Source organism: Lithobates pipiens, unplaced genomic scaffold (assembly GCF_037356315.1).
Source record: "Lithobates pipiens isolate NorthernLeopardFrog02 unplaced genomic scaffold, aLitPip1_a1.2 Scaffold_28, whole genome shotgun sequence".
Taxonomy (NCBI): Eukaryota; Metazoa; Chordata; class Amphibia; order Anura; family Ranidae; genus Lithobates; species Lithobates pipiens.
Window position 1 is genome coordinate 180,179,690 of NW_027507789.1, and position 72,089 is coordinate 180,251,778.

General features: G+C 45.1%; 1 protein-coding gene across 2 annotated transcripts; it reads left to right on the forward strand.

Moving 5' to 3' along the window:
- The first annotated feature begins 33,350 nt into the window (after positions 1–33,350).
- On the forward strand, positions 33,351–59,078 carry GRN (granulin precursor). Of its 2 annotated transcripts, XM_077460017.1 has the most exons (14): positions 33,351–33,482; positions 46,037–46,124; positions 46,223–46,345; positions 48,682–48,760; positions 48,841–48,950; positions 49,626–49,764; positions 52,284–52,387; positions 52,471–52,600; positions 53,270–53,364; positions 53,452–53,575; positions 53,996–54,093; positions 54,182–54,394; positions 56,549–56,776; positions 58,829–59,078. In XM_077460017.1, the coding sequence occupies exons 2-14, from the start codon at positions 46,038–46,040 to the stop codon at positions 58,961–58,963; spliced, it is 1,665 nt and encodes a 554-aa protein (XP_077316143.1). In that variant the 5' UTR covers positions 33,351–33,482; position 46,037; the 3' UTR covers positions 58,964–59,078. The 2 variants fall into 2 exon arrangements, with proteins under 2 accessions (XP_077316143.1, XP_077316145.1); XM_077460019.1 differs by lacking the exon at positions 54,182–54,394 and having other exon boundaries at positions 33,357–33,482.
- Positions 59,079–72,089: the final 13,011 nt, after the last annotated feature.

Here is a 72,089-nt window from a genome sequence, read left to right on the forward strand (position 1 = left end):
TATAACAATGCGATGTCTATATATGTATTGGTGTGTTTTTTCTTGCAAAATAAAAGAGAGAATAATAAAAAAGAATGGCACGGCTGGGTGAAACAACGTTACCTTATGACACTTCACCTTTGGGCCACTAGGGGTGTGCACGCCGCCAGAGGCATGTGCACAGACCCACATCGTGCAGGTGCGATGACCGCCAGGCACCTGCAATCTCTCTCTTCCCCTAGTCAATCTCATCCCCCCTACAGTTAGAACACACCCAGGGAACGCAGTTAAGCCCTTGATCACCCCATAGAGTGCATTTTATAGCACTGATTGCTGTATAATTGTCAATGATGCCAAAAATGTGTCAAAAGTGTCCAATTTGTCCACCGCATCTCAGTCCCTATATAAATTGCAGATCGGCATCATTACTAGTAAAAAAAAAAATAATAATAAAAATGCCATGAATCTATCCCCTTTTTTGTGGACGCTTTAACTTTTGTACAAACCAATCAATATACGGTTAGTGCGATTTTTTTTTTACCAAAAATATGTAGAAGAATACATATCTGCCTAAACAGAGGAAAACGTTTTTTTTTTTTTTTTTTTTTATTGGGATATTTATTTTAGCAAAAAGTAAAAGATATTGTGTTTTTTTCAAAATTGTCGCTCTTCTTTTTTTTATAGCGCAAAAAATAAAAACCGCAGAGGCGATCAAATGCAGCCAAAATAAAGCTCTATTTGTGGGGAAAAGAGGACATCAATTTTGTTTGGGTACAACGTCACAGGACCGCGCAATTGTCAGTTAAATCGACGCAGTGCCGTATCGGAAAAAATGGCCTGGTCATTGAGAAGTGGTTAAGGTCATCCTTATCAGGTGTACCCACTTTGAAGTAATGTCTCAACACTGGGTGAAGTGTGTGTATGTACATTTGAGTGTCCTTATAGGGTTTGTAACACATGTATTTTCTGTTTGGATTTTGTTTGTTATGTCTTTTTTTACTTTTTTTATTTTTCACAGAAATATTTTTGATGTTGTCAATCTGTGTCGTTTGTAGGTTGTTAGTTTCACTTTGATTTAATTATCTGTGCTGCATTATTTTGCAAAATCTTCCTCAAGATGTTGTGACTAGTATGTGTTTAAATCCTTAATAGACTGTCCGTTTGTGGTCATAGTCCTTTTAACTCGTGTTCATTTCCTCTGCAAAATGGTCAGACCTCAAAACCATATTCTGTTAGTGTCTCAAATTAACATGCATGTGTTTTTTGCTTTCCATGCTCTTTTTCACATCCTGTTTTGTTGACCAATAACATTTGTAGCAAATTTTTGTGTGTTTTGTTAATTGTTTGTTTTACAGATGCATGCTCAATCCAACAAGTAATGCATTTTACACCCCACCCAAACAATTTTCATGGAACAGATTTCTGAGCTGCAGCTTAACTAAGCTGATTGACATGGCAAAAAAAAGGTGTGATTTGTCTAAAAGCTACTTTCCTGGTGCCTTTATGGTAGCCTATGCATGGATTGTGTGTATGCTGCCATGGATAGGCACCAGGAAAGAAAAATTACAGAGAGGTAAGTAATCAATTTTCCATTTTAGAACCTCAGTCATCAAGTACCCCCAATAGCCCATGTTTTGGGAAATGTTTTTATCTTAGCTAAAATAGCTGTCCAAAATACCAAGCCTTTGACTCTGAATTAAAGCACCTGTGCAAAATGAAGGAAAACCTGCAAACATGGCCTGTTGGCGGTACTTGAGGACAGGGTTAAAAAGCACTAATTTAGAGCACTGAGCTAAAATCCAGCTCAAGACAATCCTATTCTAATTGTGGACATTTGAGGGAAACCAAGTGAGTGTTAGAACTTCTGCTTGTCTTTTTAGGTTGGGATTTGTGTCCCTTTTCTGAAAATTGGCTTCACTTCCTGTCACATAGCCAAACAGGAAGTGAGGATAAAACCCTACCAATTTCTTTCCTTGGGAACACACAGGTCAATCTAACTAGTGTCCCCATTAGGCAAATTGCACTCTAGCACTTTTCTGTGTACATCCCAAATTATTAGGTATTTTTGGGTTTATTAAAGGCAAATTCACTCTGCACTACAAGTGTACTCGCTTTAAATCTGAGGGGAAGCACTGCTGATTTTAACATCCAACCATGTAGAAGCAAAAATGCAGTTTTTTCATTTACCTTGCATGTCCCCCTTGGATCTCCAGCAACTGCACTTCCAAGTGCACCTGTAGTGCAAAGTGGATTTGCCTTTAGTATATAAACCCCAAAGTCCCAGATACCTAATAATTTGGGGTGTACACAGCAAAGTGCTAGAGTGCAATTTACCTAATGGGGACACTATTTAGATTGACCTGTGTGTCCCCAAGGAAAGACATTTGCAGGGTTTTACCACCTGTTTGGCTATGGGGCCAAAGAGAATCCTAGCCGGACACAAAAGCCCAGCACACCCAACCCAAATCCCATTCCATTGGGCATGCAAGGAATGGGGGGGGGGGGGCGAGTCTGTGGTAGGGATCCGAAACAAATGGAATTAAAGTTACCTTGTTTCACTGTATTATGTTGTATTTATTTTGATACTATGCATTATAAATGGTTACAATTATGGTTTATCCACCACACATCATTGTGTTACCTCCCGGGCTGCATGTTTCATATAAAGTCCCAAACCTTGCTCTCATTCACTACCTCACAAGTGTGGTGCGATCACTGTTTACATATGGATGAGCAGAGGGAGAATTGGATTTTTTTTTTTTTATCTAAAACTTTTTTTTTTTACATTGTGTCTTGATTTTTTTTTTTTTTGGGCATTTTGGTAACTTTATTGCTATCACAAGGGATGAACAACATCCCTTCTGACAGTATGAGCCATGACAGGTCCTCCTTATGGAGAGATCTGGTATCAATTAGACCTCAGATCTGCCCTCTGAGCTCCAATGCAGCCAATCAGACATAGATCAGTTTGATCGGCTAGTTTCCTGGCCACTTTCCCGGGGTCACAGAGAGGGAGGAACAATGTTAGTTCCTCTCACTTTGTGTAGTGCAGCCGTTGCCACCGGTGGCACCGCTCCTAGGCTTTGGGATCAGACAGTAGAGCCAGAGAAAGGTGACAGGAAGAGAGGGGACCCTTTGGTCGCCCGCAGAAGGGATAGAGTGGCTATTCAGCCAGTCTAATCATTTCCTCTTTACAGGGAATCCCAGCTGCAAATTTTGATGCCGAGATGATGCCTTTTGCTATTGGACCCTTTTTAAAATTGTATTGCACTTATATTAATATGCACATTTTAGGCCTTAAGACTACTTAAACCCCCCAAATTAAGTTTAATAAATGAAATAAAATAAACACCCATAAGGTGCACACTCGAAAACTGTTTCACACATATTAACGCCATGCTCTCTGGAGTGAGTACAATAATTCTGGGGTCACCATTCACTGTTCTGAGGCTTGGCATATTTGATATCTAATTACTCGATGCAACCCCATCTTTTATATTAGACCCAAAAATTGCTTATTTTATTGTGTTTGCGTGCACTAAAATTAATGAGTGTATTTTTTTTTACTGAAAAGCTAGATTTGATAAACAGTAGTACAGTCGTCATGTTGAAATCACCACCATTTTATCCTCCAGAGTGTCTGCTTTCAGAAAATATTTATTTTTCTGGTTCAATTTTTATTTTATTTAAAGTTTACATAACAGAAGTATGGTAAGAAATAATACATCAATAATACAAAAATTCAACTTAAACCTTTAATTTTTTTTTTTTTTTTTTTAATTGACTTCATTGTTATCAATGGTGCCGATAAGCCTCTGTGATAGTATATTGTGGGTGACAGGTCCTCTTTTATGGGCACCTGCTGCAGTTTGTAAAATCACTTCTACAAACTAGCTAGCTGGTAGAAAATTATGTAAACAAACTTCTGGCTGCTATAGCGGCCAGGAATCTGTTTGCACACCCCCAAAATGATAATGCTTAAAACCCAATTAAACTTTCAGCCTCAATCAGCTAAACATGTGCCATTTACATAAAAACAAGTGTGAAAAATGTACAGTTTTTTTAAGAAAGCAGCCACAGCCTGAGTACAAAAGCCTGTCCCCTGGTCGTAGCGAAGGACCTTTTGCTCCTTGTGGGGAATCAGTGGTCTCACTGCAAAGGTGTGACACACTACCTGCTGCGTCACACCTATAGCTCTGCAATCAGCAAAGCACAGGCACCCTGCTGCTTGCACCATTATTGATCTGACTCACTGGGGGCAGGTCAGAGCTCTGCAAAGGGACCACTGCTTCCACATAGAGAGCAAAGGTTCTTTCTCTGCAGTATGCTGGCCGGTAACAGGCATTTCTGCTCATGCTGTGGCTGCTTTCAAATGAAGACAAACTGTAAGACTGTAACTTTTTTAATCTTTTCTTTAGTCGCCCTGGAATGTATTTAGTTGATTCTTGTACTTCTTTTGGTCGGTCTTGTAAACTTACATTCATAATGGAGAATTAACATTCGTGACGTGGCAAATTATGAAATCCCAAAATGTAGCGCATAATTCTCTTCTTCTTTAATGGGATAATAATGAAGCTGCTTTGCTGGTGATACTGATAGACTTATTTCAAATACATTTTCAAAGGCTTTTTTTCTAGTGATATCAAGAATAATATATATATATATATTTTTTTTTTGGGCAAGTTACCACAACACCATTATCTTGTAGTTTTTAAGATCAAAGCTACAACTATGTTGGTGTCCCTTGTCAATTTTACATTGTATTTTTTTTAAATGTAACTGCCTACTCCCAAACTGTCATTTGAAGTAAAACACATAGGCCAAGTATTATTCTCTACATTTTTTTTATTGTGCATTAAAAAAAAAAAAAAAAAAAAAATTAGACATGCTATCTGCCAATAGAACTTAACCAAAAAGTGCATTCTATGCATCCAAAAATATAGAAATTTTACCAAATCAAATCATAATAATAATATCATAACCAATAATAAATAACACATTATCTCCTGTGATTCCGCAACATGGCTGGTTGACAAACGGCTGTTCAGAAACTAACTGAAAAGTGTGAAATGAAAAGTGCAAATCAACACTCACCAAACTTCTACTAACACATAATTAGCAGAAGGAGCCCAAAGGGTGGTGCTAAAGAGCTGAAAGAGAACATAGTACGTCACTATGTTCATATTTGTTGGCTGACAATTCCTTGCCATTTGAATGCAAGACAAGTTTGGGCCAATGCCCTTCAGACAAACATTCACAGTTTTGTTGGCCAACAGTCTGATCGTGTGTACGAGGCTTTAGAGCCTGCAAAAGACTTGAGACTGGGGTGGAGGTTCACCTTCCAGTAGGACAACGACCCTAAACATACAGCCAGAGCTACAATGGAATGGTTTAGATAAAAGCAGATTCATGTTTTTGAATGGCTCAAAGTCCAGACCTAAATCCAATTGAGAATCTGTGGCAAGACTTGACAATTGCTGTTCACAGACGCTCTCCATCCAATCTGACAGAGTTTGAGCTATTTTGCAAAGAAGAATGGGCAAAAATGTCACTCTCTAGATGTGAAAGCTGGTAGAGACATCCCCAAAAAGACTTGCAGCTGTAATTGCTGTGAAAGGTGGTTCTACAAATGTACCCCACACTTTTCACATATTTATTTTAAATGTTGAAAACCATTTATCATTTTCCTTACACTTTACAATTATGTGCCACTTTGTGTTGGTCGATTACTCAAAATCCTAATAAAACACATTTACATTTTTGGTTGTAACATGACAAAATGTGGAAAATTTCAAGGGGTATGAATACTTTTTCAAGGCACTGTATTCTTTGCACACTTCAGTGCTGGGCTAAATGAACCCACATGTGCATGTGTGGAGGTTACATCATTCCAGCCCAGCAAATTAACACCCTGGGGGTTATTTACGAAAGGCAAATCCACTTTGCACTGCAAGTGCACTTGGAAGTGCAGTCGTTCTAAATCTAAGGGGTAGATCTGAAATGAGTGGAAGCTCTGCTGATTTTATCATCCAATCATGTGCAAGCTAAAATGCTGTTGTTTATTTTCCTTGCATGCCCCCCTCAGATCTACATCGACTTTACGTCCAAGTGCACTTGCAGTACAAAATGGATTTTCCTTTAGTAAATAACCCCCCTGTATCAGAAAGGCCTAGGACCAAGAACTTGGAAGAAGACAGGGAAGGGAGCTCACGGATGTCTAATTGCTGGAGGGCAGGTAAGTATGATAGGTTTAGTTCTGCTTTAAACTGGAAGTTCAGTTGGGCTTCAGTATAGTTTTTATGTAGAGTTACGCTTTAAACTGAAAGTTCAGTTGGGCTTCAATATAGTTTTTATGTATCTATTATACTTCCTCTTCCTTTTTTGCTTGTTCTCTTATCTAAATGTTAATCGTTTTATTATATAAAAAGGGTATGGTAACAGTTCTCTTTGTGATGGACTTTGGTAATAAAAAAATAAAAATAAATTATATACACTGAGCAAAATTATAAATGCAACACTTTTGTGTTTGCCCCTATTTATCACAAGTAGAACTCAAAGATCTATGACTTTTCTATATAAACAAAAGGCCTCATTCTCTCATATATTGTTCATAAATCTGTCTAAGGCCGGGTTCACATTATACTACACAACAGTTTTACGACTTTTATCCTACTTTGCGACATCAGTCCTACATTGGTCCTACATCCATCCGACTTTCATGAACAGGATACCGTATATACTCGAGTATAGGCCGACCCGAATATAAGCCGAGGCACCTAATTTTACCACAAAAAAATGGAAAAAAGTTATTGACTCGAGTATAAGCCTAGGGTGGGAAATGCAGCAGCTACCGGTAAATTTCAAAAATAAAAATAGATACCAATAATGTTTTTGAATATTTATTTCAAAGAAAAACAGTAAACTATCTCTGTAAGTGGAAAAGAGGGTCAATAAAAACAATATGGTATCAACAATAACTTTAAAAGTACAAAAACCTTAGCTCATTCAGCAACCAAGCTAAAACACAAGAGTTAAAATCCTTCAAAACTGGATTCCTCCTCATCATCTGTATGTCCAAACAGAGCTTCAGCATTAGCTGGTGTGAGGTTATCAGCATAGACATTGTCATCATCACTGAGTTCGCAGCACAGTGGTGTAGTGGTTAGCACTTTCACCTAGCAGCAATAGGGTTGCTGGTTCAAATCCCGACCACAACACTATCTGCCTGGAGTTTGCATGTTCTCCCTGTGCCTGCGTGGGTTTCCTCCGGGTACTCCGGTTTCCTCCCACACTCCAAAGACATGCTGGTAGGTTAATTAGACCCTGTCCAAAAAAAAAAGAATTGGCCATAATATGTGTATGTGTATGTCAATGTTGTAAGTGTGTCGGGACTCTACAGGTTAAAGGACTGCATAAATAGCTGCAGATGGACACCGGTGGCAAGAAAAAGCGCCCAGAGGCGATTCAGTTCGTATAGGTAGCGCTATATAAGTCATTCATTCATTCATTCATTCAGTCATCACCATCACTGCTGTCGTTCTCATACAAAGCGCTGTCTTCACTGCCATCCATAGCATTACTAATGCCACATTTCTTGAAGGCGCGTTGCACCATGTCCTCCGGAATCTCTTCCCATGCATTACGAACCCACTTTGCTATCAATTCTATGTCGGGCTTCATCAGATTTCCGCCTTTTGTCAGTCGGGCTTGACCAGATGACATCCATTCATGCCACATCTTTCTCACACGGTCTTTAAAAGGTTTATTTAAACACACATCTAGCAGTTGCAATACAGATGTAAGCCCACCTAGAATAACGGCCAAAGTAACTTGAGAAGATTTTGCCATTTTTTTTATGCCATCAGATGTGTGGGCTCTGAACATATCCCAAACTAGCAATGATGTTTTTTTCTTTAAGGCTGCTCCTGGTCGTTCTTTCCAAATTTCTTCCAGCCATTTTTTTTGTTCCGTCTTCATCCATCCAGCCTTTAATATGTGCGCGCACTGTAATTCGTGGTGGGAATTTGACCTTTTTAGGCAAGGTCTTTCTTTTAAAAATAATGACAGGCCGCAGCTTAGTTCCATTAGCCAAACATGACAGAACAACTGTGAAATGATTTTTTTCATTTCCTGTGGTTCTGAGAAAAAAAGTTTTGTCTCCCAAACTTGCCACAGTTCTGTTGCTTGGAAGATCAAAGGTCATAGGTGTTTCATCCATATTTCCAATATCTCCCAGGTCATAGTTATGGATCCTTCTTTGTTTTATGATGAATGAATGGAATGACATCACTTTTCCATCAAGGTCTTTTGGCAACTTCTGTGAAATCTTTGTTCTTTGCCGCAAACATAGGGCAAACCTATTCATGAAGCGGGTACACCATCCTGCTGACGCAACAAATTTTTCAATGCCTGGTGCTTTTAATTTGTCATCTTGTGCCATTTGAAGGGCACGTAAGCGAATTCCCATGCGTGTTACGCAGTAACCATTTTGACGACACTCCATAACCCATTTATGCAATTCAGTCTCTAGAGCCCCATATGAAGTTGTTAAACCACGTTGAGCTTTTTTTGCCTTTGGAATCTTTTCCAAGTCAGCTTTCTTTTTCCGCCATTCCCTCACTTGTTTTTCATCAACACAAAATTCCCTACTTGCAATACTGTTATTGCTTTCTTCTGCTCTTGACACAACCTTAAGTTTGAAACCAGCTTCGAATGACCTGCGTTTTTCTTTTGGTCCAGGATTACCGGTAGAAGTATTGGGATCCATTTCTAACAGGATAAAAAAAAAAGACTTGTTCGGGTACCTTTTGAGGCCTAATGCAGGCTGATATTACAGAAAGTGATGACATGACTATTTGCATAGAGCAGCCTGTGTTAGGGCTCATAATATACCGTACATTCTACCAGTGTCCTGCCTGTGCCCATTAAATATACAGCCTGCCTGTGTCCATTAAATATACCGTACAGCCTGCCTGTGTCCATTAAATATATCGTACAGCCTGCCTGTGTCCATTAAATATACCGTACAGCCTGCCTGTGTCCATTAAATATACCATACAGCCTGCCTGTGTCCATTAAATATACCGTACAGCCTACCTGTGCCCATTAAATATACCGTACAGCCTGCCTGTGTCCATTGAATATACAACCTGCCCTGTGTCCATTAATTATACAGCCTGCCATTGCCCATTGAATAACATATACAGCCTGCCTGTGCCCATTAAAATATACAGTAGCCATTGTAATAATGCTCTGGATAACACATTAGACAGCCTGCCATTGCCCATTGAATAACATATACAGCCTGCCTGTGCCCATTAAATATACAGTAGCCATTGTAATAATGCTCTGGATAACACATTAGACAGCCTGCCATTGCCCATTGAATAAAATATACAGCCTGCCTGTGCCCATTAAATATACTGTAGCCATTGTAATAATGCTCTGGATAACACATTAGACACATATACAGCCTGCCCATTAAATATACAGTAGCCATACAGTAGCTATACAGTAGCCATTGTGATTTTTCACTCACCTCATGATGCTGATGTCCCGCTGTGATGATGATGATGATGTCCCGTGCAGCCGCGGAAGCGATGTCCCACCTCCTATGACACACGGCACAGTGATTCCTATCATTGGATCACTGTACCAGAGGAGGTGGGACATCGCTATGTGGCTGCTTGCCATAACAAGGAGGAGGTGGGACATCGTTGCAGAGCGGCAGGAGGGGGAGGAAGGGGAATCGTAAGAGGAGAGGGGATTGTGCGGTGCGCGCTGAGCGGCAAACTGACACAGAGGGGCACCGGGCCATTCACGAGCGTCACCCAGCGGCATGGCCCCGCCCCCTTTTCTCCTCCATTTCGGGCAAATTTTTCAGTGACTCGAGTATAAGCCGAGGCGGCTTTTTTCAGCCCAAAAAGTGGACTGAAAAACTCGGCTTATACTCGAGTATATACGGTACTACTTTGATCCAACTTTTCAGATAGTAAAACTTGTCCTTTGAGCAATCAAAACTAACACACAATGGGAGGTGCTACAGCAGGGGGCAGGAAATAACACAATGTCGGATGCCAAAGTCGGATGGTTAGGACAAGGATCCAACTTTGATCTTACTTCAATGATAGTCAATGGGCTGAAGTAGGATCAATGTCGGACCAAAATAGTACAGGTGTCAGGAACGGTGTTGTTGCTGGGGTCGCCTGCTGGTGTCACTATTTCTTTTGCCATCAAAGGTTGCAGTTCTGGTGGTCACCAGCGGGTGTCCCCCAGCAAACAGACATTCTAATAATCCAGCTGCACCTGAAGTGGTATGGCTTGGAAGTATATAAGCCCGCCCTTCACTGAGGCTCATTGCTTCAGAATCCTTCCTGCTAGCCTTGTCCCTGCCTGACCTGTTCCCTATACCTGTGACTTGTCCCCTGATTCCTGCCTTGGCTCCCCTTACTTCCGCTTCCTCCACCTGGCCTCCTGTTCCCCTTGTCTCTCATCCCTGCCTTGTTATATATGTGTTCCCTTTCCATGTATATAGTTAGTTAGTTAGTTTAGGGTTTTGGGGTTTGCTGTGTATTATTTGTGTTCTTGCTTGTTTATGGTTTGCTGTGTATTATTTGTGTGCTTGCTTGTTTATGGTTTGCTGTGTTTGTTTGGTTTGCACGTGTGTCTTTTTCCTTAATAAATATTTATATCTTCACTTACCTTTCGAGCCTCATTCCTTAGTGCAGCCCATTGATCTGCTTACTTTGTGCTGGATGCCTGTGTTAGGCATCCCTTCCATGACAGAATTCTGAAGCCATACTAACAGATCGGCTGCACTTGGGAATAGGATCTGGACACTTGCTATTGCCAAGAAAAATGCATCTGGAAGATATCCTGTATCTTTCGCTTCTGGCAACAGATGACAGATTTTTGTCATCAGACATTAGGTGAATACACTAGAGAGCAACTGCTGGAATGTATCCGTATAGCCCATGTTTTTGTTGATCAGGGCAGTTTTTTGTTTGAGGACGTGCAGCCATTGATTCGGATCTGTACAGAGTTGGCCCTGTCTGATGTCCCTAGTGGAGGTGATGACTATACACCCCCTTTTAGTGCAGCTCAGGTAGAGTCTTTGGTGTGGCTGTTGGAAGATGACTCAGCCTTTTTCTTTGAGCGGTACTCAGCTTGTCCTCAACAGGTGCTTGCAGCATGTATTGATTCAGTGCAGTCTCTGGTCAGACAAACCGTGTGCAAACCAGATTTTGTGCAACCATTATTACAGGCCTGGTCAAGCTTGTTGTACTCAGCTTCTGTCAGCTCCCAACCACCCATTTCTGTGTCCAGATACCAGCCTGCTGGGATATCTTCCTCTCTATTACCCCCAACAACCACAATTTCTGATCAATACACCCTGCTACCAATGAAGTACCAGTACCCTGTTTCCTCCTGCTGTACCTACCCAGCCTTTAACCCCTCTGCTACTTCTCAGCTGCCTTCATCAGTTCCATTGAATCTCCCCTCAAGATCTGCTCCCTCTGCTTTACCATCCTTCCACTCTTCGCTCTTACCAGCTGCATCCACTACCTACAGCCCTGTACCCACATACAAATCTTCAGTTGCTAAAACCAAAAAGAAACAGAAGTTTTTCCCAACCCATACCATTCTGTCATCACCCACTTCTGCCTCCACGCCTGATGTTCCAATGCCTGCTGTTCAGCCTGTTGTGCCAGTGTCTCTGCCTGTTGTCCAGCCTGCTGCCCCGGCCTTCCAGCCTGCTGACGCCTTCCAGCCTGCTGCCCCGGCCTTCCAGCCTGACGCCTTCCAGCCTGCTGCCCCGGCCTTCCAGTCTGATGCCCCGGCCTTGCAGTCTGATGCCTTCCAGTCTGATGCCCCGGCCTTGCAGTCTGATGCCTTCCAGTCTGATGCCCCGGCCTTGCAGTCTGATGCCCCGGCCTTGCAGTCTGATGCCCCGGCCTTGCAGTCTGATGCCCCGGCCTTGCAGTCTGATGCCCCGGCCTTGCAGTCTGATGTCCCGGCCTTGCAGTCTGATGTCCCGGCTAGGGTTGCCACCTGTCCGGTTTTGACTCGGACAGTACGGGTTTAGGAGGCTGTGCCCGGGTTTCCCTCTGCCTCACACCCGGACAGCTGACAGGGGTACCATGGGGCCTCCTTTTACGAGCCCCAGCACACAGGGGGACCTGGACAGCAGGGGCATCGGAGCGGCGGGCGGGGGGAGCAATTACAGAGCAATCAAAACATATGGGAGAGAGAGGCGACAGACAGCTGCTGGTGCGGAAGGTTTTAATAAAATAAATGCTTAAAAGCAAACAATCCACTCACTCTCCATGTCAGAGCTGTATATGTCAGTCTGTGAAGTTGGACGTCCCATCCCCCCCTCCGATCTGCTCTTATCACTGAATCGCTGGAGGAAGCCGAGGATACAGAGCTGCGGGGAGACTGCAGTGAGCTGCCAGCCTGGGATGCTGTGACCAATCGGAGCATTTCAGAGGCTTAACCACGCCTCCATCATCAGAGGCTGACAGTTCACATGAGTTTCCCGATTCAGTGATAAGAGCAGCGTGGAGCGGAGGGGAGGATGGGACAGCCAACTTCACAGACTGACATATACAGCTCTGACATGCAGAGTGAGTGGATTGCTTTTAAGCATTTATTTTATTAAAAACTTCTGCACCAGCAGCTGCCTGTCGCCTCTCTCTCCCTTATGTTTTGACCCTTCTGTGTTTGCCACCCCCTCTGTAACTGCCCCCCCTCCTCTGTAATTTCCCCTCTCCTCTGTATTTGCACCCCTTTCATCTGTAATTGTCCCTCATTTCTCTGTAATTGCACCCCTCCTCTGTATTTGCACGGGCCCCTCCTGTCACACCGCACCCCCTCCTGTCACACCGCACCCCCTCCTGTCACACCGCACCCCCTCCTGTCACACTCTGCACCCCCTCCTGTCACACTCTGCACCCCCTCCTGTCACACTCTGCACCCCCTCCTGTCACACTCTGCACCCCATCCTGTCACACTCTGCACCCCCTCCTGTCACACTCTGCACCCCCTCCTGTCACACTCTGCACCCCCTCCTGTCACACTCTGCACCCCCTCCTGTCACACTCTGCACCACCTCCTGTCACACTCTGCACCACCTCCTGTCACACTCTGCACCACCTCCTGTCACACTCTGCACCACCTCCTGTCACACCGCATCCCCTCCTGTCACACCGCACCACCTCCTGTCACACCGCAGCACCACCTCCTGTCACACCGCAGCACCACCTCCTGTCACACCGCACCCTCTCTTGTCACACCGCACCGCACTGCCCTACTGACACCATTTACTGCTCTACTGACACTGTCAACTGCTCTACTGACACAATTTACTACCCTACTGACACTGTCCACTGCCCTACTGACACTGTCCACTGCCCTACTGACACTGTCCACTGCCCTACTGACACTGTCCACTGCCCTACTGACACCATTTACTGCTTTACTGACACTGTCCACTGCCCTACTGACACCATTTACTGCTCTACTGACACTGTCCACTGCTCTACTGACACCATTTACTGCTCTACTGACACCATTTACTGCCCTACTGACACAATTTACTGCCCTACTGACACCATTTACTGCCCTACTGACACCATGTACTGCCCTACTGACACTGTCCACTGCCCTACTGATACCATTTACTGCTCTACTGACACTGTCCACTGCCCTACTGACACCATTTACTGCCCTACTGACACTGTACACTGCCCTACTGACACTGTCCACTGCTCTACTGACACCATTTACTGCTCTACTGACACTGTCCACTGCCCTACTGACACCATTTACTGCCCTACTGACACCATTTACTGCCCTACTGACACCATGTACTGCCCTACTGACACTGTCCACTGCCCTACTGACACCATTTACTGCCCTACTGACACCATTTACTGCCCTACTGACACTGTCCACTGCCCTACTGATACCATTTACTGCTCTACTGACACTGTCCACTGCCCTACTGACACCATTTACTGCCCTACTGACACCATTTACTGCCCTACTGACACCATTTACTGCTCTACTGACACTGTCCACTGATCTACTGACACAATTTACTACCCTACTGACACCATTTACTGCTCTACTGACACTGTCCACTGATCTACTGACACAATTTACTGCCCTAATGACACAATTTACTGCCCTACTGACACTGTCCACTGCCCTACTGACACTGTCCACTGCCCTACTGACACTGTCCACTGCCCTACTGACACTGTACACTGTCCTACTGACACTGTACACTGTCCTACTGACACCATTTACTGCTCTACTGACACCATTTACTGCCCTACTGACACTGTCCACTGCCCTGCTGGCTGACAGTGTCCAATTTTAAGGTAGGCTATTGTCACTGACATTTCTTTTATTAATCGAATCATATTTTATGGGTACACTAAATGCTTTTGTTTTATTTAATCATGCCCATTTAAGTCCCTCCACTGTTAATGCAATTTGGCTATAGCAACTGTTCTGTGTAGCACACTTCATTACTACTCTTTTTGGGTAACCCAAGGTATTTTACAATCCTATAGCGTGTACTACAAAAAAATTGCCGTGCGCCGTGAAAATGTTCGGGTTTGGCTTGAAGAAAAGGTGGCAACCCTAGTCCCGGCCTTGCAGTCTGATGTCCCGGCCTTGCAGTCTGATGTCCCGGCCTTGCAGTCTGGTGCCTTGCAGTCTGATGTCCCGGCCTTCCAGCCTGATGCCTTGCAGTCTGATGTCCCGGCCTTCCAGCCTGATGCCTTGCAGTCTGATGTCCCGGCCTTCCAGCCTGATGCCTTGCAGTCTGATGTCCCGGCCTTCCAGCCTGATGCCTTGCAGTCTGATGTCCCGGCCTTCCAGCCTGATGCCTTGCAGTCTGATGTCCCGGCCTTCCAGCCTGATGCCTTGCAGTCTGATGTCCCGGCCTTCCAGCCTGATGCCTTGCAGTCTGATGTCCCGGCCTTCCAGCCTGATGCCTTGCAGTCTGATGTCCCGGCCTTCCAGCCTGATGCCTTGCAGTCTGATGTCCCGGCCTTCCAGTCTGATGCCTTGCAGTCTGATGTCCCGGCCTTCCAGCCTGATGCCTTGCAGTCTGATGTCCCGGCCTTCCAGCCTGATGCCTTGCAGTCTGATGTCCCGGCCTTCCAGCCTGATGCCTTGCAGTCTGATGTCCCGGCCTTCCAGCCTGATGCCTTGCAGTCTGATGTCCCGGCCTTCCAGCCTGATGCCTTGCAGTCTGATGTCCCGGCCTTCCAGCCTGATGCCTTGCAGTCTGATGTCCCGGCCTTCCAGCCTGATGCCTTGCAGTCTGATGTCCCGGCCTTCCAGCCTGATGCCTTGCAGTCTGATGTCCCGGCCTTCCAGCCTGATGCCTTGCAGTCTGATGTCCCGGCCTTCCAGTCTGATGCCTTGCAGTCTGATGTCCCGGCCTTCCAGCCTGATGCCTTGCAGTCTGATGTCCCGGCCTTCCAGTCTGATGCCTTGCAGTCTGATGTCCCGGCCTTCCAGCCTGATGCCTTGCAGTCTGATGTCCCGGCCTTCCAGTCTGATGCCTTGCAGTCTGATGTCCCGGCCTTCCAGTCTGATGCCTTGCAGTCTGATGTCCCGGCCTTCCAGTCTGATGCCTTGCAGTCTGATGTCCCGACCTTCCAGTCTGATGCCTTGCAGTCTGATGTCCCGGCCTTCCAGCCTGATGCCTTGCAGTCTGATGTCCCGGCCTTCCAGCCTGATGCCTTGCAGTCTGATGTCCCGGCCTTCCAGCCTGATGCCTTGCAGTCTGATGTCCCGGCCTTCCAGCCTGATGCCTTGCAGTCTGATGTCCCGGCCTTCCAGCCTGATGCCTTGCAGTCTGATGTCCCGGCCTTCCAGCCTGATGCCTTGCAGTCTGATGTCCCGGCCTTCCAGCCTGATGCCTTGCAGTCTGATGTCCCGGCCTTCCAGCCTGATGCCTTGCAGTCTGATGTCCCGGCCTTCCAGCCTGATGCCTTGCAGTCTGATGTCCCGGCCTTCCAGCCTGATGCCTTGCAGTCTGATGTCCCGGCCTTCCAGCCTGATGCCTTGCAGTCTGATGTCCCGGCCTTCCAGCCTGATGCCTTGCAGTCTGATGTCCCGGCCTTCCAGCCTGATGCCTTGCAGTCTGATGTCCCGGCCTTCCAGCCTGATGCCTTGCAGTCTGATGTCCCGGCCTTCCAGCCTGATGCCTTGCAGTCTGATGTCCCGGCCTTCCAGCCTGATGCCTTGCAGTCTGATGTCCCGGCCTTCCAGCCTGATGCCTTGCAGTCTGATGTCCCGGCCTTCCAGTCTGATGCCTTGCAGTCTGATGTCCCGGCCTTCCAGTCTGATGCCTTGCAGTCTGATGTCCCGGCCTTCCAGTCTGATGCCTTGCAGTCTGATGTCCCGGCCTTCCAGTCTGATGCCTTGCAGTCTGATGTCCCGGCCTTCCAGTCTGATGCCTTGCAGTCTGATGTCCCGGCCTTCCAGTCTGATGCCTTGCAGTCTGATGTCCCGGCCTTCCAGTCTGATGCCTTGCAGTCTGATGTCCCGGCCTTCCAGTCCGATGCCTTGCAGTCTGATGTCCCGGCCTTCCAGTCCGATGCCTTGCAGTCTGATGTCCCGGCCTTCCAGTCCGATGCCTTGCAGTCTGATGTCCCGGCCTTCCAGTCTGATGCCTTGCAGTCTGATGTCCCGGCCTTCCAGTCCGATGCCTTGCAGTCTGATGTCCCGGCCTTCCAGTCCGATGCCTTGCAGTCTGATGTCCCGGCCTTCCAGTCCGATGCCTTGCAGTCTGATGTCCCGGCCTTCCAGTCCGATGCCTTGCAGTCTGATGTCCCGGCCTTCCAGTCCGATGCCTTGCAGTCTGATGTCCCGGCCTTCCAGTCCGATGCCTTGCAGTCTGATGTCCCGGCCTTCCAGTCCGATGCCTTGCAGTCTGATGTCCCGGCCTTCCAGTCCGATGCCTTGCAGTCTGATGTCCCGGCCTTCCAGTCCGATGCCTTGCAGTCTGATGTCCCGGCCTTCCAGCCTGATGACCCGGAGCTCGCTGCCCAGCCTGATGACCCGGATCTCGCTGCCAAGCCTTCTGCCCAGGCTGATGACCTAGTGTTTGCTGCCCAGCCTGGTGACCCGGTGCTTTCTGCCAAGCCTACTGCCCAGCCTGATGACCTGGAGCTTGCTGCCCCACCTGATGACCCGGTGCTTGCTGCCAAGTCTACTGCCCAGCCTGATGACCCGGTGTTTGCGGCCCAGCCTGATGACCCGATGCTTGCTGCCCAGCCTGATGACCCGATGCTTGCTGCCCAGCCTGATGACCCGATGCTTGCTGCCCAGCCTGATGACCCGATGCTTGCTGCCCAGCCTGATGACCCGATGCTTGCTGCCCAGCCTGATGACCCGGAGCTCGCTGCCCAGCCTGATGACCCGGAGCTCGCTGCCCAGCCTGATGACCCGGAGCTCGCTGCCAAGCCTTCTGCCCTGGCTGATGACCCAGTGTTTGCTGCCCAGCCTGGTGACCCGGTGCTTTCTGCCAAGCCTACTGCCCAGCCTGATGACCTGGAGCTTGCTGCCCCACCTGATGACCCGGTGCTTGCTGCCAAGTCTACTGCCCAGCCTGATGACCCGGTGTTTGCTGCCCAGCCTGATGACCCGGTGCTTGCTGCCAAGCCTACTGCCCAGCCTGATGACCCGATGCTTGCTGCCCAGCCTGATGACCCGATGCTTGCTGCCCAGCCTGATGACCTGGAGCCTGCTGCCCAGCCCGATGACCCGAAGCAAGTTGCCCAGCCTGTTTTTATTTCCAGATCTAAACTTCCAGACCCTGGTGGTGGGATACATGTTCCATTGTCGGACTTGGGTGGCATGCCTCCCAGTAGGTTAAGAGACTCTGGCCGGAGAGCGCAAAGAAGTCAGCAATCACAGGGGAGACTTTTCTGGACTTTTCCCCATTTACATGCACTGTCAGGTCAAGGGCAGAATGGAGTGTCCGGAGGCCACTCCTTAGGGGGGGAACTGTCAGGAACGGTGTTGTTGCTGGGGTCGCCTGCTGGTGTCACTGTTTCTTTTGCCATCAAAGGTTGCAGTTCTGGTGGTCACCAGCGGGTGTCCCCCAGCAAACAGACATTCTAATAATCCAGCTGCACCTGAAGTGGTATGGCTTGGAAGTATATAAGCCCGCCCTTCACTGAGGCTCATTGCTTCAGAATCCTTCCTGCTAGCCTTGTCCCTGCCTGACCTGTTGCCTGAGACCTGTTCCTGATTTGCTTCCTGTCCTGGACTCTGTTCCCTATACCTGTGACTTGTCCCCTGATTCCTGCCTTGGCTCCCCTTACTTCCGCTTCCTCCACCTGGCCTCCTGTTCCCCTTGTCTCTCATCCCTGCCTTGTTATATATGTGTTCCCTTTCCATGTATATAGTTAGTTAGTTAGTTTAGGGTTTTGGGGTTTGCTGTGTATTATTTGTGTTCTTGCTTGTTTATGGTTTGCTGTGTATTATTTGTGCTCTTGCTTGTTTATGGTTGCTGTGTATTATTTGTGTTCTTGCTTGTTTATGGTTTGCTGTGTTTGTTTGGTTTGCACGTGTGTCTTTTTCCTTAATAAATATTTATATCTTCACTTACCGTATATACTCGAGTATAGGCCGACCCGAATATAAGCCGAGGCCCCCAATTTACCCCCAAAAAAACTGGCAAACTTATTGACTCGTGTATAAGCCGAGGGTGAGACATGCCTGTCCATCCCTGTGTGTGTGTCCGTCCATCCCTGTGTGTCCGTCCATCCCTGTGTGTCCGTCCATCCATCCCTGTGTGTGTGTGTGTCCATCCATCCATCCATCCCTGTGTGTGTGTGTCTCCATCCATCCATCCATCCATCCCTGTGTGTGTGTGTCTCCATCCATCCATCCATCCATCCCTGTGTGTGTGTGTCTCCATCCATCCATCCATCCCTGTGTGTGTGTGTATCCATCCATCCCTGTGTGTGTGTGTGTGTCTCCATCCATCCATGTGTGTGTGTGTGTGTGTGTGTGTGTGTGTGTGTGTCCAGCCTACCTGTGTCCCGAGCCTTTGTCCCGAGCCTCCGTCCCGTGCCTTGCCTCCTTGCCTCCGTCCCGTGCCGTGCCTTGCCTCCGTCCCGTGTCGTGCCTTGTCTTGCCTCCGTCCCGTCCCGTCCCGTGCCGTGCCTTGCCTTGCCTCCGTCCCGTGCCCTCTTCGTCGGCGCCTCGGCGGCCATTGTAAAATTCAAAAGCCGCGCCTCCGCCTTCGCCTGTGATAGGCGGAACACTGAATTTCCCAGCAGCCTGTGTTCCGCCTATCACGGACATCGTATCATCCTCGTCCGTAGTACGAGGATGAGACGATGTCCGTGATAGGCGGAACACAGGCTGCTGGGAAATTCAGTGTTCCGCCTATCACAGGCGAAGGCGGAGCCGGAGGCGCGGCTTTTGAATTATAGAATGGCCGCTGTCTGTCTGCTCGACACGCTGATCGAGCGGGCAGACAGCGATGACTCGAGTATAAGCCGAGGGGGGCACTTTCAGCCTCAAAAAAGAGGCTGAAAATCTCGGCTTATACTCGAGTATATACGGTACCTTTCGAGCCTCATTCCTTAGTGCAGCCCATTGATCTGCTTACTTTGTGCTGGATGCCTGTGTTAGGCATCCCTTCCATGACAACAGGGAGCATTTTCAAAGTCGGACCGACTTGTGTCGAACCAGATAAGATGGCACCCATAGGGAAACATTGATTTTCACACCTCATGCGACATGAGCTCCCAATGTCGGAGAGTTTGTCGTACCAGTGTAAACCCGGCCTAAATCTGTGTTATGCCGCGTACACACGACAGAACTTAAGTCCGGCAGACTTTCAACGGAGTTCTGACAGAGTTCTGACGGACTTTCCGAATGAACGGACTTGGCCACACACAATCACACCAAAGTCCGACGGATTCGAACGTAATGACGTATGACTGGACTAGAATAAGGAAGTTCATAGCCAGTAGCCAATAGCTGCCCTAGCGTCGGTTTTAGTCCGTCAGACTAGCACACACACGAGCGGATTTCTGGGTCCGGCAGAGTTCTGTCGGAAAAATTTGAAACATGTTCCATTTCTAAAGTCTGTCAGACTTTTGCAAATCAAAAGTCCGCTGCAGCCCACACACGTTCGAATAGTCTGCCGCAACTGTTCCGTCGGACCTTTGATGTTGAAAAGTCTGCTCGTGTGTACGGGGCATTAGTGAGCACTTCTCCTTTGCCAAGATAATCCATCCACCTCACAGGTGTAGCATATCAAGATGCTGATTAGCCAGCATGATTATTGTACAGGTGTGTCTTAGGCTGGCCACAATAAAAGGCCACTCTAAAATGTGCAGTTTTACTGTATTGGGGGGGGGGGGGGCAGGGGGAGTCTGAAAACCAGTCAGTATCTGGGGTGACCACCATTTGCCTCATGCAGTGCAGCACATCTCCTATGCATAGAGTTGATCAGGTTGTTGATTGTGGCCTGTGGAATGTTGGTCCATTCCTCTTCAATGGCTGTGCGAAGTTGCAGGATATTGGCAGGATCTGGAACTCGCTGTCGTATACGCTAATCCAGAGCATCCCAAACATAATCAATGGGTGACATGTCCGGTGAGCATGCTGGCAATGCAAGAACTGGGATGTTTTCAGCTTCCAGGAATTGGGTACAGATCCTTGTAACATGGGGCCGTGCATTATCATGCTGCAACATGAGGTGATGGTGGTGGATGAATGGCACAAAAATGGGCCTCAGTATCTCGTCACGGTATCTCTGTGCATTCACAATGGCATCAATAAAATGCACCTGTGTTCGTTGTCCATAGCATATGCCTGCCCATACCATAACCCCACCACCATCATAGGCCACTCGATCCACAATGTTGACATCAGCAAATCGCTCACTCACACAACGCCATACACGCTGTCTGCCATCTGCCCTGTACAGTGAAAACCGGGATTCATCCGTGAAGAGAACACCTCTCCAATGTGCCAGACGTCATCGAATGTGAGCATTTGCTCACTCAAGTCGGTTACGATGACGGACTGCAGTCAGGTCAAGACTCCGATGAGGACAACGAGCATGCAGATGAGCTTCCCTGAGATGGTTTCTGACAGTTTGTGCAGAAATTATTCGGTTATGTAACCCGATTGTTGCAGCATCTGTGCGGGTGGCTGGTCTCAGATGATTTTGGAGGTGAAGATGCTGGAAGTGGAGGTCCTGGGCTGGTGTAGTTACATGTTGTCTGCAGTTGTGAGGCCGGTTGGATGTACTGCCAAATTCTCTGAAACGCCTTTGGAGGCGGCTTATGGTAGAGAAATGAACATTCAATTCAATTTTCTTATTCAATTTCCTTTAGATCAGTGGTTCTCAACTCCTGTCATCGGGACCCACTAACAGGCCAGGTTTGCAAGATAACTGAAATATATCACAGGTGATAACATTTGCTACTCAGTGATTGCAGTATTCTAGTCTGCATCTAACCAAAGTAATACATAAAATCTGGCCTGTTAGTGGGTCCTGAGGACAGGAGTTGAGAACCGCTGCTTATACAAATTGAAAGTGTTTAGGTTTGACCTCCTAATATATGATTTTGGTAAATCTAAAGGAAAATTGCACATGGGAATTGTATAATGTATGGCCAGCCTTACCTTAGATCAGGGGGTCTCCAAACTTTCTAAACAAGGGGCCAGTTTACTGTCCTTAAAACTTTACAGGGGACTGGACTGTGGTTAGAGGGAATAAAAGTGTCTTGGTGTCAGCGGGAGTAAACAATGCCACATCTTTAGTGGGAGGGATAATGTCCCATCATTGGTGTCAGTAGGAGAAATACTGCCCAATCTTTGGTGTCAATGGGAGAAATAGTGGCATATCATTGGTGTCAGTGTTAGAAATAGTGTCCCATCTTTGGTGTGAGTGGGAAGAATAGTGACCCATCTTTGCTGACAGTGAGAAAAATAGTGCTCCAACCTTAGTATCAGAGGGAGGAATGTGGAATGGTGCCTTATCTATGTTGTCAGTGGGAGGATTAGTGCCCCATCTTTGGTGTCAGTAGGAGAAATAGTGCTCCATTGTTGGTGTCAGTGGGAGGAATGGTGCCCCATTGTTGGTGGCAGTGGGAGTAATGGCACCACATTGTTGGTGTAAGTGGGAGGAATAGTGCTCCACTGTTGGTGTAAGTGGGAGAAATAGTGCCACTTTGTTGAGTGCCAGTGGGAGAAATAGTGCCCTTGGTCTCATTGGTATCAGTGGGTGGAAGGGTGCCCATCACTGGTATCAGTGGGTGGAATAGTCGTCCATTGTTGGTGTCAGTGGCAAGAATTATCCCCCCATTGTTGGTGTCAGTAGGAGGAAAAGTGTCCAAAGTGCTAGATCAGCCTTTCTCAACCTTTTCAACACAGAGGAACCCTTGAAATAGTTCTCCAGTCTCAGGGAACCCCTGCTAAAAATGAGAAATCTACAACTCATGATACATTAGTGTGATGGTCAGAGGGAAAAATGGTCCTTACACTTGTGGTCACTGGGAAGGATTACCTCTTTACAGATAGCTAAAAAGATCAATGGTGTCAGTGAGAACTTACCTGAGAGGCAGAAATTGCCAAATGCTGAAGGAACCCCTAGCAACCTCTGGAGGAACCCTAGGGTTGCACGGAACCCTGGTTGAGAATCACTGTACTAGATAAAAGCAAAGAAGGGCCGCATCTAGCCCCCAGGCCATCATTTTTAACTGTTACCCTAGACTATACAATAAAAGTTTTTTAGGACAGTTTGCACATGCGCATTCCTGCACAGTCCCTTGTATTCTGGTTTTGAAGCTCATTCATTTGAATGGGCTGCCAAATGCACCAGAACGTGCAATAAGTAGTGCAAGCACTACTTTTTTAAGTCAGGTTGCAGGATACCGAGATGAGTTTGGGGTGCTATTAACAAGTAATGGAACCCACATGCGTTTGGCTTAGGTAATTCCACCGGACGTTTAGTCCCTCTCCTCCCAGCAAGCTGCGGGACCATTCACGCAGGCGCCCTATGAAGACACAAGGGGGTTATTTACTAAAGGCAAATAGATTGTGCACTTCATAAAGTGCCGTTATACTATGCAATGCAGTTGCTCCAGAGTTCAGTAAATGAGGCAAGCTTTTCCTTTGCAAACAATACCAAATCACATGCAAGGAAAATTTAAAAAACTGTATTTTTCTTGCATATGACTGGATGATGGAAGTCAGCAGAGCTTCTGCTCATTCCCTTCTAGATTGCAAGCTCTGATGAGCAAGGGCCCTCTGCTACCTCCTGTATTGATTTGTACTGCCTGCCCTCATGTTGTAAAGCGCTGCGCTAACTGTTGGCGCTATATAAACCCTGTATAATAATAATAATAATAATACAAAGCTCTGGAGCAACTGCACTTTGCATAGTCTAATTGCCTTTAGTAAATCAACCCCAGAGAATCACAGCCGGCTTCCCAAACTAAACATGCCTGTGCCAGGGACCCAAAGACTAGCAAAGAACAGGCCTGGGTGAGGCTGGCGTTGGATCACTGGACAGGTAAGTGTCCTTTATTAAAAGTCAGCAGCTAAAGGATTTGTAACTGCTGACTTTAATTTTTTTTTTCAAAAAGGCTAAAGAACCTCTTTAACCACTTCCCGACCGCCGCACGACGATGTACGTCGACAGAATGGCACGGGCAGGCATAAGGGCTTACATGTACGTCCTTGCCTTCCCGCGGGTCGGGGGCCGATCGGGCCCCCGCCCGGTGCCTGCGGCGGTCGGTATTCGTTCGGGAGCGATCCGGGATGAGGGGGCGGCCATTCATTCATGGCCACCCCCTCACGATCGCTCCCGACGAATAGAAATCCTTCGTCACATCACTTCCTCTCCTGTAATGTAAACACAGGAGAGGAAGTGATGTAATCTCTCCTCCGTGTCCGTATTTTTCGTTCCGACACCGAGGAGAGAGGATCGGTGAGTTGCACCAACACGACACTACACAGTAGAACATGCCAGGCACACTCACACCCCCCCGATCACCCCCCCCAATTACCCCTGCCCCCCAGTCACAGTGACACCAATGTCATTTTTTTTTTTTTTGCATTGGTGTCATTTGTGACTGTAATAACTGTTAGGGCAGTTAGGGTTAGCCCCCTTTAGTTCTAATGTACCCCCCTAACCCCCCCAATAAAGGTTTAACCCCGTGATCACCCCCCGTCGCCAGTGTCACTAAGGCTGGGTTCACATTGCAGCGGTTTATGAGAACGAATGTGATTCGCACCGCACTGCAGTGCAAATCACATCCGATCTCTGTGCGATTCGAGTTTAGCCATACAGATAGTATGGCTGAATTCGCATCGCACCCGCCGCACCCGCTGCACCCGCTGCAAATTCGCACGGGACCCTTTTTTTGGCCCGCAGCAGAATCGGATCGCATGGGTGTTCACACCATGCAATCCGAATTTGCAGATTGCACTGCGATATGCGAACTGATCTGGGGGTGTCATTAACATTTCACTGACACTCCCAGCAGTTCGCATAGGGCAGTGTGAACTGCCGCCGGGAGGCATGCGATGCGGGAACCCGCCGCGGATTCGTGGCGTTCCCGCATCGCTCCAGTGTGAACCCAGCCTAATAAGCGATCGTTTTTCTGATCGCTGTATTAGTGTCACAGGTGACGCTAGTTAGGCAGGTAGGTATTTAGGTTCGCCGCAGCTTTTTATAGCGCCAGGGACCCCCATATACTACCGCATAAAGCCCCCTGATTGCCCCCTAGTTAACCCTTTTACCAGTGATCACCATATAACTGTTACAGGTGAAGCTGGTTGGTTAGTTATTTTTTTATAGTTTCAGGGCACCCGCCATTTATTACCTAATAAAGGTTTAACCCCCTGATCACCCGGCGGGTGTCATTTGTGACTGTAATAACTGTTAGGGCAGTTAGGGTTAGCCCCCTTTAGTTCTAAGGTACCCCCCTAACCCCCCCAATAAAGGTTTAACCCCGTGATCACCCCCCGTCGCCAGTGTCACTAAGGCTGGGTTCACATTGCAGCGGTTTATGAGAACGGATGTGATTCGCACCGCACTGCAGTGCAAATCACATCCGATCTCTGTGCGATTCGAGTTCAGCCATACAGATAGTATGGCTGAATTCGTGTCGCACCCGCCGCAAACTCGCACGGGACCCTTTTTTTGGTCCGCAGCAGAATCGGATCGCATGGGTGTTCACACCATGCGATCCGAGTTTGCAGATCGCACTGCGATATGCGAACTGATCTGGGGGTGTCATTAACATTTCACTGACACTCCCAGCAGTTCGCATAGGGCAGTGTGAACTGCCGCCGGGAGGCATGCGATGCGGGAACCCGCCGCGGATTTGTGGCGTTCCCGCATCGCTCCAGTGTGAACCCAGCCTAATAAGCAATCGTTTTTCTGATTGCTGTATTAGTGTCACAGGTGACGCTAGTTAGGCAGGTAGGTATTTAGGTTCGCCGCAGCTTTTTATAGCGCCAGGGACCCCCATATACTACCGCATAAAGTCCCCTGATTGCCCCCTAGTTAACCCTTTCACCAGTGATCACCATATAACTGTTACAGGTGACGCTGGTTGGTTAGTTATTTTTTTATAGTTTCAGGGCACCCGCCATTTATTACCTAGTCTCACTAGTGTACCCCTAAATTTAGGGGTGTCTACTTTCCAAAATGGGGTCATTTGGGGGGGGTTTGTGCCATCTTGGCATTTTATGGCCTTCAAAACTGTAACGCCCTTAGAAAGCCTGAAGGCGGTGCTTGGTTTTCGGGGCCCCGTACGCGGCTAGGCTCCCAAAAAGCCCCACATATGTGGTATCCCCGTACTCAGGAGAAGCAGCAGAATTTATTTTGGGGTGTCATTTCACATATGCCCATGGCATGCGTGAGCAATATATCATTTAGTGACAACTTTGTGAAAAAAAAAAAAAAGTTTGTAATTTTCCCGCAACTTGTGGCAAAATATAAAATATTCCATGGACTCAACATGCCTCTCAGCAAATAGCTTGGGGTGTCTACTTTCTAAAATGGGGTCATTTGTGGGGGTTTTGTGCCATCTTGGCATTTTATGGCCTTCAAAACTGTAATAGGTAGTGAGGAGTGAAGTCAAATATTTACGCCCTTAGAAAACCTGAAGGCGGTTCTTGGTTTTCGGGGCCCCGTACGCGGCTAGGCTCCCAAAAAGTCCCACATATGTGGTATCCCCGTACTCAGGAGAAGCAGCAGAATTTATTTTGGGGTGTCATTTCACATATGCCCATAGCATGTGTGAGCAATATATCATTTAGTGACAACTTTGTGAAAAAAAAAAAAAAAAAAAATTAAAGTTTGTAATTTTCCCGCAACTTGTGGCAAAATATAAAATATTCCATGGACTCAAAATGCCTCTCAGCAAATAGCTTGGGGTGTCTACTTTCTAAAATGGGGTCATTTGTGGGGGTTTGGTGCCATCTTGGCATTTTATGGCCTTCAAAACTGTAATAGGTAGTGAGAAGTGAAATCAAAAATTTACGCCCTTAGAAAGCCTGAAGGCGGTGCTTGGTTTTCGGGGCCCCGTACGCGGCTAGGCTCCCAAAAAGTCCCACATATGTGGTATCCCCGTACTCAGGAGAAGCAGCAGAATTTATTTTGGGATGTCATTTCACATATGCCCATAGCATGTGTGAGCAATATATCATTTAGTGACAACTTTGTGTAAAAAAAATAAAAAATATTTTTTTTTGTCATTATTCAATCGCTTGAGACAAAAAAATAAAATATTCAATGGGCTCAACATGCCACTTATCAATTTCCTTAGGGGGTCTACTTTCCAAAATGGGGTCATTTGGGGGGGGTTTTGTACTGCCCTGCCATTTTAGCACCTCAAGAAATGAGATAGGCAGTCGTAAACTAAAAGCTGCGTAAATTCCAGAAAACGTACCTTAGTTTGTAGATGTGACAACTTTTGCGCAAACCAATAAATATACAGTTATTGACTTTTTTTTTACCAAAGACATGTGGCTGAATACATTTTGGCCTAAATGTATGACTAAAATTGAGTTTATTGGATTTTTCTAATAACAAAAAGTAGAAAATATCATTTTTTTTCAAAATTTGCGGTCTTTTTACGTTTATATCGCAAACAATAAAAATCGCAGAGGCAATCAAATACCATCAAAAGAAAGCTCTATTTGTGGGAAGAAAAGGACGCAAATTTTGTTTGGGTACAACATTGCATGACCGCGCAATTACCAGTTAAAGCAGCGCAGTGCCAAATTGTAAAAAGACCTCTGGTCATTTACCAGCAAAATGGTCCGGTCTGAAAGTGGTTAATTTAGGAATCCAGAAGATTTCCCTATTTTTAAGGCTAAGTTCACACCTCAGAAGTGCAGGAACGCACAATAATTGATTTAACATGGTTTCCAATGGGTCCTGTTCACGTGTACTGTATGCAGTTTCCTGATGTGTGTTTTTTGGAAGAGGTGCCAGGACTTTTTTTTTGGTGGACTTTTGGGTCCATAGACTTCAACAGCAGCACATCAAATAATGCATGAAAAATGTGTGTTTTTGCTGCAATTTTGGTAGGGTTTTGTGTTTAACAACCAGTCTCTTCTGTCTACAAAAAAAAAAAAAAACATGAAGCATGGAAAAAAGCATCAAAAACATGCTGCAAAAACTCACAAAAAAGGCATGAAAAGTAAACGCACAGGCGTAAACCTAGCCTAAGAAGCTAACTTCTTCTAACCACTGAATCAATAATAGTGTTTTTCAGTTGGGACACACAGCTGTCCTTCTACAAAAAAAAAATGCTGTGAACTTTATTTCTGATCACATATTTGTCTCTTTGTAATTTGCTGAGTTTCCTCTGCCATAAAAAAGTCCACACAGCACTTAATTACAAAGATAACAAAAGAAGTCAAACAAATGAAGTCATTCTTCATTTATGTAGGTTAACCTTGGTGTGGGTGAAAGAAAGAAACCCTTTATATTATATGAGCAATGAACTCAAGATAAGCAAGGATAACTACCTCTATTTCTCACTTCTAAAAAAAGTGGTAGTAGATACAGTGGGCCGCACACAGTCAGCACAAACCACTTGATTATAAATTGCCTGTTACTCAACAGTATGTGCCAATGTCGCTTAACCACTTACTGTCCACCCTATAGCAGTTTTACTGCTACAGGGCGGCACCACTGCGCTGGATCATATATATATATATATATATATATATATATATATATATATATATATACACAAACACATGATCCGGCTCTTCTGGGTAGTGGGCACGCATGTCAATCTGTAGGTGCACAGTGCCCGATGTCCGCTGGCACCTTCCAATCCTTAACTTCTTGACGTCCATGCTATAGCTGAATGACGGCCACAGCATGGACCTGAATTTCCAGGAGGCCGTCATATGACAGCCTCCCCTTTGCATGCTACCCGCGCGTCCCCTGTTATCACCGAGTCACAGAGACTCGGGGGATCACAGATCCGAGTAAGGGGCTGGTCCCGGCCCCTTACCACGTGATCAGCTGTCAGCCAATGACAGCTGATCACATGATCTAAACAAAAGCTTGGCAATTGTTTTTTTTTCTCCTCACGCTTGACAGCGTGTGGAGAAAAAAAAAGCCGATCACTGGCTTATGTGCAAGGGACATCGGTCCCGAAGAGGAAGGAGGCACATCTGCCTCATATGTGCCGCCAGGACCCCCTGCCAGTGCCACCTGCCATTGCCCACAGTGCCCACCTATCAGTGCCCATGAGTGCCACCTATCAATGCCCACCAGTGGTGCCAATCAATGCCACCTAGCAGTGCTTGCTTATTAGTGTAACCAACCAGTGCCGATCAGTGGCCTTAATTGCCACCCATCAGTGGCCATCATTGCCACCCATCAGTGCCCAATACTGCCACCTATCGGTGCCCATCAGTGCCGCCTCATCAGCATACATCAATAAAGGAGAAAAACTACCCGTTTGCAAAATTTTATTACAAAATATTAAAAAAAATGTAGAAAAATTCTGTCTTTTAAAATATTTTTAACAAAAAAAAAAAACGCAGAGGTGATCAAATACCACCAAAAGAAAGCTCTATTTTAGAGCATTGTATAGCTGTGTTTTTATAGCAGAAAGTAATAAATATAGTTTTTTTTCCAAATTTTTATTTATAGTGCAAAAAATAAAAAAAATCCTGTGGTAATCAAATACCACCATAAGAAAGTTCTATTTGTGGCAATAAAATAATATACATTTGATTTGTGTAAAGCTTTTCATGACCACACAATTGTCAGGTAAAGTAACACAGAGCGAAAAAGCAAAAAATGGCCTGATCATGGAGGGGGTACATCTTGCAGAGGTCAAGTGGTTAATAAAAAAATATCACTATAAGGGCAGCCATCCTGCAGGTATACTCTAATGTCTAGAAATTAGAAGACCTATCATACATTGATTAGCCATAACTTTATGACCATGAGATGAGAGAGGGGGTGAGAAAGATAGTTAGTGAGAGAGAGAAGGGGGCTGAGATAAAGGAGGGTCAGAGAGAGGAAGGAGGTGTGAGAGAGGGGGTGAGAGAGATATGGGGGCGAGAGAGAGATAGGGGCTGAGAGAAAGGGGGGTGAAAGAGAGGAAGGGGATGAGAGAGGGGGACTGAGAAAGTGGGGTTGAGAGAAAGGGGGTGAGAGAGAAGGGAGTTGGAAGAGAGGGAGGGGGCTGAAAGATGGGGGGGGGGGTTGAGAGAGAGAAGGAGGCTGAGAGAAGGGGCTGAGAGAAACGAGGTGAGGGGAAGGGGGATGAGAGAGAGAGAGGGGGCTGAGAGAAACAGAGGGGGGCTGAGAGAAAGCGGGTGAGAGAGAGAAAGGCTGAGAGAGAAGGGGGGTGAAAGAGAGGAAGGGGGAGGAGAGAGGGGGTGAGAGAAGGGGGCTGAAAGGGGGTGAAAGAGAGGAAGGGGGATGAGAGAGGGGGACTGAGAAAGTGGGGTTGAGAGAAAGGGGGGTGAGAGAGAAGGGAGTTGGAAGAGAGGGAGGGGGCTGAGAGAAAGGTGGGTGAGAGAGAGGAAGGCTGAGAGAGAGAAGGGGGCTGAGAGAAAGGGGGTGAGAGGAAGGGGGATGAGAAAGAGAGGGTGGCTGAGAGAAAGCGGGTGAGAGAGAGGAAGGCTGAGAGAGAGAGATGGTGGGTGAGAGAGAGAAGGGGGCTGAGAGAAAGGGGGTGAGAGAGAGAAGAGGGGGTGAGAGAGAGAAGGGGTTGAGAGAAAGGGGTTGAGAGAGAAGAAGGGGGTGAGAGAAGGGGGCTGAGAAAGAGGAAGGGGGAATGAGAGAGGGGGGTGAGATAGAGGGGGACTGAGAGAAAAAGTGGGGTTAAGAGAAAGGGGGGTGAGAGAGAAGGGAGCTGGGAGAGAGGGAGGTGGAAGAGAGAGAGAGAGAGGGGGGCTGAGAGAAAGGGGGGTGAGAGACTGAGGGGGGTTGAAACAGAGAGAGGGGCTCCCACCCAGGCTCTCAGGCATATCTGTCCTTGCTGTTCACCTTCTCTGCTGCCTCCATCTGCGGGGCCACACACTCACTCGCCATGTGGAGATAGATACCTGCACCCCAAGGATGCTGCTGTTTGCTGCCGCACTCCTGCAGCCATTGAACCTGGACTCTCCATGACAAGGGGCTTTTAAACCCCCCCCCCCCCCATTAAAGACTACCCTGGCATAAATCCCAACTATCCTTGATTTGGAGCAATGTCCCTCTTCCAACCTCATTTGTCCCTCATTTTGGTCTTATCTATATAGTTGTATAAAAAAAGCACATTTTATCGTTCAAAAAGTGCTTCCCAGTGCTAAACCGTTCATCTGATTTCAAAATTGCTGCATTTGTACATTTTAAAAGCCAATATAAAGGAATAGTGATAAAAAAGGTTCTTGTCGATTTAAAGAGGAAGTAAGTCCTGATGGGTGTTACTTCCTCTTTGTCTCCCTGCCAAGGTAAAGCATAATGGGCTACTATGCATCGCATAGTAGCCAGTTATGTGTCACTTACCTGACAAAGAAGCCAGCGATGTCACCGCTGTCCCCTGTAGCACGGAGCGTCCATCTTCTTCCAGGTGTTGCTGCTCTGGCCACTCACAGTGTCGGAGCAGCGATGATGTCACTTCCGCACATGTGCACGGGAGCCACCACTAACGGCATATCGCCGTTAGCAGCGGAATGCTGCTAACGCCGATAGTGCGCTTGCGTGCTGCTGTCTACGATGCATGCGCCGTAGACAGCGGTGCCTGTCTTTTAGCAAATATCTCCTAAACCGTGTAGGTTTAGGAGATATTTCTTAGACCTACAGGTAAGTCTTAATGTAGGCTTACCTGTAGGTCAAGGTGGTTTGTAAGGGTTTACAACCACTTTAATTAACCTTTTTTTTTTGGTTAATTCTCCTTTAAGGGGGTGTGGTGGGGTGTGACCTATGCCTACATACATTTGTTAGTAGGTGTCTCTCATTCCCATCTCAAAATGTTGGCAGGTATGTCCTGGGACCCAGCTCACTTGGGACATCGCTCCTCTAAATTTTTACACCCCCCCGGAGCAACTGCGCCCCCCCTCCATGTTCGATGCTTCACATGTTACATATCATCATACATACTGGAGTGAGATCAGTAAATCTAGGCCCATTGTTCATGGTGAACTCTAAACTGATGTAGGGGCTTTTAAAGCATGGCCTATGGAGAATATAGGGTACTGAATTTAGTCGCTTTCTGAAAGACGCACGCAATTTTAAGCTTTAAGCCAACCTCATCTTTTATATTTTACCCAAAAATGGGTAATCTATTATATTTTTGTGCCCCAAAAGTGACTTTAGTCTAATTTTCACTGAAATTTTGCGTTTCCTAAACCATTGCGCTAATATCGTGCGACATTAAAAAATGGAACGACCTCTATTTTATTCTCTAGGCTTTCAGAAAATACTGTCTGAGGGCGCTATGTAATCTACAGGCCTAAAATGATGTTAACCACATACCGACCGGCTCCTGTACGTTTACTTCGGCAGTTTGAAAATGGATATTTCGGTAACGGCAGCAGCTGCTGCCACAACCGAGGTGTCCATCTTTAGAGCCGGCGGTTCTGTGTACAATAATGGTGGTCTCTGTGGCAAATACGCCACGAGATCACCGTTATCAGCGACGGGAGAGGGGCCCCCCTCCTGCCGCTCTCCTGCGCCGTCCATTGCTTCCCGGAGCCGTCGGTAGCGGCAGAGGTGATCGAGTCCTTCATGTTGCTGGGTATGGAGATGAGTCCCACCCGTCTCCATACCATAGCAGGGCAGAAGCGATGTCAAAACGTCACTTCCGTCCATACTTCTTAAAGGCACATTTTTCTATTGTCATTTATTTATTTATTTTTTTTTGCATTTAAGTCCAAATATGACATCTGAGGACTTTTTGACCCCAGATCTCATATTTAGGAGGACCTGTCATGCTTTTTTTCTATTACAAGAGATGTTTACATTCCTTATAATAGGAATAAAAGTGACCCAATTTTTTTTTTAAATAGTAAAAAAATAAATAAAATCACGTTAAATAAATACGATTTTTTTTTTAAAGCGCCCTGCCCTGACGAGCTTGTGCGCAGAAGCGAACACATACGTGAGCAGTGCCCGCATATGAAAACGGTGGTCAAACCACACATGTGAGGTATCGTCGCGATCGGTAGAGCGAGAGCAATAATTCTAGCCCTAGATCTCCTCTGTAACGCAAAACATGCAACCTGTAAAAAAATGTCAACGTCGCCTATGGAGATTTTTGAGGGTAAAAGTTTGACACCATTCCACGAGCGGGCGCAATTTTGAAGCGTGGCATATTGGGTATCAATTTTTCCTCGGTGATCTTTCACAATATAAAAAAAATTAAACTCACTTTACTGTTGTCTTTTTTTTTATTCAAAAAACTGATTTTTTTTTCCAAAAAAAAGTGCGCTTGTACGACCGCTGCACAAATACGGTGTGAAAAAAAGTATTGCAATGACCACAATTGTATTCCCTAGGGTGTTCGAAAAAAAACAATATATAATTTTAATTGTAATTTTCTAGCAAAAAAACTGTTTTAAACATGTAAACACCAAAATCTGAAAAGTCCTTAAGTGGTTAAACGTGTGCAAGAAATGATCTGGCAGCAAAAAAATAAAATAAAATCATCTCGTCAAGTAAATTCTGAGCTTTCTTCCCCCACAGACATTATAGTGCACTCCGTGTGTATCAGACACCATCACACTGCGCATGCCCGACCTGTGATCACTGACAATGCTGTTTACATGTTATGATTCATACAGGGGGAATCATGTGACAGTCAGAGCGTCACGTGACGGCCTTATTGTCTGATTAGAGCGTGACCAGACTGGAGCTCAAGCGACGGGCGCGGCAGCCAATCAGAGTCGCGGGTGGGCGGGGATTTGGTTGATAAATCTAAGATCTGCGCTGGGACGGAGGCAGGCTGCGAGGCGGACAGGTGAGTGTACTGCGCCAGTGTGTATGTGTTGGGATTTCACACCTCCTGTTAGAATGCTGAGCATACATGTGCAGATTACCATTGCACAGATTTCCTGCTGTTTGCATGCTAACCCTGAGGTCTGGGGGTGGGTGAGCTTGCTGCAACTTGCAATCTGCTGTGCTAGGCCATACACAATACAACCTGATTGCAAATTGCTTTAGATCTGCCATCAGCTATGTACTATGAGAAAAAGCAGCCGACAGGCACACCCCTACATGACAGCTGTGTATAGAGATCTAAAGCTGACCAAACACTGTGCAATCTGATTGTACAATCTTTACACATCCTTCTCAAGATTTAACAAAATCCATGTGCTATAAGCAATCTGATCAGACAGGGCCTTGTACTATGGAAGATCTATCTAGGTTTGTATGGTGTAGGTCCAGCTTCAGATCTGCCACCAACTATGCAGTACAAGACCCTGATTGGATGGTATGGAGAGGTCCTCTAATTACAGTATAGGTAAATCTAAAGTTGATTGTATAGGGAGCATAAAGTTTGCTAACACATGTTATAATCTTAGATCTGCCACAATCGTCTCTAGATTTACCGGCTGCAGTGTTCAGTGAGGGCCCTTTGCTGTGTATGGCTGATCTAATGGGGTTAAACCCAGTGCTGGCACACAGCGATCGTCTCTGGACACGCCTGTGTCATCATCTGGCTTTTCCGGCACAAGCAATGGGCAGGGCGGGCTCTGATCTATAATCACAGCTATGGACAAGTCTGCAGCCAACCAAACCAGTATCTGCTTGTCTGTTAAACTCTGAGTCTTGGGACTCCCCTCAACATTCCCTCTTGCAGCAGGCGGCCAGGAGAGTGACCAGATCAGTCTAGATTTCCTCCACCTCCTTGTACTGTTGCCCTAAGCAACAGCTCCCCGCTTTGTACTGCTCCCTGTAGGTGCCCCCCACACACACCTACCTAGCATGGCTGGTCCATACTGTTACCCCCATTGCTAACAAAATTTTCTAAGCACCATGTGCCTGTTTTGTGCTGTGTAGGTAACACAAGGGTATGTCTGCATATTTTCTCATCGTATCGTGCTGTAACACAATTTAAGTCCTTTTATGGGATACTAAGCCCTGGTTCACATTGGGGCTACTTCACTTGAAGTAGCAGGTCAGTGCGATTTCAGGTGCTACTTGGTTGACCTCTGTGTGCTGCCTAATACAGATGTCTGTACAAGTTGCATCCAAAAGTGCAGGAACCTTTTTTGAAAATGGTATGGCACTGCATAGTCTTAGTCGCATGGGTTTGAGCGGTTTCATTGCTGACAGTAGGGTGTGACTTGGGAACTGTAAAATCACATGGCCAGTTGCATCGGTGTGAGCAGGGGTTTGGGTTCCTGTCATACTTGTGCGACTTGCGAGACCCAGACATATGAAATGTCATGTATCTGAGTCGTTCTAATTGACACTACAGGTCACTGCGACTTCAGAAAAGTTTCCTGTGCTACTTTCATCTGACTTTGACACGGCTTCAATGCCAGAGTGTAAAAGTCTTATCAAAGTTGTATTGGGCTCCAAAGTTGCACTGAGAATCGCACAACTTTAAAGTCAGGCTAATGTGCAAGGAGCCAAATAAAATTTTAAAGTGTAACACACTTTATGGACAGATGAAGAGGGATAGGCCAGCCATTTTCATCTGTTTTCCATAGAGGACAGCAAGGCTTTGACATATCCACATGGCTATCTCCACGCAGCGAGTGGAGATGGAACTGTCGGCAGGGGATCAGCCGATCGATCACTGCAGAGCAAAGCTTACATGAAACAGCCAATGTGAAAGGACCCTAAGTCCAACGTGCCTTCTGTTGCACAGTATATAATATCAGTCAGTGTTGTGACATCTTCCATAAGGCTCCCATCCACATGATCTCAACCTCATATGACCCCACTGAGTCAATCCCTCAGTAAGCGCCATGTTTGAGCTTGCATAGCTTCAGTGACTTTGCTGCTGTCCTCACACGACCACATTGAGGTCTGCTCTGCCCTAAACACAGCCTCCTGGGAGAAGATTGCACGTTCTATACCCAGAAATGCAAAGTATTAGACGCAGGGTTTGACATAGTAGTGAAGGCACAAGTTGAGTATCTTTTAAAGGCCTGAAAAAGATCCGGGAGTGTCTAACAGATTGTGCCTTCACCATTACTTGGAATTTCCCCGATAAAGCATAATCTAAAAACCGAATCTAAAAACAGAACACGCCACAACATTCTACAAAATGCTTCTTTCATTTTACATTACGATCAAAATGTTTACTGTAGGCAGAGAGGTTAAAGTGCTTGTAAACCCTTACAAACCACTTTGACCTACGGGTAAGCCTAGATTAAGGCTTACTTGTAGGTCCAAGCAAAATCTCCTAAACCTACAGTTCAGGAGATATTTGCAAACACGGGCAACACTGCCTACAGTGGTGCACGGAGCATGCCGCTGCTAACGGTGATATGCTGTTAGTGGTGCCTCCTGTACCCATGCACGGGAGTGATGTCGTCGCTGCAGTGACATCACTTGCTCCTGTGTCAGGTAAGTGACACATAATGGGCTACTATGCAATGCATAGTAGCCCATTATGCTTTTACCTTTGCAGGGAGACAAAGGGGAAGTAACACCCATCAGGGTTTACTTCCTCTTTAAGAGAAGTGAGTTTGCAGGTTTTTCCCCATCATACTTGGGTGGATGCAGCATTGGTCTGATGCTGCATCTGTTAACCGGTGCCTCTTCACTGAGAACTGATTGATCAAACATCACCGATGGCTCTGTTCTCACACCTTCCTGAGCAGAGAGCTGCTGACACTCAGTCACCAGCTCTCTGCTCCATGCTCACTGGAGGGTTGGTTGTTTCAGGCTCTGTGGCTTGCTGGGATGGGTGTTGGTCCAGGCACCTGGTGTATCCAGACTTCGACTTGTCACGGTGCCTTCACTGATTCCGGTCTTTTCAGCAGAGTGTATTTCAGCCCGCTCTCTGCTGAAAATGGTTCACACCAGTGCAGAACAAATTGCACTCCTGTGTCCCATAGGAGAAACCCAGCCAAACTAGCTTAAGCTGGACTTCTCCCCCCCCCTTTTTTTTTTTTTTTTTTTTTCACAGCTCCAAACCACAATTTCTACAGGACACCATATCTCTAATCTTCCTAGCCTAGGACACTGCACCAGGAGGGGCCCTCAGATCATGCAGGGTTTAGGAATAGGCAAAAATACTTCACTTTGCAGCATTAAGGGCAATAACCTTTATTAAAAACAGCCTAAGTACTTGCAAGTAAAAGTAAAAACTGCATATCTCTACAAAACCATGGTAATGTTCACAACCAACAAGATGGCCGACTTCCATGTGCGTTGAGGTCACGGGACCAAGCTTCACTACTGTATTTGTGACATAAGAGGGCGTTTTGCCTTGTTTGGGTGAAGTTGTGCAGGTTTGGTGAGAGCCCTTGGTGGCAACACAGGCAGCTTTCTAAGCTTGCAGGCCTAGGGCAGTCCATGTAGGTGGAAGAAAAGGGATAAAGGTGCCAATCCACAGGTGTCCGGAATAAACTTGCTGCAATCTGTAAGCCACGTTTCCGTGGTCCTTGAGGGTTGGAGTATTGTACCTAAAATTTGGCTGCTGCCACAGTTGCTCTGCATGTTTTTTTTGTGAGCTCCAAAGTTGCTTCATAGCCCATAGAATAACAAACCAAGCAGGTAATGTTTGCTTGTCTACATTTTACTATTGGAGGAGCTCCAGTCTTCCCAAAAGAAAAACTGCTACAAATACTGTAGCTACTGACTTTAATATAGTAAGGACACTTGCTTGTTCAGGGATCCAGTGATGTCCTCACCAAGCCAATTCTTCAGGCGGCTTCGGATGCAGGTGCTGACATTTTGGGTAAGGGAAAGCAGCTGTAGGAGGACCAAACTTCTGTGCAGATCCCTGTCAAAAGTGGGCGTGGGGGGGGGGTGGGGGAGGATGCAAACAGCAGAACTTCCCCTTTTGGGTGAAGTTTGGCTTTAACTTGATGGATGTGCTAGGTGTTTGTAAATGGGTCGTAATGTCTCAGCTACTGGTACTTTTTTTTTTTTTTTTTTTTTTATTTTTTTTTTTTGTGCTGGCTATGTTGCCTCTGGTTGGCTGTGGCCCTTTTTTCAAATGCTTCTCAGACATGAGGTAGCAGTGGATGTTCTACCCAGAGGAGCCAAGTTCTTGAACACTAGCGCAGTGCTCAGGAGCTACTGTACAGTGTTGCTTTGTGGTGTAGATAAATTGTGGCTTCTACAAAAGTATAGTGTCGTATGTGGGTTTTTATTTTTTTATTGTATTTTATGTTCAGAGGACACCTGAATGCCTTGTATAAACGGTGTGTGCTGATACTCCTGCTAGTAATCTACTCGGGGGCCCATAGTGTGGGTGGAGGACTTCCTGTAAGATCCCAGTCTGGGTGTTTACTACACTCCACACCAGCTTCCTGGCTTCACAACACATGCGGATTGTATGTAGAACGTTTGGCTGCAGTCACCTATAAGTAGTGGGGCGGTTGGACCTTTTTGGGATTTTTAGAATGGTCTAATGGCTTGTAAACTAAATTTTAATAACTTTTTTTTTTCTGCTACCTGCAGCATATTCAGGAAGGACTTGGTGGGAGGTGATCTTCCCTCCATGTTCTGGCAGATCGGCATAAATATGGAGTTTTTCCCAGAAAATGCAGCCTTTCTATAAAGACAAATGGTTTGCAGCTCTTGTAGCATTGTCTGCAGATGGTGATGGGCACCTAGTAACTGCTACGAGTGTTAACATGTACATAAAGGCCACTTTAGTAGTTTTGGCATAGTAAGAAAGCTTTTTTTTTTTGGCCATACTTCTAAGGGTCACAGGTGTGCACTTGTGCTCTCCTGTAACCCAAAATCAGTCAACAGCAGGCTAAAGATTGCTGTCAACTGTCAGTCATTGCAGCTGGCTGATTGGCAGCTGGTGCTTGGTCATCCAGTGTGCTGCTGAGAGCCAAAGCAAATTGTGTTCCTACCACCCAGCGCTCCTGTAAGCACGGACAGTCACCGCTCTCCGCTCAGAGCGGAGGGGGGAGAACTGATGGCTCAGCTGTCAAGTGATCACTTGGCTTAGGCTTGGAGCCAGCAAGAGACAATTGCAGCATCAGACCAACTGTAGCCATAAAGGCAAGTATGTTTGGGTTCCCAAATGTTTCCTTTAGGGAAGATTTGGATCCCCTGCTGAGATTTTTATCGCTGTCACGTTAAAGAATTTAGAGAATTCAAAAATTGCTGTCCCTGAGCAAGGACCGAAGAGGAATCTTCAAAAGTGGACAATTAACTTGGTGCAACCCTAGAAATTCTTTTACATCAGCCACTGAAAATGATCAGCTGACAATGGGGTTTTTGGTGTTTTGCTGATGGCGAAAAAGGTGCCAATGGCCACCGAAAAGCACTTTTTTTTTTATTTTTTTTTTTTTTGCAATTTTCATAGGTTAGGCGCCTTTCAGTTGTGCGACCTTGTTGTCCTGTGCCTTGGGACTGCAAAGTTGCATGACGATTCGTACCACTTCAAGTTGCACTAACTTCAAAGTAGTCCCTGTACTACTTTGGTCCGACTTTGATGCGAGTTGTGGTCCATAGACCAAGCTTACACAGGCATTCCTTAATCGCGGCTGGGAAATTGTGGTAAAATCCTGACAGTGCCCTTACTCAGATGCAATACTGCTTTTTTTTTTTTTTTTTTTTTTTTTTTTTAAACTGTCAATTTCTGTTTTCAGCCAAGTATATCCTGTATTTTCAGTTTCGGTCCAGAATTTTTATTTGGTGCACCACCAGTTTCATTATTGCTGTAGTTTATCCAGTCCTCCCTGGAACAGGAAGTGAATAGTACACTTGTAGCAAAAAATCTGGCCAGTTAAAGTACATGCATCTTAAAACTGATGTTTATGTTGCTTTTATAAACTAATACATGTTACTGCTTAGGACTGTATGCTTTCTCAGTAGGAAATATCTGGTGATCCTGAGAGTTCCCCCTCCATTGCCTTCTGACCACACTTGGCATGGAAACAGATTCATCCTAATGTGGTCAGGTGCAACGCCTAATTGGGAGTGTTAGGATGCCATGCAGTTGCACAGTATACCTGCTGCTGACATGCCCCTGCATATGTTCAGTATCAGAGGGTGGGCTTTAATGCCCACACACAGTATAGTATGTTACATACAGTTACATAGGTTGGACTTCTGTCTTTTTTCTACCTCACCTACTATGTGTGTGATTATGTAAGTATTACATTGTATATCCGTGTAGGTTGCAGTCAATCAAAGGCTTATCTAATAGTTTCTTGAAACTGTTAATGCCCCCTGCTTGAGACCACTGCCTGTGGAAGGGAATTGCACATCCTTGCTGCTCTTACAGTAAAGAACCCTCTACGTAGTTTAAGGTTAAACCTCTTCTCTTATGAGTGGCCACAAGTCTTGTTAAACTCCCTTGTCAGTTTTATCCCTATTGTGGGGTCACTAGTATAGTTTGTCTATTAAAATCATATCCCCTTATAAGCGTGTCCATGGGTGTCAGAGCTTTCTGCGCTAAGCGCTCCCCGTATAGTGACCAAGCTGTCAGACGTCTCTGCGTCTACTAGCGATTAGGCACAGCAGGCTGCACAGCTGCAAGCACAGATTTCCTTTTTTTATTTTGTTCTTGCACAATGTCTTTCCTACAACTTCTTCTGTCCTCCATAACTTCCTCCTTTCTGCTCCTACTGCCATTGTTTGCTCTTTGTAGAGACAAGTATTGTAATCTCTCATGCGCTTAACAATCGGTCTAGGTCCCTCCTGGGAACAAAGTTCAGGGAGTGTTATAGAGCACCAACACATCTTTATATGACAGCAGAGGAAGTAATTTTGATTAAACTTTCAATATAAAGCAGAAAAGCAAATATCTGGCATAAAATGGTATATAAAAAACTATTCAGCAGGCCTAAAGTTCTTTGTAAACTATTGTCATAATCCCTCCTAGCCAAAAAAAGTCCATGTCCTGCAAGATAGGAAGGACCTAGATTAACAAGTGTTTTTGGTTATGCTTTTTAGGGCCCTATTGGTATGGAGGTATGACACATTAAGACCACTTTGTGAAATGTCCATTTATGTTTTTAGGGGCCCCTTAAATGCATAGGGTCTCTTATAGAAAAGGTGAACTTAAAGGGGTTGTAAAACCTCGCCCAGTGAAGTGACTGGCCTCAGGTGATGGAGATTAACCACTTCAGCCCCAGAAGAATTTACCCCCTTGACCAGAGCACTGGCACTGCATCGCTTTAACTGACAATTGCGTGGTTGTGCGACGTGGCTCCCAAACAAAATTGACTTTTTTTTTTTTTTTTTTTTTTTTCTCCAAAGCGGCTTCTTTGGTATCTTATTTTATTTATTTTGTGTGCTATAACTCAACAATTTTTTAAAACCTTTACATTTTGCTAACATGACATCCCCCAAAAATAAACTTTTCCTCACTTTAGACCGATGCATATTCTACATATTTTTGGTAAATTGCAATAAGCATTTTGTTTGTGCAGAAGTTATAGCATTTACAAAATAGAGGATGGTTTTATGGCATTTTTATTTTTACTAGTAATGGTGGTTATCAGCGCTTTTATCATGACTGACCTTATCGCGGACACATTGGACATTTTTGGGACCACTGTCATTTATACAGCAATCAGTGCTGTACAAATGCACTGATTCCTGTGTAAAGGACACCGGTATTGAAGGAGTTGAACACTAGGGGGCAGTGTATGGGTTAAGTGTACCCTGGGGGGCTGTGGCTACATGTGACATCACTGATCTCTGCTCCCGATCACAGGGAGCAGAGATCAGTGACACTGTCGCTAGGCAGAACGGGGAGATGCTTGTTTTTATATTGGCATCTTGCCATTCTTCCTTTGAGGCGATCGCAGGTATCCCCGCAGCAATTGAGTCTGCTGGACCTGCTTGGCACGTGCCCACTGGCTGCCTCTTAAAGGGCCACATACAGGTACATTAATTTGCCTGTACAAGCCCTTCTGCCGACTTGTATCAGCACAAGGCGGTTGGGAAGCAGTTAAACAAATCCTCCTGCGTGAGTTGTACTGTTTATTGCAGTCTTTCCTACATCCAGTTAAAGTGTAGAATGTACGCAGAATCTCTTTGCTCTGAGAAGCGGGGGTTGGAGCGCTAGAAGCTGCATCGGGGAGGAGAGCTCTGAGCTGATCGGAGGGAAGACGCACCCCCAGCATACAGGGACAGAGCTGAGGCTGTCAAATCGGCTGGAGCGCCCTCCTGGTCACCACTTTTCTCAGTGTCGGAAAACTTGCCAGAAGTGATTTATACTGATGGCAGAGGAACGAAGCGGCAGAGAAAAATGGCATCCAAGCCTGGGACACTGGCTAAAAATCTGCCGGTTGAACAAACTGTCTGACATTCAGCCCCTGTGTATTCTAGCCTGTCCAACAGAAGCTGGCCAAATGGTTGTCTTGTCAAACGGGCTTGCTGGAAAACCAGAATCCAAGCAGCACCCCGGGGTCTTGTTGAATACTGTTCCCCGTCTGTGTCCGCCCTGTACTGCGCTTGCACAATATGGAGGACAAGGAGATGCCGAAGGTCTCTGAAGATGAATGGTGCCTGCCCACTGAGTCCAGGTTCAAGCCCCACCATCCAAGTGGCCGTAGAATAAAAAATTTCAGAGCAAAGCGTGCCCACGAGGGCCCCTCTTACTAAGTGCTGTTTAACATCATCTACTGTATGTCCACTTGCATGGTGGAGCTTGAACCAGGACTTGGGGCACAAGGTACTATTAAGTGCGCAGGCGCCATTCATCTTCAGACTTTCGGAATCACTTTGTCCTCCGTACTGCGCAAGCGCAGCTCCTGCGCAGTACGGGGCGGACACTATCCGCTGGGGGGGGGGACAGTTCTCGGCAGAGCATCGGCAGTCCCCCCTGTGAGAACACAACAGCTCAATGGGGAGATGACTTTGCAAACCTTGGCTAGTACAGCAAGCTCCTCAAATAACTGGGGCATGAGGTTCTGTAGTAGATCCAATCCTCCTTCACAACATAGTGACAGACCAGGGAGGCATGTCATGCGTAGCTGCATCTTGGCATGTTCATGCTGGCCTAGCAGCAGCCTTTGTACAGTCGCAAACTGATCTGGTTACCTCAGCAACACATTTCAGGTGCAGTTCCCCCTTTGACAGACTCCACAGTGAATCACATGGTGACACAGACATGTACAACCTCTCTTCCAGTCTCACTATGATGTGGAGGATCTGATCTACTGCAGAACCACTGGCCCCGGTTTCTGCTTTTCTCCATAGTGAAACTGTGTAGAAACTTGCTTGTACCCCTTTTGTAAGCTTTCTTGGGCAGTGATGGCAAACGTTGGCACTCCAGATGTGTTGGAACTAAATTTCCCAGATCAACTAAAGTGCATAAGCATGGGAAATGTAATTCCAAAACTGGGGTGCCAAGGTTTACCATCACTTGTCTACTGCATTGGTGCTCAACCTGTGACCCTCCAGCTGTTGAACTAAAAGTCCCATCATGCCTCTGGCTTTAGGAGTCATGCTTGTGCCTGTCAGCCTTGCAACACTTCATGGGACTTGTAGTTCTGCAACAGCTGGAGGGCCACAGGTTTAGCACCCATGATCTAGGGCAGTGATGGTGAACCTTGGCATCCCAGATGTGTTGGAACTACATTTTCCATGGTCATGTGCTCTGCAGTGTAGTTGTGCATCATGGGGAGGGGGCATTTAGTTCCAAAACATCTGGGGGTGCCAGGGTTTGTCATCACTTATCAAGGGTATCAGCAGTTTTGTAAATCCTGGGAGGAAAAATTCATCCTTTAATCTTGTGCTTTTAGGCCACCTGTGACCGAGGCTATGATAGAAGATGGACCCATCAAGGGTCTCATGTCTTCAGCTGTACCTAACTTTTTAAATGCATTTATGACTAGTTTACTAGTAGTGTGGCTGCTCTACTCTTTTAAATCCTGTATTACGAGCTGGATAAGTGCCCATGATTAGTACAGAAAGGGTTGGCCTGCTTGGAGTGTTGTAATCTATGACGGGCAGCAGAATTTGCCTGCTCTGTGCTCTTGTAGTTTCATTTCAGGCAGTGACCCAATACCTGATCATGTGACTACAGCTAGAACAAATGTTCCAGGCGTGTCAGAACAAAGGAGGTAAAGTAGTGTTTACAGGAATAACACTGCACATGTTGCATGCATTTATAATCGCCACAACTATGACTATCAAAGGTGACCTAATCTTCAAGCCTGCAAAATGCGAGTGGAATGATGTGTTTGATATTGAAATCTAAAGTAGAAGAGAAAGTTCATATCTGGTACAAAGGATGAGATTTCACAAGTATGAGAAACAGATAAGTAAGATTATGACCTTGGATCAGCAGATTGTGGTCTGGTTTGTGAACTGATTCAGCGGAGTTGAAGGTGGAAGTATCTAGATACAATGACACCACTTCCTGTGATCTTTGGTGTAGCAGATGTAGTTTTAAGGTTGCTTAACACTAGGCATCAGTGGTTTTTGGTTGACAAAAATGTGTCAGCAGCACGTTTCCAGTGTCAAACTATATTAATTTAAAATATTTTTACCAATGAACCGAAATGAGGGAGGGACGCTTTACTCAGACCACCTATAAATTCAGGGTTTTTCCCCCCCTCCTAGCAACTGTAGTGTGCTTGGTGGCATGGGTTGCAGGCCTCAGAACTTTTCCAGAGGGGAAGCCCTGGCTATAGTGGTTCCTTGTGACCTATGTAGCAAGTCACATTTGCTTGTGCCAAAGCAAACTTTCTGCTACAGAACAGCAGGTAGGATTGCGGATACCGCAGATCAATTTCAGGATGTGAAGAGAACCAATAACTGGACTATATTGGGTAAAGTCTAGAATGGAGACTTGCCTCGGATTGCTGTTTAGCTTGAGTCTGCAACTTCACTTGGTCAGGGGTGATCAGATCTAGATTTATGTGGATGGCCATGTAGCTAAAGCTGAAACGCCAAAATCTCACTTGACATACCTCAAATCACCGCATATTTGACAAACTATTGGCCATTCTCTTGCCTTCTCTCCTTGCTGGGTTCCTCCATTCATGCTCTAATTTGGCAAATGCAATGTTGGGCTGTAGTAAAACCTCACCAGACCCGGTATGATCTCCTTTAGATTTAACAACTTGCATATGTACAGGTGGGTGCTCGCTGTACAATCTCTAACTTTAGGTTTGCGCTAAGACTGTGCAAAGGCAATGAGCATTTTATTGCTAGTGAATTACAAACCTGATGGATCTAACCCTTCCCAAATCTAATGAAGAATTCTTTGATGCCATTTGTGATGCCTCATTTCTGTTCCTGGTGATGAAATGTATAACGAGGAAAATCTCAATGGGGTCAAAGAAAGCTAGAGCTGCACGGTTCTGGCTAAAATGAGAATCGTGTTTTTCTTTTTTCTCTTGGATAGATCACAATTCTCACAGCGTAACATCTTTCACATTAAACAAAATTGGGCTAACTTTACTGTTTTATTAATTGGAGTGTTTTTCCCAACATTGCGTTTGAAAGACCATTGTGCAAATACGGTGACATAAAACATTGCAATCTCCATTTTATTCCCTGGGGCCTCTGCTAAAAAATGTTTGGGGGGGAGCTTTAAACTAGGGGTGCACCAAATGGGTTTTTGGTGCCAAAAATTTAAAATACACTAGGCTGAAACGGATACTGAGAATTAGAAAATTTACTTTTTTTTTTTTTTTTAAGGAGATGGTCAGATTGTGGGGGCATGGTACAGGAGATCAATGCAGAAAGCCTGTGCAAGGGAAGAGAGCTACGACATGGTTGATTAGAGCGCCTGGAACATAACGGCTTTCATTTCAATAGCTGTTCCACACCGTCGTACAAACCCCTTTGTCCAGGCACTTTGATAGACCACCCACCTGGATGGGTGATCTGTCAAAGTTCCGCGGACAAGGGGGAGGGACTGTATATGGTGGCAGGGAACACAGCTATTCAAATGAAAGCTGTTATGTTTCAGTGCTTTAATCAACCAGGTGGCGGTGGCTCTCCTTTCTTCTGCGCTATAGGACACTCCTGTGATGGGCGGCGGAGCCCCGCCCCATTTTCAGCTCCCTTATTGGCCATTTTTCTCTTTTGACAAATTGCTGAAAAGCCAATTTTTCGACCAACGCGTTTTGGCGTCGAAAATTTCGGTGCATCCCTACTATAAACCCTTTTCAACTATTGCATTTTTGTTTGCTTTAGGCTTTTAAAGCAACATTTGGCCTTCATGAAATTGGGCGACCTAATGGTGGATAGGCCCGATGGGGTCTCTGGGCCATGAGGTTGTTTTCCTTGTCCGCATGGCCCCCAAAGGAGTGACTATACTATAGTACAAAATGTATAGGAAGACTTCATCCTCTTTTATGGGAAATTTTATGCCAATAACCCTGACATTCTTCTTTCATAGCTGGGCCCAGTTGTGCAGAAGCACCTGTTACTGACTGTATTTTCTCTCTGCAGAATGGCACCTCCTTGGTATCTCCTGCCCTTGGTGGCCTTAGTTGTCCTTTGTCCCGATGGGTCCAAGTGCAGCGATTCACAGAATGAGGTGAGCGGATTGCGCAACCAAAGCCTACCTTTCCTAATTTTTTTTCCCATTGAGTCGTGTCACACTGATGTATAAATTTTTATTTTTTCTCTCCTCAGGGTGCCATGCATGCTCTTCCCATGATCACTGATGTCTTCTGCACAGAGCAGGAAGGCTGTCCTGAAGAATATTCCTGTGTGAAGACTCCTTTGGATGGGTACGCCTGCTGCCCACTTGCTCAGGTACATATGCTGTACTGTAAGACTGGGCACATCCCAGGGAGCCATTGACCTTTGTTACCAGAGCTATATCATCCAAGGCAACTGAAGCAGCTCTCTGGGGGGGAACGCGTGCAACTACAACATTTATACTTCTAAAGGGGATAATGCAAATAGCCAAAGCTTTGCACCAGCCTGTCCCTTCAGAGGATGCACTTGTAGGTAGCTGTCCAATGGTATACCAATACAGATGGTGCAAATGGGCCTGTTTTTGTCCCTTCTGAAGTCCTTGTTGGTGTTAAAAGCATAGGTCGGTCCAAGCTGCCACCTTGTCGAGGGCCCCATTCAGCCTTAATCTCTCAGCTAGTGCCTGAACTGTAATTTTTGCATAAAAGCCCTCCTTTGTAACTCAGACTACAGGACCACACCGTGTCAGATCCTCTGCTATAGGTATGCTTAGTCTAAAGATTACATGCAATTTGGTCTTTAAGAGGACTTGCCATGACCCATTGTAGTAACCTACTTATGTAACTTACTAGTACCACCTCCCTTGCAGCTGGTCTTTGCTTTCTAGTAGCTTTGGAAGTAAGTTACCTGCTGTGTCCTCTCATTCCAGCTGATGGATCACCATGGTATCCTTCAGCCCTAAGGGAACACATCCCTAACATGGCAGGTAAACTGCAGAGTGCAGTGGCTGTTGCCAATGCAAACATGCCAATATGTTGTGATAAAAAAAAAAACTCAGGACATGCTGCTCCTCAAGATCCCCTGAAGCCATCTTTAGAAGTCAACACTTTGCGTTTCTTGTCCTACTTTTGCATTCACTAGTTCCTCCTGCCAACCTGCTTGACACTACAGAATAAAGTTTTGTATAGTATTGGCAGTAAAAACCACTGAATGTAGAGGGGGAGTTCAGGAGATTCTCAGAAGCATGATTTCTGAGACTTGAGAAACGCCCAAGAGCGAAATTCACCTTTCCCTTTTATAGTAACACCTTTTTATTGGCATTGTTGGGTTTGCCAACTGTCTCTGGATAAAGCCTCCAACACTTGTACCACTGCAAGGGAGACAGAACTTGCAAGTATATTACTAGGCTGTGGTCCACTTTTTTCAAGGTCTTTGAAAAGTACCTAACATCTTGAGGCAGAACTACATCGTTTCCTAACATAAATCTACTTCTAGTTTCTAATGGCACAGTGGTTCTCTAAGTAGAAGTTATGACCACTTCAGTCCCAGTTTCTGACTCTGGGAGGGTAACGTACAAATCAGCTAATCTAAAACTATAATTTTTGTCCACACCCTGCTCTAAAGGGTTAAAGCGTATTGTCCGAGACCATTGTTGGAAGACATGAACCTTAACCTAGGTTCACATCTGTGTTTCTGCTGGCCATGTGTGGGCACCGCAGCCCATTCAATCAGTGGGCTGCCATGCTTGTTCCCCCCCCCCCCCCCGCAGAAAAAGTGCATGCACAGATTTCAAAACGTGGCCCATGGGGACATAGCATGGTCATCTTGAGCATGCAATTTCCTTGCATTTCCTGCACCTCTGCTGCCTTTTTACATGCATGGGGGTTCCATTCAGAATGCATGGCAGCCTATGCATTCTCACAGCAGCATGTTTTCACTGCAGGTGGTTGCAGGAATTCCTGCGACTCCTGTACCCACAAGCTTAGGTGTGAACCAAGCCTTAATGTGACTTGTTTTGCTATATAGCCCCCCCCCCTAATTTAATATAAAGGCAATGAAGAGTAATCCAGTGAGCTATTGCAAGACTGATTTGACACAGGCATGATTCAGAAGATTGGGTTGTAGTTTCACCTGGAATTTCCAAGGATGTCTTTGCTTGCACTAGAGGCTGGAAAGATTAGGTAATGCAATTAAATTGGGAGCGCATTGTGCTAGTGTATGGGTGCTAAACATGTGGCAATGCCTCATGGGACTTTTTAGTTCAACAGCTAGAGAGCAAAGCTGACAGTTGCAAGCATGGCTCTCAAGGCTGAGGTATGATGGAACCTGTAATTCTGCAGCTGGAGGGCCACAGGTTGAGTACATTATTTACTGGCTCAGACTTTGTATTGTGAGAAGTACAACCACTGTATAGCACTGAAGATCAAAGACACTCTAGCCATATGTGGAAACAAGGTTTTATAAACCTTATCGGTGATTGTCATGGGTTTTGAGTATTAAAAAGAAGCTATATTTTTACTTGCTAAGGTGAGAGTTTTGACATGTGCAAATTCTTTCAAATCTTTCCCTGTATCGTTTTAAAGGGTTGAGCACCTATGATGGCCTCAACATTTGTACTTAATTCTGGAAATGTTTAGTCTGTTCAGCCAACTATATCCATATCAACTCTTTAGGGAGCTTCTTGTCATGATGGACATCACTGCTGCCCTTCAGGCACTCATTGTTCTGAAGATGGACATTCCTGCTTGCCAGGTAAGGTCCAGTATTTGCACGTGTCTTGGTGTTTCTGGATTGCATCTTCTGTATTAACACTGCTTTGCTTTGATTTACAGCTAGCAATCAGTCTGCAATAGTCTGTCCTGATGGGGCCTCGGAATGCCCAAGTGGATCCACATGCTGCCAGATGGCTGATCAGAGCTGGGGATGCTGCCCACTGGAAAAGGTGAGCTGGAGGCAAAGTACATATTTCTGTCAGAGTGGGAGAGTTGCAAGGCAATATTGGAGACCCAGGCTGTTTGGCTGCAGGGTGGGGAGTGTGTAGTCTCACCAGGGCCACCATATCTTAGGGTTTAGCGTGGGAATCATGCAAGATGCTTGACATCTTTTCATTAATAATTAGGTCGGTCAGGATGCACTTCACCATGGCAAACAAAATGGGGGTTCTTCCAAGCTCTGGCTATCCCCCCCCCCCCCCCCCCCATTTAGCAGCTATGAACGGGTAGGGTGCAAGCTTTTTGTTATGAGAATAACCCCTGGATCAGGCAGTGCAGCAAAGCAAGTTTGGCATCCTTTTGGGGTAGAACAAGGAAGAGGAGCCCAAACATCCTGCACCAGAACCCTGGTGAGATGGGGGACAGGGCCATTAAACATGTGCAACAACCCCTGAAGCATCTGTCACTAGGTGTTTGAGCTCTCTATTCGGGCAGGAACCTAGTACCCTTGTAGAACTTTTATTTTTTTTATTTTTTTTTATGTAGCTGTGTTGAAGCACTTGGCACTGGAGGGCCAGGCTTTGTTTTGGTCATTTAGCATTAAGACAAATAAAACTTTTCTATAGTGCTGGGGGAACCAGGGAATGCAGTCAGGTTTCCCTTACCTGTTCTGTATTTACTTTTAGGCTACATGCTGCAATGATCATGTTCACTGCTGCCCACAAAACACCCAGTGTGACCTGGTCCATGGCACCTGTGTCTCTACGGATAAGGTGGTTCCCATGTCCAAGAAGGTTCCTGCCAGGATGAAGCTGCAGACTTCTGGTGAGTTGAATATTTGACCTTTTTTAGTATTTTGGTATTCTGCTATAAAATCAAACCTGAACATTAATGTTTGATGGAGACCCCCTTTAAATAAAGTGTACATGTTGTTAAATTGACAGTACTCCTATGCTGCTAATATTTAAAATGTTCATTTTATGTTGCAGAAGGGAGTGGGAGAGTTTTTTTAGATTGATAAACATTGTAAAACTAAGCATGCAAGAAGTGTAAGCCATTGGTTAGCTTGGCCTACCACACTCCTTGTAGAACCAAAACTTTTTTTGGGGGGGTGGGCCCATTTCTTTCCAAAGAGCTTAACCATGTCCCCTAGGTGGACATCACATGACATCCTCAACTTGGAGTGAAGATATATTTGTCTCGGACGGTAATTACATCTGCAGTAAAAACCATCCTAGTGGCTGTCTAGCTGCTGAATTGCTTTTACAGACAGAAGGGGACAACCCTCTCCCTTCTGATTGTAGAACCAGAGATCCCATCCAGCGGCGGCCCCCCCCGAGATGTGATAGACAAGACCTCTGATCTTAAAGACAAAGAGAAAAAAAAAAAAAAGGTTGGTTGGGACTTTAAATGAGGTATACAGGGGCCGTTCACCCCTCCATCCCGGTTCAATATATAAAAAAATAGAAGAACATAGATAGCGGGACTTTTCCATGAAGCACACGGGAGCAATGAAACAGATTAGATAAAAGTAGTTTTTAATTATTCAAATTGTTTATGAAATATTTGTATCAATTGTTTCCATACATTTTACTATATATTATTTTTATATTTTTTGCACATATACAATTCTTAAAAATTATTCCACATTGATTACAATTTCCAACAAGAAGTTGATACTTCTATTACAAGATACAAACAGTAATTGAGACATGATTTAATAGAATAGAATTTATGACTCTACAGATGTCACAGAGGGGCCATAAAAAAACAAAAAAACAAAAAAGTGAAAATAAAAAAGGCACAAATAGCGAAGAACAAATAAAGAAGGAACGGGGATCAGAGGAATTCATACGTATATACACGCGGTTGTTGTTAGCTCTACGCGTTTCAAGGCCTTATAGCCTATCATCAGGAGCAAAACCGTGGTAGGGATCTATAGAAAAAAAAAATATTAAAAGGGAAACGAGTAATGTTTTACTATACCAAATTATTAAAAAGGGCCAACCACGGACAGGGGAAAATACCCCTGAACTTAGTTAGCCCTGTTACTTACATGAGGGTCCTTGCAGTGGTGGCACAGACGGTGAGATCCCCAGACCAACCAAACAATGCCCCGTCCGGGAGCTGAGGGGACGTAGTGCAGCAGGCGGCAACCCAAACCGGACAACACCTCATGTGAATGGAGATGTGTACTAACGATATGATGAGTGAAAAAACCCCTATATTGAAGAGCGAAGTGAAAAAACAAAAAACAAAAATGCTAAAAATAATAAAATAAGAGTGAAAAATTGGGCAGGGTTGAGAAAACAACAGAGGAAGGGGGAAGGTGATCAGTATAGGAAGTGAAGGTAAAAAATAAAAAACACCAGAATGACCGCAATTGAGGGCAGAGTGCCTCTGTGCATCTATGGTGACTGATATGGCCGATGTGATCAGTGCTAAGTGTTTGGTGCGAATGAGGAAGGGGCCCATATAAGCACCGCCGCCACCGCAACCACGCCCCCAACGTCACGCGTCAGACCAATTGGGGGATGGAACAAACCATTCCCCGGTGGGTCAGAAGGTAGTAAACACACTGCCGGTCATGTGGCGTCAAGAGGCCAAACAGCCGGTGTGGCATGCGTGACGTCGACGCGCAGTGAGGAAACCCCCCCACCGGCCCAGCGTCAGAGTAGGGCGGGGGGAGGATCCACAGTGCGCGTCGCAGCTCCCGAATGGAACACACGAGGCAAGGTCCAGCGAGAGACACAGCCAGAACCAACACTGCACACATATCAACTTCTTGTTGGAAATTGTAATCAATGTGGAATAATAATTTTTAAGAATTGTATATGTGCAAAAAATATAAAAATATTAATATATAGTAAAATGTATGGAAACAATTGATACAAATATTTCATAAACAATTCGAATAATTAAAAACTACTTTTATCTAATCTGTTTCATTGCTCCCGTGTGCTTCATGGAAAAGTCCCGCTATCTATGTTCTTCTATTTTTTTTTTTTTTTTTTTTTTTTTTATAAGACCTCTGATCTATTTATAAAGGAGGAGCTGTCATTCCCATTATGGGATGTTTACATCCTTTCTAATGGGAATAAGTGGGTGAGAAATTTTATGTATTTTCCAAGAAATTGTTGCGCAGATACTATGATTTTCAAAATTGCAATCATCACAATTTAGTTCTCTAGGATCTTTACCAAAGGTTGTGTTTTTTGTAGGAGAAATGCCAGCATTGGCCTGGGCTGCAAGTTGACAAAGGTGTACCAAACAATGCTGATAACTGATGGTTCTGTGCTAGATGACTGACTTCACATTTATTTTATTTTTTATATATACCACAGTGCAGGTCCTTCGAACGCCATGCAGAGATGGTTCCTCTTGTCCTGATGGCAGTACATGCTGTGAGCTGGGTGAACATTCATTTGGATGCTGCCCATTGATATCTGTAAGTGCCTATCCCCACTGGTAAAATTCTGCCCAGCTAAGCATGTGCGCTAATGCTTCTGACACTATGGTCATTTCTTGTAGGCTGTCTGCTGTGGAGACCACATACACTGCTGTCCATTAGGGACCACCTGTGACATCGCTCATAAAAAGTGCGTTTCCCCAGATTCTGAGACCCCAATGGTCAAAAAGATCCCAGCTCTGCGGGATGAAGGTAACATGACTTATTTTGAAGGTGCTGTATTCTGAATTTTGTAGAAATCTTTGGTATTTAAATACAGCGAGCATAAGTGCGTATCGTGTTTGGCATCCTCTGCACAGGAAGAATGGCCCAACAATGGCAATCTAGCTTCACTACATTAGTGTTGCTGTTCCCTGGGAACAGGATGAGTTAATCAGGATGTTGCTGCTCTTGCATTGTCCTATCAGCGGTCCCAATCCTGCTGCAGTAATTTTAAATGCCACGGTTCTCACTGCGGGTAACTCTTGGTGCCATGGACACAAGTACTACATAATTTGCTACCCCTTTTCCCTCCCCTGCCTTTGGGTTCTGTAGTGTGCTGCTCCTTCGGTACAGTATTAGGCCTTTATGTGTTTGGTCTTTCATGAAAGATGTATGTATCCACTGCCACCATTTTTATTGTACCTGGTCTCTGCTGTCAAATGTTTGGGTGTTTTTTATGGCAAATAACCTGGTTGTCTCCATGTGTAGTAAACTGATCTGTAGACTGTTAGACATATCAAATTGGGACAGTGCAGTTGGAGGGTCCGAGTCTGAGGTTTGGACTCGGTTTAGGTGTGCTAGAAGTGCTTGAGCACAGACTGTGCATATCTTTGTAGTCTTGAAGTGGTGATTACTAAAGAACTACTTCAATCTTTTTAGAAACTGTGAAATGTGATGATACATCCAGTTGTCCTGGCTCAACTACCTGCTGCCGTTTGGCCTCTGGCGAATGGGGATGCTGTCCATTTTCACAGGTATGTGAATTGAGTAAAAACAGGGCTGCATGTAACATAAATTACCAGGCTATTACTCGGCTACTCTTTAACGTGTATTCTTTCTAGGCTGTTTGCTGCTCTGATAAGATCCATTGCTGTCCCACCGGATATACATGCTCTGGAGGAAGCTGTGTACATGGCCAGGACTCCATGCCTTGGTTCAAGAAGATGCCAGCTCTGAAGGATCAGAGTAAGCATGAAGGGATGTCAGTCCTCTGTCCAGGTTCCTGATGCTGGCACATGGACAGGCTGGGAGTCCCTAGTGGGGAGATGGTGAGGTAGTAGTTGGTGTCTAGGGGGTTGCCCTGATGACCAACCTTTTCATAATTTGGACAGTTATCATTCTTAGGTTAGCTAGTGACACGAGCTGCTTATTAACGTATGCGTACAGGCACTGACAATTGACACCCCTCATTGCCAGCTCTCGGAAAGGGAGGTGGGATAATTGATCCTCATAAACCAAGTTTCTTGCATCTATTGCTATTGAATCATTTAAAATACTGGCACCCCCCCCTTCTAAGCCAAACCAAGTATTAGCACTTCTACAGTGTGCCCACTAATGCAGATTTTTATTTACCCAGGAAACCTAATCTTTCAACTAATCTTGCAGGCGCCGACGTTCCTTGTGATCCAACCACATCATGTCCTGACAAGACCACCTGCTGTCGCCTTCCCTCTGGAGATTGGGGTTGCTGCCCTATTGAAAAGGTATAATGTTGTATACCCCCTCCTCCCATGCCAGATCTCTGCTTTGCTGCTTCTCTTCCTCTGTAATTCAGTTCTCTCCTGAACATAGGCCATCTGCTGCTCTGATCAGTCCCACTGCTGCCCCAGTGGGTGGAGGTGTGGTGAGCAGGCTACCTGTTCTGTGGGCCCGCTTTCTTTTCCACGGCTCAGCAAGACTCTTACCAGTTCACAGATCAAGTGTGACAAGTCTCACAGCTGTCCTCAGGGTACCACATGCTGCCATACAGAGGGTGGAGGCTGGGCCTGCTGCCCCCTGGAAGAGGTGAGATGCTCCCTTGATGCCATTGGTGTAGCATAGGGCAGAAGGTAGCCAGTTTTATTGGCTAGCATGGTTGCTAATGGTAAAGCTGAACTCCATATGGGTATTGGATGAAAATAATGCAGATCTATTTATCAAAGGGGGAAAAAAATATACATACTGGGACAGGGGATGGAAGCTCAAGTAGGTGTGCTGCATGCAAACGTGTCCACAAAATACAGATTGGGAAGCAAAGGGATGACCTCTGTCAGTCTGTGGCTTTTAGTCAATTAAGCAGACTGGGATGGAGAGAGACATTGCTGTATTCCTTGACTCTGGTGGCAACTGGCTGTCCTTTCTGGTAGGAATGACTATTGGGAGTGGGTTTTAAAATCAAAACTTGGCAGTTTGCCTGGAGTTCAGCTTTAACTAGTTGTTGCACCTGTTCTGTTTCTAGAATGGCAGGTTTAATATCTCATATGGCAGTCCCTCAAAGGAGGGGTGAGATGTAATGGCACTCTAAAGCTTTAGATTATAGGAGTATAGTTGGGTGGGTACCAGATGCAGGGCCAATGAGACATCACGTGGCTGTTTTTAAACAGCATGTGGGTTTTTTTTCTAGCCTTTCAAACTGCACAAATGTGCATCAGAGTGGCAACACCCAATGCAACATACAGTAGAACATAGCTTTGCATAACTCTTCAGACTTTCCTCGTCTGAGACTTTCTTCTCTTTCGGCTTTTCTTTTATGCATCCATTAACCTCGACTCGCAGTGGCATGCCAGGGGCATGTTTTGCCCTGTTGCTCAAATATCTGTAAAACCAAATCTGTCTTAACATAAAGGTCTGCTTGTCTTGCATGGGGCTGGGGCAGTTCTTGTTTTACTTGAAGATGCTATAGTCCAGGGTAAAACATTTGGAAGACCCCCCCCCCCCCCCCCCATACAGTTGCAGTGAGCTAGTCACTACTTCCTGGTAACGGGTTCTCCTGCCCTTGGTCATAAAATCTGAGAGGTTCAACCCCCTTCAATTTACCCTTTGGGGGTTAAAGGTTTTTTTATGCATTCTGTGCTTTTAAGTGGTAAAAACCTTTGTGGTCCTTGCTTGTGATTTCCTGAGCCCAATCTTGATCCAGCAATGTGCACAAGAGCAGAGGCTGTCTGCTCCCTTCCTCAATAGCTCAGACAGCAGCAGGAGCCATTGGCTCCCACTGCTTTTAATTGGGCAGTAATGAGGGGGGTGTGGCTGAGTCCTGTTTGTGTCAATACATGCAGACAGCGAGACTCAGATGTGAGCCCACATGAGTGCTCATAAAGCAAGCTGCTTGCTATAGGGTAACTCTGAGGAAGGGAGGAGCCAGAAGCTCTGGCAGGGGACCCAAGGAGAAACAAGGCTGCTCTGTGCAAAACACATTGTGTAGTGGGAATGAGCATTCCTGTTAAGTGTTTCCCAGCATGAGTTTCACATGGTTCTGCGTGTCGTAGGGCAGCCTGTTCACCCGATTGGGCTGCCCTATATGCGTTCACCGCCCCCCCCCCCCCCAAAATCTCCTGCTCCTTTCAGACAAGCTTCACATGAAGGGTATAGATTGCTGCATAACAATCATGGCATTGCATTTTGGGTGCCAGTGATGGAAAATGGCACCAAAATGCACTGTTTTGATTGCCACATGTGTTCGCATTGTGGCAATTCTGCCTGAGGTTTGAAATCGCATAGGGTGAATGGAGACTGATGTAATGCAGAATACCCTTCCTCTATGGTAGGCCACAAAACCAACATGTCACTGAGCCTAAATTAAAACAAAGGCAAACTCCAAAGCAGACAATGAGGATGAGGGCAGTGGTGTTTGTGTGGGTTTTTTGTCTTTTTAAATGGTGCCAAGACGTGCCACTGATCTTTCTGAAAATGCCACTTGTTTAGCTGTCCTAATTGGTTGGATATAGGCACAGTGGAAACCTGAATTTGTTTCAGGTGAGTGACTCAAAATTGTTAGAGCCAACAGCCAGGCACTGCTGCATTTTCAAGAGCTCAGGAATGGTGGTCTCCCATGTTTGCCACCATGACAGGTTTCTTTAAGCTAAAGGTTGGTGTCTTATATTTACTCTGGAATGCAAATTGCTGCTGGCTGGGAACGTGGAACATTGACTGTCTGATTCACTTTTTGATCGCTTTTTCCAGGCTGTGTGCTGCTCAGACCATCTGCATTGCTGTCCCAGTGGATACACTTGTGATGTGACAGCTGAAACCTGCAACAAACCAGTTGATGAGCTAGCTACTCCAGCTACTGCAATTGCCCCAGTGACACCTCTGGATTATGTCTGGTGTGATTCCACACATGTATGTTATGATGGACAGACCTGCTGCGTAGGGCTTGGTGGTATGTGGACATGCTGCCCCTATCCACAGGTGAGCTCTTGGCTGTGACCAGGGTACATTCTAAAGTGAGGCCAGCTGACTGTGTAGGGTTTAGTGATATCTGGCTGTGCTGCCCATATACTCGGGTGAGTCCTCAACTGATCAGGGTGTATTCTGTAGGGTGAAGCATCTAGCTGTGCTCATGCATTGAAACTGGTGAAATTTTATGAACAAACCTTTATTGGAGAAAAAAAAGCCTTAGTTGCATTGCATGGGTGTGCATCTGTCCAGATCTTTTTTTTCCTCTATACCTGTGCCTGTAGCAGTGATGGGGTGTGCACCCCAAGCATGGGCTTGCTTTCAGACACCACTCTAGCTGGTTCACCTGGAATGGCAGGATTGCTTTTAAAACAAGAAGAGTTTCCTAGTGGAAAACCTTTAAGGACCATTCAAAATGCACTTTTAGACTCCAGCGGTTCTAAGATTTTTTATTTTTTACCTAATACAGAATTGAGTTCTGTCCACCATTGCTCTCTCGTAAGGCTTCATTCACACCTGAGCGATCATAATTTGAATTTACGGGACACTTGTGCGATGCCATTACTAATGGCACCCCAATCACAGCACAATATATAGAAACGTGTGCTGTCCTTCAAAAGCCCCTGCTCATTGTTTGGATGACAAGCATTGCAATTGTAGCACAAGTTATCACTGCAAAACCATGCTGCAATTAAAGTACTGGCATCGCATAAGTGTCCTGCAATTTTTCATGCAATTTTGACTTGTGATTCAGCCCACAGTTCAGATTGCTAAGGTGTGAATGAAAGCAAGGATGCAAATCAGTGGAGAAGTTTTGGAGCATGTGTTAACTGCTACCTGTGCCTTCCTGTCATGGTGACAACTGTCCTCTTTAGGAGTTGTAAGGGAACGTCTTGCCAATAAACTTGGACAAAAATAACTGCTTTGGGTGTTTCCTGCTGCACTTGGCTTCCTCCAGTCTGCTCATACAGTATGTCCTATAGTGATGTATGAGCCATCATGGGGAAGGAAATGGCAGCATTTAACACTAGCTGCCAGAAGTGTAAAGCCTGTCCCTTTACAGGGTATTTGACTAAAGGTGACCAACCTATCAATCATGGGAAGAATTTGAAATGGATATTTTGTAGATGGGCAACTCCTATCCTCATATTGATTAGTGATTCCAAATAACTACTGCAGTAGGGAACAAACACAAAAGATGCGCTCACCATCTTTCAAAATAACCGTTCTTTATTATGATGCATTTGAAGGTTTTTACACATGATTACGTAGGTATCGCATTAATGTTACAATTGTACATTTATGGTAACAAGGGACATTACATAGCAAGGCTAATTCTAATCAGGACTCGAAAGAATGCTAAACATGTACTGAAAACATTAGTGCCGTGTGCAATACATATAAAATAGAATACAATTATATAGAGAACCTACAAATTTCCATTACAAAGTCGATGCAGATTGGATTGCAGGTGTGAAGCTGTGAGGTGTAAAACGCATGAAATGAGGCCTCCTGTATGCAGTTAGAGCATCCCTGTCTTTCAACCCAGCAATTCATGGAGATGGAAGCTTGTAAACAAGTGCAAAAACTGTACATTGGGGAAATGCAACTGGAACAATAACTGGTTCCATCCATTTGTATAAATTTTAACATCTGATTTGACAAATCGTACTTTTACCAAGGATGGGGATCCTGTACTTGGAACAAGATGGTTCCACGATTTTCACACCTTATCTGCCTTGACAAAATCCAGGGTGGTCGCTTTTTACTGATTTATCTTTTTATGTATATAAATGTTGGTCTGTTCAACATTACAGAACAATTCCAGTTAAATGTGACTAACCACTACAAGCCATGTCGGCTCTGCAGCTTCACTATTTGGTGTCCCTGACCTGGAGAATGGGAACCAAATGCCTGATCTGTATTGGAGTGTTAATGCTATGAATCTGTGGGGGAGGGATGAGACGTTGGAAAGGGGTTGGGACTAACAGAACAGGAATTTGTTATAACAGGTCCTAAAGATGGCTAGACTGACTTTTTTATTTTTTATTTATTTTTTTGCAGGGTGTGTGCTGCCCAGACAGAGTCCACTGTTGTCCTTATGGCCACGTTTGTCTGAACTCTGGTGCTCAGTGTAGCCGATCTGGAAGTCCTCTATGGGACTTGGGATGGTTAAAGAAGAAGCAACCCACTCTGTGAAAGCACTGCCACTAATTGCACTGATTTCTCCTCTCCATTACAGATGCTGCCAATATTTACAAATCATAAGGTGGAATTTAAAATCACTGGAATAAAATTTTTATATTTAAACCTATAGGTGTTAGTGTTTTTTATTTGTCTATTAATCTAACCGTTTTATAGCAACATAACTCACCCAGTCTACACTGGTTTCAATTGGGATCTGGGTCCTGCTACATATGGCAGCTATTGACATGTCCTAGCAGAGCTGTGTGTGTGCTTCTCCCCCCCCCCCCCCCCAAAGATGGTGGAAAAGGACAAGTTCTCGTTTGGGATCAAAGGAGACCATCCAACATGGTCTCAATGCTGCAGCCACACATTCATTCACAGCTCTAACTACAACCCCCTCAACATCCTTTGTGGCTGTCGGCTTGTAGTTCTCCAATAACTACCACAGTGCTGTAGTAGTTCATTGCTTCTTTCTGTATGGGTACACTGACCTGAAGGTGACCTGCATGGCACCAGCAACCTACTGATCGCTGGTGCAATGCTTTAAAGTCTCCAAAAAAATGGCCATCTTAAAGTGCTTTTTTTTAAAATAAAAAAACGTAATTTTGCCTTTTTTTTTTTTTTCTCTCCTCTTGCTGCCTTGTGCTCTGTTATGGAGGTCCCCTTTTATGCAAGACGCGCCTCTTCAAAAGTGAATGGAGTTGTAGGCTGACGGATCAGAAAATCCTGATAGTGCCACTTTTATTTTCTGTTGCAATGTCATGGTAACTGAAACTAAGCAAGTGATTCTGTCAGCAAAGACAGACCTCAAACTCGCTCCCTCACCCTTTAACTCCAGTCACTTAATACGCTAAATCAGGGGTTGGCAACCGGTCAATTGCGATCTGACGAGTAGATTGCAACCTGACATGCCTCTAGCTCCTGATTGCACATGCAACCTCACAGATCAGAAATCGACAATAACAGCTGAGCCACTGCCCACATCACACAGCAAATGCAGAGCTGCAAGTGAATGCAATTATCAGTGGTGAGGGGGTGGGCAGTAAAGGGGTTCATAGTAATGTGCTGCCACTGGTGGATCAGTGGCAGTTCACCTCTTGGTGCAGCATTAGTGCCACCAGTATCAGTGTTGGCCCCTTTAGGCTGCAGCATAAACGGGCAATTAAGACACACTGGTGCCACTAATGTTGCAAAAAGGGGTGAATTGACTGCTAACCAATAGGGAGGGTAGTTTAAAGCAAGTAAACTAACCATTGGTGCAGAAGGGGGAGGGGCTACCTGTAAAAGCCATCCAGCTTTCACAAATGGCCTTGCTTGTGCCTGGGGGGGGGGTTGGCAATAGCATGATTCCTGTAGTTGCAGGCATCCTCTGTAGACCACTCTAAATTTCTCTCCTGCATGTAAAATTCATATTTTATATTTTGCTAGAAAATTATATAGAACCCCAAACTTTTTTGCAAAGACCCTAGAGCAGGGATGTGCAATTAGCGGACCTCCAGCTGTTGCTAAACTAGAAGTCCCATCATGCCTCTGGCTGTCATGCTTGTGGCTCTAAGTCTTGCTATGCCTCATGAGAATTGTAGTTCTGCAACAGCTGGAGGTCCGCTAATTGCATATCCCTGCCCTAGAGAATACAATGGTGGTCGTTGCAACTTTTTATCTCGGTATTTGTGTGGATTTTTTCAAAAAATTCATGCTTTAACAAAACCTTAGTTAGCCCAATTTTTTTTTTTTTTTTTTTTTACATGATGTGAAAGATGAAGTTGCGCCGAGTAAATGGATACCTAACGCTTCAAAATTGCACACACATGGGATGGTATGAAACTTTGGTAATTAAAAATCCTCAGGCGACACTTTAAATTTTTATTTTTTTCTGGTTGCATGTTTTGAGTTGGTCTTGGGTTAGAATTGCTCTTAAATGAAATACTTGTATAGCGCACAATGCGAACTGAATTGCCATCTTGCTCTAACATTAACAGCAATACCTCAAGTGTGGTTTGAACAGTTTTCATATGTGGGCAGGACTTGCATATGCGTTCGCTTCTGCGTGTTGGGTACAGGGAGCTTTAAAAATATTGTGAATTTGACTTTTTTTACTTTGACACTTTAAAAAAAATAATAATTTGTTCACGTTTATTCCTATTACAACGAATGTAAACATCCCTTGTAATAGGAATATGGCACGATCTGTTTCTTACAGTGAGATATGGGGTCAATAAGAACTCGCATCTTCCCTCTAGGCTGGGAAGCCTAAAATAAAAAACTATTATGGCCGCCCAGCTGAGGTGGCACAGTTTTTGAATGCAGAGGCCAGGCGTGATGTCATAACATCGCGCCTGGCCTCCGAACGATCAGACTCGGCGACCATCTGGTCCACCAGAAATCTCTATAGTTGAAATCTGGGGCCAGCAGATCCCTTCTGACTCACCATTGGAAGCGGTGAGTTGATAGAAGCATGGTGGGGGGGGGGTGGAAGCGGTGAGTTGATAGAAGCATGGGGGGGGTGTGTTGCCTCACACGACCCGTAAGAACGATCAAGTGGCGGAACAGCCACACTGATCGTTTTTATGGTGCAGGGAATCGCTGGCTGAAAAAACAGCAATGTCTGTAGCTGCAGGTATCATTCAGATATTGCACCATAAAGCCAAGGACGTCCTCCCGGTGCGAAGTGGTTAAAGTGATGCTAAAGGGGTGTGTTTTTTTTTTTTTTATTTATTTATTTTTATTTTTTTTTCTTGATTGATGGGTACAGTAGCTGCATATGATTTTCAGTTTGTTTGCGTCCCCCTCATAAATTTTGAGCATCGCCTGCCACTGATGTGGACCGATTGAAAGCCCCATGTAGGTCTACAGGAGTCCAGATATGAATTGACTTGTGTCCATTCAGGTAAAAAAATAAAATAATAGAATAATAATGGTTATTAAAGCGGAGTTCCACCCAAAAGTGGAACTTCTGCTCATCTTCTTCCTCCCCCCCTCCGGTGCCACAATTGGCACCTTTTGAGGGGGAAATGGGGGGGGGGGGGGGGTATAGGGTATCAGCTATCCTTTTCCACTTTCAGGATTCCCTGCCACAGAGCTGTGATGTCACCGCGGGGCTCCCTCCTCCTCCTCTGGCCCCTGGGCCAAACGGGGAGAGAAGCGGGGCCTCGTGCATGTGCAGTAGGGTTTCCGGCGTGAAGCTGAAAGGCTACACTGCCGGGTTCCCTTACCCATAATGGTGGTGGAGCACCCAACAGCTGATGGAAACATCCGCTGCGGGTGTCGAGATCGTTGGACTCCAGGACAGGTAAGTGTCCATTTATTAAAAGCCAGCAGCTGCAGTATGTGTAGCTTCTGGCTTTTAATGTTTATTTTTTTGGGGGTGTAACACCACTTTAAAGGTTCACCTTTTGGAACATCTTACATGTTTCAGCTCCTGCCACCTTTCCCCCAGATTTTGACAGCATGGGGTCAAGGGCGGAGCCAGGGGTGGGGTTGTGGGCGGGACCAAGGGGCCCTGTCAGGTATGCTCTATGGGGCCCCATGATTTCTAACAGCGGCCCTGCTCAACCCCTCCCTTGGCACTACATCCCTGCAGGCAGATGCGGTGTGTTCACAGGCAGGGGAGCCGCAGGCCTATCTAAGATGCTGTAGCTCTGCCTCCCATACTATTATCTAAATGACCATCTCAGCACTGCCCTGCCTTTACTACCCTTTTTGCAGAATTGTGGCTTAGGTTTGTCGCACAGTGAAAGTAGCACTGCAATGCATGATACCGCTAAGCATCAAAGGAATTGTAGTTCCTTTGAAGCTGTGACATTGCTGTGGAGAGCACGCTCAGAAACCCAGAAGTTGAGGCAAACATACAGAGGGGGAAGGAGGAAGTGCTGATAGGTTTTATTTACCCATTAGATAAATAAGCTTTTTCTGCAGCAATAACAGCTAGATTCATGATCTATATAGCATCAGATATTGCAATTTTTTTTTTTTTAGTTTTACAACCCCTTTAAGGGCTCTTCTTTGCTGCTGTTGGCTGACACAGCTCTAAATGACCAGGACCAGGGCGGGCTGAAAATAAAAGGGGGGGGGGGGGTGTATGGTGTATGTATTTCGGACATTGCTAGTTTAATTTTTGGGGGATGGGGTGTGCCATTTTGGCTGAAATCCTCAATGTGAAGCTTTGCATTCTAAAACGTGCTGAAAACACTTATTGAAAGGCATGGTTATTTAGAATAAAAGCAAACCTCTGAGTGGGAGCAGAATCTTAGTGGTATTAACATTTTGGTTTTAAATGAGTGATCCCTATGCTTCTAGTGTCTATAGATTAGCGATGTTATCACACACTGGCGAGATAAAACCTCACCACAAACCAGCGCTGAAAAAAGATCAGCGTAATCTGGTGGCCGCTCTAGTAAGATTGCCAGATGACTTGGGGGTGTGATACTGCCATCTAGTGGTCAAGTGTAGAAAATAAGGCCTGATTTACACCTATGCATTTTGCAGATTTGCATTACAGAATGTGTTCCATAGGAAACCATATTAAATGACTGTAGTGCAAATCCGCAAAAAATTAAAACTGCATAGGTGTGAATCCCGCCTAAAGTGGTCTGCAACTTTAAAAAAAAAAAGTGAATTTGGGAATATAGGGGCACACTGCAGAAGTGTTGTCCTGATCCTGCCACAACCATCAAGGATACAAATGGGAGTTGAGAATTTTTAGACCTATGGACTGCATGCTTGTTCAAGGTCAGCAACTACAAAGATGACAACCCTGGAACCTGCAACTTTGACAATGTAACAACTGCTAACCTTTTTATAGTTTCCTTTTTAACCACTCGTCATCCACCCGCAATGTACTGCGAGCGGCCTCTGTAGCAAAGCGACAGTGGGAGCCTGTTAAGTCTCTGACAACAATTCATGGCTGGAACCTCCTGACTGGCTCTGTGCAATCTGTCAGTTGAGAGCTCTAGTAGTAAAAGCAGCACACTTTACACATAGGCACATGTTTAACCCCCTTAATCAGCCTAGATGTTAACTCTCTTCCCAGCCAGTGTCATTAGCACAGTGACAGTGGATAGTATTATCACTATTGGTGTAAGTTAGTCAGTGTCAGATTGCCTGCCGCACTATCAGTCCCGTTTAGTGTCACTGCTGCCAGTAGTATAACGTGTTTGTATAATTTTTATTTGACATTTCAAATATATTTATAAAAACCGATCACTGTACACTAGGTGGAATTTTATCAAACCTAGCAGAATAATTTTAAAACTTTATCTGAGAAGAGTACAAATGAGACCAACATTGTTGTTGACGTCAACATCCCTGTTAATCTTAACACTCCCGCTACGTCTAAGCTGCTGAGCATAACCACCTCTTTTGACCTAAAACAATGGACAATCGCTTCTACTCACTGTTAGCAACTGCATTGACCTCATATTCTCCTACCTATGCACTCCGCACACCCTCTCCAATATTCCTTTTCCTCTGTTCACCACCTTATTAGTTTCACTCTCTCCTTGTCTTACCTTCCAGCTACCAAACTATTACCTGTAGAAACCTTTGCCATCTTAGCCCTTCCTGTTACCCCCCCCCCGCTACAGATTGTCGTAGAAACAATCTGATCCTTGTCCTGCCCCAACTTGGCCACTTCTGTCTACAACAGTTCACGGTCATCCACCCTGGATATGTTCGCCCGATCGCTACAACCCTGGCAGACAATATCGGAAGCCTCAAAGAACGTAACTGCGCTCTTGAGCGTTTGGCGTAAAACTAAGTCACAGCACAATTTCAGCCAATCTTAATCTGTCCAAAAATACCATTACTGCCAAACAGACCTACTTTATCGCTCTCATTAACACCCTCTCACCCGGTCCCCATCAACTCTTCTACCTTTACCACTCTACTTTGTCCTCCATTACCCCCCACCAACTTACTTGCTGCCCAGGAGATTGGTAATCACTTCAAAAATAAGATTGAGACAATTTGAAATCTCCGCTCTACAGATATCCCCCTCATTTTACACTCCTTGTCATGCACATTCAACACTTCCCTCTTTTAACCCAGCTACTATAGAGGAAGTCGCTAAACTTTTTTTTTTTTTTTTTTTTTTTAATTCAGTCTTTAATAAACATTTTCTCTTATTACAATTACCATTTACATGACATGTCCACATAAAAAAAAAGGTAAGAATATCCATTCTCCTCTTCCCACATATATCGATTCCTGAGGTTGGCTCCCCTGGCGCCACCCATCCTTCCCTCCCCCCTGTGATTTAACAGGAGAGAAAAGAAAAAAAATGAAAGTGTTTTCTCCCTTCTCCTTTCTGTTCCTCTCCCTTTTTTTCCTTCTCCTTATTCCTTTATTTATATTCTCCTTTAATTGTGCCATCTATGCGTGTGCCTTTTTGTGCACTTGCGAATGCATATAAATCTATATAAATAAAAAATGTCAATTGTTTGTGCTCTATGTATTATTTTGTGAGACCTCCCCTCCTTCTCCCTTTCCAAAATATACCCCATGTGTGTGTCCTTTTTTTTATAGATGCCCAACAAAAAAAAAATGTTTAACTCTTCATATGTCTGTGATCTTGTGTATGCCCCTTCTCCTCCCCCTTATTTTTTTTTTCTTTCCTCACCCTCACTCCTTATTAGTAAAACGTGCATCATAAAAAAAAAGGGGTAGTGGCCAAACAGCGGTCGCCGGAGGAGCCTCCATCTGCCACTGTCCCACATCATTTAATCCCACATTTACATTGATAATCTTTAAGACTAAAATTAAAAACAAAAAATATGGAAAACTGGTTGTGGTTCTTCCCTCATTTCTTTCCCTTGTCAGATTTCTGTTTAGAATCTAATCCTATTTTTGCCAATTATTTCTATCTCTTGGGTGTACTTTCTCCATTCTTCCCATATTTTCTCAAATTTATCCTGTTTATTTCTAATCTTTTAAACCCACCTTTTTGCCTCCCTCATTCCATCCACCTCCTTTTTCTGTTCTCCTAGTGTTGGACTTATGACTTGTTTCCATTGTCTGGGTACTATCTTCTTCGCCACATTTAATAAGTGTGGTATTACACTATTTTTATATGCTCTTATGGTGTCCATAGTCCCATGGAACAAAGTGCTCTGGCACTAATCTATCTGCTCCTTTGACATTTTCTTGATCCATGGGGCTATTTCCTCCCAGAATATCTTGATCCTGGGACATGTCCACCAAATATGAAGAAAAGTTCCCTTTTCTTTACATCCCCCTCCAATAGTGGTTATTTGCTGTTGGATATATCATGCCGGGGTTCTGTACCATCTAGTCAGGAATTTATGACATTTCCTGAATAGATGAACTTGACAGTGTGTTGCTTCCATTAATTGTTTTATTTGTGGTGGTGTGAATGTGTAATTTAATTTGTTTTCCTGTTCTTTAATAAAATAGTGAGGACAACACAATACCCTAAGGATGAGTTTATACATTTGGGATAATACATGATTGGGTCTGGATATCTTCCAACACATCTTCTCAAATGTGGTTAATGTATTCTGTGGTCTTGTGAGCCTATCTTTTTGAAAAATAATTTAATTTGGTTGTATCTCTATCCTGCCATCCTCATGCCCCCTTGTAATTCCAATTCCTCTTGAGGCATGAGGACACCCAACGTAGCATACCTTTAGGCACATTGTATTCCCTTCTGATTCCTATGGACCCATTGCTCCCTTCTCTCCGGGGGAACCATGGATACCCTCCTAATTGAGCTAATGGGGATAGTCTCAGAGCATATTTACCGGTTTATATAAATTTTTCTATGTTGGTTTTGAAATTCGACATTCCCCATATCTCTTCACCTCCATCACTTCTCTTATAGAATTTTGGGGGTTCAGTAGGAAAAACTGTAACTCGTCAGCATATGCCGACACTTTATACTCTCTAGCTTCAATTCCTACTCCCGTTTATCCCTTTATTTTCCCTTATTCTGCATTGAAATGGTTCTAACATGAGTGCAAATAATATTGGGGACAATGGACAGCCCTGCCTTATACCATTCCATATTTCGAAAGCCTCTGACAGGGCCCCATTCACCTTTACCCTTGCCTTTAGTCCTGCATATAGTGCTGTCATCCACCTCATCATCTGCTCCCCCAGGCCTATTCGCCTTAACACCTCCATAATAAATGTCCAATTCCCTCTATGAAAGGCCTTTTTGGCATCCATCGATAGAATTACTCTTGGGATCTTATTGGGTCCATTCTGTATCCAATGTAACATGTGAAGGGCTCTGATAGTGTTGTCCTTAGTTTCTCTACCCAACATAAACCCTGTCTGGTCGGGATGTACCACCTGCATTATTTTGCCTTGTAATCTTGTAGCCAATATTTTGGCTAATAGTTTGGTGTCAGCGTTTAAGAGGGAGATGGGTCTGTAGTTTGCGCTATATTTTGGGTCTTTCCCTGGTTTTGTTATCGCTGTCAGGCCAACAATGCTGGGGGTAACGGATTCCTAGCTGTTGAATAAAGTACTTGCACAGTGGTGTCGTCAGGATGTTGATATATTTCTTATAGTATACACTTGTTAGTCCATCTGGTCCTGGGCTTTTCCCACTCGGTAAATTTTTTTTTTTATATATTGCTTTCTTTATTCTTCTGTAATCTGCTCCTCCAACCTCTCCACCACCTCTGGAGACAGAGGTGGTAGTGCGGATTCTTTGATGTAATCTCTTACTTCCTCTATTTGGTCCCCTCCTTCTGCTCATGATGAGGTTGTTTTAATATTATAAAGGCTCCTATAAAGTTTTTTGGATTTCCTTGCTATGGATTTTGTATCTATTAGTGTATTTGGATGCTATGAAAATGGGAAGATTCCTGTTTTCTTAATTGGTTAGTAATTTGCCACATTTGTTCCCATTTTCATATAATCTTTGTGCAACAAATCAATATTTATCTTTGGTTTTCCTATCTGGGTATGTACTAAGCTCTCCTCTAAGCTTTTCCAATTGTCCAGCTTCCCCGGGGTCAAGGCTGTTATGTTTTATCTCGAACTCGTATATCTTTCCCAATAAATCCTCTAGCTCCTTCCTTTTTTTTTCTCTAACTCATGAGCCATGAGCTATTAATACCCCTCTGATGATTGCTTTATGAGCTTCCCATACCGTTTGCTCTGATATGTCTCCTGATATGTTTTCCCTAAAATAACAGACTTATTTTATTTTGTATATCTTCCGCTATTTGTTCATCCAGCAATGATTCATTTAGATGCCATATCCACTCCCGTTGACCTCCAAGTATCGGAAGAAACTTCATTAATACTGGTGCATGATCAGAAATTATTGGTCCTATCGTCACCTCCCTTACCCGTTTAAGATAATACTAGTCCACCATAAGTAGGTCCAGCCTCGAGTATACTTTATGGGTCTTTGAGTAATAACTATAGTCCTTCACTCCCTCATTGTAAGCTCGCCAACTATCCACCAAATGGGCTGATCTCAAATGTTTTTTCACTTGTTTCAATGCTTTAAATGAAATTCCGGTTTTCTCAGATGCAGAATTCGGTTTAGGATCCATAATTATAATAATTAAAATCCCCCCCAAAACTACACATCCCTCCTTGAATTTATCCAGCTTTCTTAGTTTTCAGTAAGAAATCTACCGTACCGTTGGTGCATATATAGGCAAACGTATAACAAAATCCATACAATGTTCCTTTGACAAATAAAAACCTTCCCTCAGGATCTGTTTGTACCCCCTTTAGCCTCATGGGGCATGTTTTCCCAAATGCTATGGATACCCCACTTGCTCTTGCTATTGGGTAGAATGTATGGAACCATTGATTGTATGGTAATGCTGGTAATTTAGGCACCGATTCTGGCATAAACTGCATCTCCTGCATGTAGATTATATCTGCAGCCTGATAATGCACCTCCTGCCACAATTGGGCCCCTCTTTTGAGGTGAGCTCAGGCCTCTTACATTATACATCATGATTTTCAAGAAGTTATCCATCTATTTTTTCATAAGCTACGCCCGTCTATATATTTTAGAGTCATTGCCATCTATTACTTTTTTCTTCTCTCTTGGGAAGTCTAATCCACACCCTGTATTCTCAAGTCCCCCACCACTAAACACTCCTTTCCCCAAAGAGTACCACCTACTAGAGGTTTTAACCCATGTGGGCATCCCATGCCCTCCCATCCGCTTGATGCAGATTATCCAGTCCCTCATCAGGACCTACCAATTTGTAATAATTGCGCTCCCTTCCCTCTCCTTTTCCTTTTTTCTCCTTCCCCTCCCTCCTGGACTGTTCATCCTACTTTCTCTTATGAGGTTATCACCTTTGTTATAATGTACATTCTGATAAGCATTTAACATTTCACTTTTAACACAGATGAGGAGAGGGGGGAGGAGAAGTCCAAAGAGGAGAGAGAAAAGAGGAAAAAAAAAAGGGGGAGAAGAAAACCATTCAATTACTCTAGGTACATTTATATATTCTCTTCCCTTCCCCCTGTCCCCTCCCTAGTAATTCACAGCAAAACACCTCAAAAAAGATTTTCCCCTATCCCGTTTTCCCTCTATCCTCTCAGATCTTATCAAGTCCTCTTTGTAACCTGCGACCACCGCTTAGGATGTTGTATTGCAGTCTTTACATTATTTGATCTCCAGTCTACAAAGTAAATTTGGGGGAGGTCCAGTATCTCCACAAACATTTACAGGTCATCTTTTGCGCGAACCACCTCCTTTTTCCCCACTTTGTGACGCTATTAGGGCAAAAGGAAATCCCCATTGGTACCTAATCTCCATTTTCCTCATTGCTTCCAATAACGGGCACATCATTCTGCGTTGCATTAAAGTCCTACGTGCTATGTCAGGAAATAATGCTATTTCTGTCCCTTCGAACTGAATCAAGGGTGTATCTCATGCAGTCCTCATTATGGTCTCCTTTATAGAGTATTTATGGATTTTACAGATTACAGCTCTTGGCCTTTCTTTGTTCTGTCTTACAAGGGGGTTAATACGGTGGACTCTGTCTGTTTCCACTAGTTCAATACTACTTGGTCCCATAATTTGTGAAAAAGGCTTTTGTACTGTTACTAATAGATCTTTATTGTTATATCTCTCAGGTAAGTCCCGTATCCTTATATTTTGGCGACTATCTCTGTTCTCAATATCATCCAATTGATTTCTATACATAGTCAACATCTCTTTCTGCTTTTTAATGATATCCTGGACCTCTCCCACCACCTGCTTGATCTCATCTTGGCCTTCTTCCAGCGCTTCCACTCTGTACCCCACTGCCCCTATCTCTTCCTTGAGGTCTTCTACTGCTTGTTTACATGACCTCTCTACTGTGGAGATCACATCTTGTATATCTGCTTTCGTGGGTAATGCTTTTATCAATTTTCTAATGTCTTTAAAGTCCTGGTCATTCTCACTTCTTGCTGTTTCCATCTCTATCTCAGTTTCCTCAGTGTGTGAAGTATGTTCCTTGGCAGACTCTGCTGATAATACTGCCAGGGGTATATCAGATGTTATTCCTTCCTTATTTTGCTCTGTCACCAGTGCAACTATTTCACTGCTCCCTGGGTCATCTCCCCTTATATCTATTGAGGGGGTGTCTATTCGGTCCCTCAAAACCTCTTCATTTTCCTCTGAGGTGATGGGGAAGGGGGCAATGGGGGGGGCTTCCCAGCTTGTTTGTCACCTGGCTTACTCTGTCCTTGGGGATTAGTGATCTATCCAGCCCCCGGTCTGAGGGTGTATTGCCCAACTCCGGGAGATCCTCTTTACCTCTTTTGAAGTCCCCCCCCCCCCCCGGGTTCCCCTGTACCTTTTAGGGGTCTGCAGGATACCCCTCTGCTCAGCCACCATTTTCGCTGGGTCTCCGCTGTGTATACCGCTGTGTGTACCTCCTCTCGGCTCCTCACCTCCTTCTGCCTGACAGCTGTCTCCTTCTTCCGCCTGTTAGCGGGCTTTGGTTCTATGTACTTTGTCAGCAGCATGGGGGAGCCGCAAACCCGCTTTCCCCTGTACTCCTCCAGCTTCCTGAGTTCCGTAGCAATACATTGTCGTTCTGGTGACATCCCCTCTCTGCAGTGTCATATAGACTCTCAACCCGACCGCTGCATTCCTGCCCCCTCCTCCAGCTGGCTGCAGAGCAGCTCGTCTGTGGGTAGTCATCTTTCTCTCACACTGCAGTATGTTTCCACCGCTCTTCTCCAGTCTCTCGTTCACTGCTGTTGTCACCCTGTGTGCGGCAGGTGTCAGATTTCCCCAATCAGTCCACAATCAACACATTGGGCGCTTTAGGCGCCGCTCTCTCTACATGGTCCGGGTGTGTGAGGGAGCTCTCACCTCACACATCTACTCCTCCCATACTCTCTCTGAACAATGCCCAATGTCCTAAGCATACCAGGAAGCATCCCCACTAAAATAAATTTTTCTAATGCCCACCTAACCTCCTGGACCCTGTTCCCTAAATTCTACGGTCACAATCTGACTCAATCCTACACTCCTTAACTCATATCTTCAACCTCTCACTCTCTACTGGCATCCTCCCCAACCCTCTAAAACATGCGCTAGTCACTCCCATACCAAAAAAGGCCTCAGACCCCACCAGTCTTAACAACCTAAGACCCATTTCTTTACTCCCTTTTTGCCTCAACTCCTTGAACGTTTAATCTACACCTGACTGAGTAAGCACCTCATTGAGAATAACCTTCTTGATTCCCTTCAGTCTGGATTTCACCCACGGCACTCCACAGAAACTGCCTCCTAAAACTCACAATCGACTTACTAACAGCCAAAACCAACGGTCATTATTCCATACTCTTACAAGGACAAGGGCCTCTTCCCGACAACCCGGGCCATTGTGAATGAGTATGGGGTACAATGTACCCATTCACCTGGTGAAAAAAGTGTAAATCAAAAAACACAACACAAGTTTTTAAAATAATTTATTAGACAGCTCCGGGGTCTTCTTCCGTCTTGGGGGTCTTCTCGCCAGACTCCTCCGCTATCTTCTGTTAGCTCTTTTACTAGCGGAGGAGCCCAGCTTTCTTCTTCATCGTCACCATCTGGGTGTCTTCTTCCAACTTCGGGGTCTTGTCCCACTCGTAGTTTTTTCTTGCCGGGCCTCCGCTATCTTCTTATAGCTCTTTTACTAGTGTTGGCCTGGTC

Bases quoted from the DNA above. Each gene is read 5' to 3' on its own strand.
- GRN (XM_077460017.1), top strand. From the start codon at position 46,038: ATGGCACCTCCTTGGTATCTCCTGCCCTTGGTGGCCTTAGTTGTCCTT. The intron at 52,601-53,269 runs GTAACATGACTT...CAATCTTTTTAG, and splicing joins CCCAGCTCTGCGGGATGAAG to AAACTGTGAAATGTGATGAT. The intron at 53,576-53,995 runs GTAAGCATGAAG...CTAATCTTGCAG, and splicing joins GCCAGCTCTGAAGGATCAGA to GCGCCGACGTTCCTTGTGAT.